Genomic DNA, 68,831 nt, shown 5'->3' with positions numbered 1-68,831 from the left:
CACAGGTATCTGCATCTGCAAGTGTCACTGAGTATATGCACAGCTCATTTTTGTGGATATGGACGTGAATACAAATTTTGTATCTGCACAGGGCTCTGGTTATTTGTCTGGTTTTGCTACATAAAGAGGACTCGCAAAGTCAGTGCAAACTCACATTTCCAACAGACAACGCCTTGTGCATACTGCTCTGTACACTGACATGTAACTACAGTCGTCCTGTTTCAATCCAGTAGTTTAGAATTTGATGGTAAAGCCGAGAAAGTCAGCAATTTGCCCAGCGGCTCACTACTGGGACTCTTTCGCATGCTGCTGTCTGATTTCGTAAGCAAGCTGTGTTTAAGTGAGGTGAAACTTGGGGGTACACAAGCCGTCAGCCTCCTGGAAGGGATACAGTGTTTTGGAAAGGTTGAGAGCCGCTCTTCTAGGGCCCCATCACTGCCAAGTCCTTTCATGAGGAGACACACTGGTCATCTGGGTCCAGAACTAGACAAACGGGCTTAGAAAGTCCTGAGCGCCCCAGGTCTGGGAGGGAAAGAGTTAATCAGCAGGCTGGGGGACCGTTAGCATCCCAGGTGTGGAGCACAGAAGAGAAGGTGCCATCTAGCAGCCGGGATACATTTGGCTGTGCTATGGACTGGCTGTAGAGGTTGGGTCCATCAAGGGTTCCATGTTCCGTTCCATCCCGTTGGGGCACCTGGCATTGGGCACTGTCGGCAGACAGGACGCTGGGCTAGAGGGACCTTTGGTCTGAGCCAGTGTGACCGTGCTGATGTTCTCATGGTGACCCAGAATAGCCATTCTCGTGTCTATACTTCTAATAGAATCCTGGGGCAGGAAGAGACCTCAAGAGTCATCGAGTCCAACACTGGTGCTTAAAGGCCATTTGCTTTGCCCCTATTTGCGCCCTGGTTAAAGGCGTAACTTCCTCTTGGCTCGGATGTGGACAGGGCTTTGCAGCTCCCTTTCTAGCCTTTATTCCAAATATAACTTAGATAGGGCCACGATAAGGTGGGTGCATAATTGGCTGGATAACCGTAGTCAGAGAGTTGTTGTTAACGGTGCTAAATCCTGCTGGAAAGGGATAACAAGTGGAGTTCCGCAAGGGTCTGTTTTGGGACCCGTACTGTTCAATATCTTCATCAATGATGTAGATATTGGGATAGAGAGTACGCTTATTAAGTTTGCAGATGATACCAAACTGGGTGGAGATGCAACTTCTTTGGAGGATAGGGACATAATTCAAAATGACCTTAGCAAGTTAGAGAAATGGTCAGAGGTAAACAGGATGAGGTTTAATAAAGAGAAATGCAAAGTGCTCCACTTAGGAAGGAACAATCAGTTCCATACATACAAGATGGGAAGCGACTGTCTAGGAAGGAGCATGGCGGAAAGGGATCTAGGGGTCATAGTGGACCACAAGTTGAATATGAGTCAACAGTGTGATGCTGTTGCAAAAAAAGCAAATATGATTCTAGGTTGTATCAACAGGTGTGTTGTAAGCAAAACTCGTGAAGGCATTCTGCCGCTCTACTCTGCACTAGTTAGGCCTCAGCTGGAGTATTGTGTCCAGTTCTGGGCACCACATTTCAAGAAAGATGTGGAGAAATTGGAAAGGGTACAGAGAAGAGCGACAAGAATGATTAAAGGTCTAGAAAAAAAGAAAAAAAAAGAAGATTAAGGGGGGACATGATAGCGGTTTTCAAATATCTAAAAGGGTGTCACAAGGAGGAAGGAGAAAATTTGTTCCTCTTGGTTTCTGAGGACAGGACAAGGAGTAATGGGCTTAAACTGCAGCAAGGGAAGTTTAGATTGGACATTAGGAAAAAATTCCTAACTGTCAGGGTGGTCAAATATTGGAATAAATTGCCAAGGGAGGTGGTGGAATCTCCCGCTCTGGAGATATTTGAGAACAGGTTAGATAGACATCTGTCAGGGATGGTGTAGATGGAGCTTGGTCCTGCTTTGAGGGCGGGGGGCTGGACTCGATGACCTCTCGAGGTCCCTTCCAGTCCTATGATTCTATGATTCCCACCTTGGTATTAAACGGTGGGGGGGTGACGGTCCCCTCCTCCATGGCAGACCCTCGGGAGCGTGTTCAACGCTGGTCCTGAGACACCTGGAGCTGAACTCCTCCACTCCCAGCTCCATTGTCCCCGTAGCTCCTGACGGCTGTTAAGCACACCCCGTGCATGCCACACCCAACTTCCGGATTGCTCCGGTCCATCCCGTCGAGTCTCCACTGCCTTGCTCTAGCAAATCTGCTGGCACCCGATACATTCCCAAACAAACCTAGGAACCAATGTCTTCCTCCCTTATTTCACACTGAACCATGAGTCTGGGGGTTCCTGGTGCTTTCCTCTCTACACAGGGAACTGTTAGCCCCCAACCTGAACGGAGGTTCACAGTCAGGAGGAAGCAGGGTTTGACGGTGCATGTGCTTATCCCCGTGCAGGTGTTCCTCAAGTGGCACACGAGTAAACTTTACAATATCCAGTTCAGATATCGCCAGTACTACAACTACTGGATTGGCCTGATCTACAAAGTGGACCTCGCGAAGTGGGTCTGGCTGGATGGGACCCCGTTCACACTGGAGCTGTAAGTGTCCCCTTCCTGAGTGATGCAGAATTCACCAAGGCCTCAAGAGGGACAGACAACAGCCACCGGTCAATGCAGTGTGTGCAGCGACATGTGGTGGATCGGCACCACTTTACACCCAGTGCTGTCCCCTCCTGGCTAATCCCAGAGACCGTGACCACAGGGAAAAGAAAGGAACATTGGACTAGTGTGGGGCTGGAGCTGCAGCCCCCTCAGGGGGTAGAAAACCCTGGCGTGGGCTACCTGGGCTCCAGGAAGGCAGGGGGCCGGGGCTGCACCCCTGCTACGTCCTTGCCTCACACGGGTGGGTGGTGACTGGGCTGAGATTTGCACATCTGCACTCACTGGCACGTGCTTGTGAGCCAGCATGGCGGGGAATCATCACCAGGTAGACGCTAGCAGCCAATGGCGGCCGCAGGCCCCTTGAGAGAAGTCTGGGAGGGGACACAACTGACATGTGGAGCAACACAACTGACATGTGGAGCAACACAACTGACATGTGGAGATAACTGAATTTCTGTTTCAAGTTTGACAGCGCTTTATTAATTTTGTACTTTTTACTCCCGAAAATTTCATCACCCGCCTGGCTACAATTAAGTTGTTTAAACAAATGTATTGCAATAGTAGACATTTTGTGTGTGTGTCTGAAAACTTTAGGTTCTGGGAGTACTTATAATTTTTTTTAACTGGGGGTACTTCATAAAAAAAAAGTTGAGAAACATTGATCCGGATGGTGCTTGGTCCTGCCATCAAGGCAAGGGACTGGACTTGATGACCTTCCTAGTCTAGTGTTCTATGATTCTATGACTCTATCACCTGTTTCTCCTCCCAGCTAGAACAACCCACTAGACCCCACCTTTCTGGCTAATCACTAGAGTCGAAAGGGTTGACACGGGTGTTAAAAGTGGGATCCAATATCCACGGAACAAACCTGAGAGTTGGTACGGCATTCTGCTCGGCCCACGCTGGAACAAAGAATGGAAATGCTCATAAAACCCAAAGCTGGCGAACAGACGTTAATACAAGCCCTAGAACAGAGCTAGGGACGTCCCACCGGAAACTGAAAGAAAAGGGGCATGAAACCAAAGAAGCATCTTCCCGGTTAGGGAATGTGCTCTGGGCGCTGTCCATGTGTCAGTCTAGCAGACAAAGGCAGAAGAAACTCACAGGCTGGAAGTTGAAATGAGACCAATTTGAATGATGAAGAAGGTGCCCGTTTTTCTCAGGGAATGTTTCTTTTCCAGGTCTTCCGTGAGACCCAAAGTCATCGCCAGAGCAGACATCTGCGTGTTTTTTATACAAGGCAAGTCCTATATTATGGATTGCACTATAAAATACCGCTGCCTCTGCAAGAAGACCAAGTGATAAGGGGACTTCCAACGGAATTGTGTTCTGAATGAGATTCCCTGCACCGACGGCCCCTTTATTCCATGGAAACACACAATTATTTGTAAATACAATTAATAAAAAGTTTCTTAACCTTAAAGTATGTGCGGGGAGTGGGATTGGGTTTACGCGTTTCCCTCTGTTCCTTTCCTTCGACCCTTTTCCTGCTCTGATTTCCAGCTTCCTTCCACTCGGAGCCAGATTCACAAGCAACACGGGTGTTTCAGATTCGAGAAACTCGCTAGGATTTACGATCCTTGGGCTGTGGCCTAGGCTGCCTGCACACTGCAAGGGGAGAGCCAGGTGCCCCAGAAGGAAAACAGCTGACCTGCAATTCATTTGCAAATTCATTCCAATCCAAGTAGACCTGAATAAAGATTTGAATTGGTTAATACACTACAGAGACAACTTCCCCTCTCTTGATATTCACATCTTCCCATCAGCTGCTGTGAATGTGCCACACACCCCTTGACTTAATTAGCCTCAACACTTGAAGGCTACGTCTACACTGGCCTCTTCTTCGGAAAAGGCATGCTAATTTCCAACTTCAGAATAGGGAAATCCGCGGGGGATTTAAATATCCCCCGCGGGATTTAAATAAACATGTCCGCCACTTTTTTTCCGGCTTGGGGAAAAGCCGGAAAAAAGCATCTAGACTGGCGCGATCCTCCGGAATAAAGCTCTTTTCCGGAGGATCTCTTATTCCTACCTGAAAGTAGGAATAAGAGATCCTCCGGAAAAGGGCTTTATTCCGGAGGATCGCGCCACTCTAGACGCTTTTTTCCGGCTTTTCCCCAAGCCGGAAAAAAAGCGGCGGACATGTTTATTTAAATCCCGCAGGGGATATTTAAATCCCCCGCGGATTTCCCTATTCTGAAGTTGGAAATTAGCATGCCCCTTCCAAAGAAGGGGCCAGTGTAGACGTAGCCGATAAGTAAGGGTATGTCTACACTACAAAGTTAATTCGAACTAACAGACGTTAGTTCGAATTAACTTTGATAGGCGCTACACTAGCGCTCCGCTAGTTCGAACTTAATTCGAACTAGCGGAGCGCTTAATTCGAACTAGGTAAACCTCATTCCACAAGGACTAACGCCTAGTTCGAATTAGCTAGTTCGAATTAAGGGGTGTGTAGCCACTTAATTCGAACTAGTGGGAGGCTAGCCCTCCCCAGCTTGCCCTGGTGGCCACTCTGGGCACCACCAGGGAAACTCGTTTGCCCCCCTCCCGGCCCTGGAGCCCTTAAAGTGGCACGGGCTGGCTACGGTGCCCGTGCCAGGTGCAAGCCTGCCAGCACCCAGCCAGCAGACCCTGCACCTGGCACGGCTCGAGCCAGCCACCCGCTGCCACCCAGCCCTCCGCCTCTTCCCGGGACCAGGCTGGCGGCTCCCGGGAGCCTGCCCGGGTCCACAAGAGGTGGGCGCCCGCCTGGTCTAGTGCGGAGATCGTGGACCTCATCTACGACCTCCGCACTAGGCACAGGAAAGTGGCCGTCTAGGGCAGGATAGCTGCCAGCCTGGCCACCCAGGAGCAAGTGTGCATGAAAATCAAGGTGGTCCACTGAGACCCCTGAGCCCTGAGCTTAGAATGGCTGTACTGGGTCAGACCAAAGGTCCATCTAGCCCAGTAGCCTATCTGTCAACAGCGGCCAACACTAGGGACCCTGGAGGGGATGGACTGAAGACAATGACCAAGCCATTTGTCTCGTGCCATCCATCTCCAGCCTTCCACAAACAGAGGCCAGGGACACCATTTCTACCCCCTGGCTAATAGCACTCCATGGACCCAACCTCCATGACTTTATCTCACTTCTCTTTAAACTCTGTTCTAGTTCTAGCCTTCACAGCCTCCTGCAGCAAGGAGTTCCACAGGTTGACTACTTGCTTTGTGAAGTAGAACTTTCTGTTATTAGTTTGAAGCCTGCTACCCATTCCTTTCCTTTGGTGTCCTCTAGTCCTTCTATTATGGAAACTAATGAATAACTTTTCTTGATGCACCCTCTCCACACCACTCATGCTTTTATAGACCTCTATCATATCCCCCCTCAGTCTCCTCTTTTCTGAGCTGAAAAGTCCCAGTCTCTTTAGCCTCTCTTCATATGGGACCTGTTCCAAACCCCTGATCATTTTAGTTGCCCTCCCCTCTCCCACCTCCTTTTCCCAGTCTCCCTGAGTTTTGTTAAATAAAGAGAGTTTCTATTTTTGAACACACGTGTCCTTTATTTTGTACATCAGGAAGGGGGGCTAGGGAGGGGTAAGTGGAAGGAGGTGAGGGAGGAATGGGGTATGAGCCCCCGATGGGGGAGTACTGGGGTGGCTCTGCGGGCTTCTCGGGGTGGAAGCTCTCCTCCAGCCCCCCACTTGATCACACACCGCCCCGGATGGCAGCCTGCGGCAAGTGCAGCCGGGCTGATGGCCGAGTGCTGTGATGTGCCGAGTGTGGGCACTCAGGGCACTCCAAGCCAGGACTGCTTTGCATGCGGGGAACCCCTGAGAACTGTCTGTCCGGGATGGGGGTCGTGTCCCTTTAAGCACAGCCCTCGGCTAGCCTGAGGCAGCAGCTCCACACTCTTAAGTCCTAATCTGATGCCCTGCCGGCACTGCTTCCGGCCATCCTTAACCTCAGTTCAGGGTCCACTCAGTGTGGACATGCTAGTTCGAATTACCAAAACGCTAATTCGAACTAATTTTTTAGTCTAGATGCACTAGTTCGAATTAGCTTAGTTCGAATTAACTAATTCAAATTAAGTTAGTTCGAATTAGCTTAGTTCGAATTAACTAATTCAAATTAAGTTAGTTCGAATTAGCGCTGTAGTGTACACATACCCTAACTTCTTTCTTTTGCTGTACTTTTATATATATACCCCTTCCTCTGTCTTTCCACACCAGTTCATCTGATGAAGTGGGTTTTGCCCATGAAAGCTTGTGCCCTAATAAACCTGTTTATCTCTAAGGGTCCATCTACACTACAGAGAAGATCAAAGCTGCCATTGTCGATCTTCCAGGGTTCGAATTAGCGGGTCTAGGGAAGACACGCTAATTCGAACTGAGAGAGGCGCTCCCATCGATGCTGGTAGTCGTGCTTCCACAAGAAGTAAAGGAAGTCGCAGGGAGACTGTTCCCTTTGACTTCCTGCAGTGTGGACAGCATTAAAAGTCGAGTTAAGATACTTCGACTTCAGGTACGCAATTAACAGAATTGGAGTTGTGTATCTTAATTCAAACTTATCACGTAGTGTAGAGCTACAGATGTGGTCATCTCATCTCAAAAAAGATCTCTTGACATTGGAAAAGCTTCAGAAAAGGGCAACAAAAATGATTTGGGGTTTGGAACAGGTGCCATATCAAGAGAAATTAAAAAGACAGGGGCTTTTCAGCTTAGAAAAGAGGAGACTAAGGAGGGATAGAATAGAGGTCTATAAAATCATGACAGGTATGGAGAACGTGAATAAGGGAAAGTTATTTACTTGTTCCCATAACACAAAAACTAGGGGTCACCAAATGAAATGAATAGGTAGCAGGTTTAAAATAAACAAAAGGGAGTTTTTCTTCACTCAGCGCACAGTCAACCTGTGGAACTCCTTGCCAGAGGATGTTGTGAAGACCAGGACTTTAACAGGGTTCAAGAAAGAACTAGATAAATTCATGGAGGGTAGGTCCATCAATACTACTTAGCCAAAATGAGTAGAAATGGTGTCCCTAGCCTGCTTGTCAGGGGCTGGAAATGGATGACAGAAGAGGGATCACTTGATGGTTCCCTCCCTCTGAGGCATCTAGGCTAGATGGCCCTTTGGTCTGACTCAGTCTGGCCATTCTTATGTAAGCCACAGGGGGAGGCAGGTAGCACAGACACAGACTGAATGTTGGTTTCCCAGATCCTGCTGTTGATAAGAACCGAGGCAGGGGCTTCCGGTTGTGTGACGGTGCCGACTTTGCCTCATTTACTTGCCCCATTGTGCCAGGACGAGCCTGCCAGCCTGCTGACAACGGGCAGGACCTCGGAGGGGAGGGGCAGAGACATTCGGCTTTGCGTGAGCTCTAGTGAAACACGCCGAGAGGTTTAGAACGCACCTGCTGCTTTTATTTTCTACGTAACCATTTGTCTCCAGTGTTTCCATTTGAATCTCTTTGTTAAAGAGGCGCGGCTTGTTTTCCCTTAGGAAAACAGGGCTGAGACCCCCAGGTGGGGCTGGGAAGGGCCGTTTTTTCAGGAGCAATAAATCCTGCGTGTGTCCAGAGGAGGAGATCTGGGCAGAGCCACTCAGGGGCGGGAGATAAATATTAAATATCTCCTAGAACTGGAAGGGACCTTGAAAGGTCATCAAGTCCAGTCCCCTGCCTTCTCAGCAGGACCAAGTACCATCCCTGCTGAATTTTTGCCCCAAACGGCCTCTGCAAGGATTGAACTTACAACCCTGCGTTTAGCAGGCCAATGCTCAAACCACTGAGCTATCCCTGCTAAACTACAAGGCTATGTCTACACTGGCACCCTTTTCCGGAAATGCTTAAAACGGAACAGTTTTCCGTTGTAAGTATTTCTGGAAAAAGCGCATCTACATTGGCAGGATGCTTTTCCAGAAAAGCACTTTTTCCGGAAAAGTGTCCGTGGCCAATGTAGACGCGCTTTTCCGCAAAAAAGCCCCGATCGTCATTTTCGCGATCGGGGCTTTTTTGCGGAAAACACTACTGTGCTGTCTACACTGGCCCTTTTCTGGAACAGTTTTCCAGAAAAAGGACTTTTGCCCAAACGGGAGCAGCATAGTATTTCCAGAAAAGTGGCTGATTTCTTACAGTAGATCGTCAGTGCTTTTCCGGAAATTCAAGGGGCCAGTGTAGACAGCTGGCAAGTTATTCCGGAAAAGTGGCTGATTTTCCAGAATAAGTGGCCAGTGTAGACACAGCCCAGAGGGATAATGGAGCATGTGTAGGCTGGGGATGGAGAGACTTGTATTGCTTGAGGCGGAGCAGGCAGGGAGATGAGGCATGGCAGGTAGTCATTGCTACTCTAGGTTTATGCCTGTTGTGCTGAGGTTGGGCGTCTGCACGTCACAAAAAGTGTCGAAACACTGGAGAAGGTTCAGAAAAGAGCCAGGAAAAGGAGCTGAGTCGGGGACCACCTGTCTTATAGTGAGAGGCTAAGGAAACTCCTCCGCTTTAGTTTATCCAAGGGTAGGTTCCGAGAGGGCTTGGCCAGGCTTCTCTGTAAGCTGTGTGATGGTGCGGCCCCTCAGGAGAAATTTGAATGCTGCCCAGCTGATTATCAGTGCGCCCACCACTCAGTTTGTGTTTCTACTGGTGGTGCGCATCTGCACATGCTTTGGTGCACATACAAAATTATTCCGCACACAGATGGAAAAAATCCACACATGGCTGGAAAAGCTTAGAGGGAACATGTACCCACGGGGGAAGTGTTTCTTCAGGCTGGCAGACAAAGGCAGAATCTGAAGGCAGAACAATTCAGCCTAGAAATAAGTCGCCATGTTTTCCCAGGGTCATTAACCACCGGAACAGCTGAGCCAGGGACGGGGTGGGTGAACATACCAGCTTGGTCAGCGGTTCCAGGCATCATGCAGAAATGATTGTGAGGGCTTCCCTGTATTACAGAGGAGGCCGAGCTGGGTCACCATGAGGGCCCCTTAATACCCATGAGTCTATGGGGCTGGGGACTGGTCTTGGGCTATTTCCAACTGCCTTCAACTGAACAATGCTCCAAACAGGGCTGCCTGCTCTTGAATATCTAGGCCTATGTAGCCCCCGTGCTGCTCAGAGAGCTGCCGCAAATCCTCTGCCCCCGGTGCGAGTGCGAATCCTGGAGCTTGTCCTTGCGGTTCATTTCCCTACAGAGAGGTGGGCCTCATAGCCACCTCTGGGCAGATCTCTCTAGATCAGCGGTTCCCAAACTTTTTGGCATCACACCCCCCTTTTTGATTTTTGAAAAGCCCCCATTCCCCCAAATAGCAGTAAAACTTGAGCAAAAAAAAAAAAAAGGAACTAAACAGGGCAGCAAAACTTGATGTGGGGGGGCGGCTGGGTCACCCCCTGGAATTTCTTCACGCCTCACCAGGAGGGCACGCCCCCCCCAGTTTGGGAACCCATGATCTACATGGTCTGTAAGGACCTAACTAGAGCGCGAGCGGGTGTCTGTGTAGTTGTGTTTACTGCCCTCTAGTGGACAGACTCAGAACGGCACAGCAGTGTCCTGAGCCCCATACCGCGCCTGGCTGGGGCGGATTCTCCTACAGCGCAGGGGTGGGAGGCGGGGGCTGTGCTTTTAGAGCAGGAGAAGCCCAGTTCGGCCCGGCCCGGCCCGTACAGCAGCTGGGTGGGCGCCGTCCCCTTCCACGGGAAGACAGAAACCCGAAGGGGACGGGGGCTGTGGGGAGCCAGCCTGGACCTCCTCCTGATGCAGGCCGGGGGGGGGGGGTTGTCTGCTCGGCCCCAGGTCTCTGAGCACCGGAAAGAGGCCAGCAAATGGACGGGAGCCCCAGGGAGAGCAGCTACACGGCTGGGGGGGGCTGAAGCGCTCCTCCTGCGAAGGGCGGCTGAGGGTGCCTGGGAACAGGAGAGGAGCAGCCGGATGGAGGGGCGAGGTGGGGAGCAGCGGCCCCCCCGAGCCCAGGGAAATGGAGCCCAGGGTCTGGCAGAGAGACGGGTGGGGAGGGGGGGAGCCCAGACAAAGTGCTGGAGAACGGCCCGGTGGCAGCGACCGAGGCTCAGGCAGGGACAGTCCCGAGCAGGGCGACTGGACCCCACCCGGCCCGGGGCAACAGGCAGAAAGCGCCGGGCCACGGGCCAGCCCATGGCTAGCTCGGCAGAGGCCCCAGGAGCAAAGGGGGGCTGGGCTGCGGCGCGAGAGCCCCGGGGCCCCCAGCCACGCTCCCGGCCCCCCCGCTCGGGGCGAGCGCTGTCCTCCGCACCCCAGAGAGGAGGCTCGGGCATGGGCGGATCCGGCCCCCGCAGCGAAAGGCAGAGCGAGGGGGGCTCCGGAGCCGCTGGAGCTGGAGCCCGGGCTGCTGGGGGCACGGCGGCCCACCCAGCCACGCCTCACTCCCCCCCCCCCCCCCGCAGCGCGCCCCGGGTTCGCCACAGGGAGCGTCCACACAGCAACGCGTTTGCAAGGCTCGATTCTTGTCCCGCGCCCCGCGCGCTCAGTCCACCACGTCCACGATGAGGGGCGCCATGTAGTCCGAGTGGCGGATCCCGAAGGTCTGGCCACGCTGCTGGACGTACTGCGGGGGGGGGGGAGAAAGCAGCCAGCGTGAGACCTCGGCTCCTCCCCCCGCAGTCACCTCGCCCCCTCAATCCTGCAGACCTCGGCTCCTCCCCCCGCAGTCACCCGCCCCCTCAATCCTGCAGACCTCGGCTCCTCCCCCCGCCCGCAGTAACCCCGCCCCCTCAACCCTGCAGACCTCGGCTCCTCCCCCCGCCCGCAGTAACCCCGCCCCCTCAATCCTGCAGACCTCGGCTCCTCCCCCCGCCCGCAGTAACCCCGCCCCCTCAATCCTGCAGACCTCGGCTCCTCCCCCCGCCCGCAGTCACCCCGCCCCCTCAATCCTGCAGACCTCGGCTCCTCCCCCCAGCAGTCACCCCGCCCCCTCAATCCTGCAGACCTCGGCTCCTCCCCCCGCCCGCAGTCACCCCGCCCCCTCAATTCTGCAGGAGATCTGGGCTCCTCCCCTATACCCACAGTAACCCCACCCCCTGAATCCTGCAGGAGACCTTGGCTCCTCCCCCTGCACCTGCAGTAACCCCGCCCCCTGAATCCTGCAGGAGACCTTGGCTCCTCCCCCCATGCCCGCAGTAACCCCGCCCCCTGAATCCTGCAGATCTCGGCTCCTCCCCCCCCCCTGCCCACAGTAACCCCACCCCCTCAATTCTGCAGAAGATTTCGGCTCCTCCCCCTGTGCCCGCAGTAACCCCGCCCCCTGAATGCTGCAGGAGACCTCAGCTCCTCCCCCAGTGACCCCAGTAACTCTACCTCTGCCCTCTGCAATCCTGAATGAGAGCTTGGCTGCTCCCCCTGCACCCACAGTAACGCCGCTCCCGGCAATCCTGCATGACACCTCGGCTCCCCAATTGTGCGTGCGCACACACACACACACAGTTTTGCCACCCATGACCTCAGCACTGTGCCCTCACCCCCCAAACACACACACACACACACACACACACACACACACACACACACACACTGTGCAACTCTTCCAGGGAAATCTCCAGTCTCTCCCCACACCCGACACGTATGCCACCGGCCCGGCCCGGCCACGACAGCTCTTGTGAGCCCACGTGCCCGCCACCCTCCACCTCAGCCGCCTCCTCACCTTCTCCGGGCTGTGCGCCCCGGGCCCCGGCTTCTGCGTGTTGTCGCCAGGAAGCATGTTGCGGGCCAGAATGCTGTACTGGGGGGCCCGGCTCTTGTACACGCTGGGCTCCACCACCCGGTAGTTACAGGGCCCTGGCGTCTGTGCACAAGCAGAGTGGAGCTCAGTCCCCTACAGACCAGCCCCCCAAACCACAGCCCAGCTGGCACCCTGAACCCCCATTTCCCTCCCGCACCCCCCCCCCCTGCTCCGCTGCCTCTCACCTTGCTCAGGTCCTCGTAGAAGCTGCCGATCAAGCTGCGGCCCAGGAGGGAGTAGTTGGGGGCCGAGCTCTTGCCGACGACCTTGGGCCCAATCATGGGGGGCAGCCCGTAGGCAGCGGGCCCTGGTAGGGGGACAGAGGGTCAGTGCGGGGGCGGGATCAGCACTGCCATTCAAACACCGCTGCTCACAAATCAGAAAGCTGAGAGGGCAGCTGGGGGGCCGGGAGGAGGAGGAGAGGGGGCGGGGAGGGGAGGGCAGGGGTGAGATGTGACTGGGGAGGGGCAGGGCTCAGTGGGAGGGGGAGGGCAGAGGCGGGCGGAGTGGGCGTGAAGAGCACAGTTGTATAATGTTGTATGTAATGTGCTGCATGGGTAGCGTGAGAAGAAATGTGAAACATTAGACCCCTGAAAGCTCCTAACGCTGCCGGCCGCACTTCTCTGGTGAGCAGGGAGAACAGTCCTCTAGGCCCTTAGTAAAGATTCATCCGGCAGACAGCTTGGCTATGTCTGCACTGGCGGCTTCTTGCGCAAGAACATCTTGCACGAGGCTTCTTGTGCAAGAAGTCTTGTGCAAGAAAACGTCCTCACGGCCATGTGCGAGCTGTGCTTTTGTGCAAGAGCGCCCACGGCAGTGTAGACTCTCTCTTGCACAAGAAAGCTCTGATGGCCATTTTAGCCATACGGCTTTCTTGCACAAGAAATCCCTGCCGAGCGTCCACACTGCCCTCTTGCACAAGAGCTCCTGCACAAGAGGGCTTACACCTGTTGGAAAAGCACGTAGCTCTTGTGCAAGGAGCCCTCGCTTACCATGCCGGACTGTACATTTCCTTGCACAAGAGCGGGCGGGCAGTGCGGACACTCTGCAGATTCTTGCGCAAGAACGGCCATGAGTGCAGACCGCCCTTGGCTACGTCTACACTGGCATGATTTTCCGAAAATGCTTTTAACGGAAAAGGTTTCCGTTAAAAGCATTTTCGGAGACGCGCGTCTAGATTGGCAGGATGCTTTTCCGGAAAATCACTTTTTGCAGAAAAGCGTCCGTGGCCAATCTAGACGCGGTTTTCCGCAAAAAAAGCCCCGATCGCTATTTTCGTAATCGGGGCTTTTTTGCGGAAAACACTACTGTGCTGTCTACACTGGCACTTTTGCGCAAAAGTCTTTCGGAAAAAGACTTTTGCCCAAACAGGAGCAGCATAGTATTTCCGGAAAAGCACTGATGATTTTACAGGAGATCGTCAGTGCTTTTCCGGAAATTCAAGCAGCCAGTGTAGACAACTGGCAAGTTTTTCCGCAAAGCAGCTGCTTTTGTGGAAAAACTTGCCAGTCTAGACACAGCCCTTGCGTCTAGATCTGATGTCAAGACAGAAGGAGATCGGCGCTTCAGCATGATCCCACGGTTGCTCTTAGGAGTAGGTAGAATATAGACTGGGTTATAAAGAAAACGTAACTAATGAATTAAAAGTTTGTACTAATCGAAGCTTTGTGTTAAGAATTAGATCGATCCCTTTTGTATGGCCAATTTGTGTCCCTTTCCCCACGTGTGGAGCGATTGTGTCGAGGGGGAGTGAGTGGAATGTGCGTGTTTGGAGCGGTAACACCGTGTGGGCCCAACAGTTTCAGAGTCCAGACGGTGGAAGAGCACAGTGGGCTGGAAGTCTCAGAGGCGTCAAGGTACCATGAATGGGGCCCAATACAAAGCAGAGCGACACAAGACACGTGGACGGCCTGGGCGTGTTAAGAAGCAAGCGCTCTGTTACAAACAAGACAGCCTTGAAATAACGCTTAGGAGACACCAACATCCTGATGTCAGAGTCAAGAATCACTCCCAGATAAAGAGATTTTAAGCAGAACAGATGGGGATTGACTCAGAGCGGACGAAGCAGAAGGCGTAGGCCTGAATGGGAGAGAAGTCCTATGCAAGGGGGGGCGTATTACACGAATCTCCGGGTCTCGTCTTCTAAGCACAACAGGTGGGGTGGGGAGGGCAGGAGTGAAGCGAGTCTGGGGAGGGGCAGGGCTCAGTGGGGGGTGAGGGCAGAAGGGAACGGGGTGGGCGGGGCAGGAAGGGCGGATTGAAGCCAGTCTGGGGAGGGGCAGGGCTTGGGGCAGGTAATGGCAGCCAGGGGGTGACTGACAGCACCTGGAGTGGGCGGTTACCCGGGGACCCCTGGCCCCAGGGCCCAGCCAGTTTTACATTTTGTGGAGAAATTGGAATCGCTCTGCTGGAGCGTCGCTCCCGCGCTGGGCTGCGCTGGCCGAGCCGCTCACCAAAGAGCCTGCTGAGCCGCTGCCTCTGAGGGGTCGGGGGGATCCTCTGCCTGCCCCCAAACACACAGCCGGGGCGGGAGTCTCCTCTCCCGGCCATGGGACCCAAGAGCCCAGTTCCCCATAGCCACACGGCCCGGCCTCGATACCTAGGGCCAGGCCGGCCCAAGGAAGAGCGGGGCCCTTGACGCTAGGGTAGTAGGGGTCCCCACCCGCCACAAACCATCCCACACAGACCCCTGCATGTTCCTCCCAACCCACACAGACCCCTGCATGGCCCCCTCCCCACACAGACCCCTGCATGGCCCTCTCCCAACCCACACAGACCCCTGCATGGCCCCCTCCCCACACAGACCCCTGCATGCCCCTCTCCCAACCCACACAGACCCCTGCATGGCCCCCTCCCCACATAGATCCCTGCATGCCCCTCTCCCAACCCACACAGACCCCTGCATGGCCCCCTCCCTACACAGACCCCTGCATGCCCCTCTCCCAACCCACACAGACCCCTGCATGGCCCCCTCCCCACATAGATCCCTGCATGCCCCTCTCCCAACCCACACAGACCCCTGCATGGCCCCCTCCCTACACAGACCCCTGCATGCCCCTCTCCCAACCCACACAGACCCCTGCATGGCCCCCTCCCCACATAGATCCCTGCATGCCCCTCTCCCAACCCACACAGACCCCTGCATGGCCCCCTCCCCACACTGATCCCTGCATGCTCCTCCCAATCCACAAAGACCCCTCTGAGATGGGCCCCTGGACTCAATCGGCTGCCCGGACCAGTCTCTAGCCACAGCCCGGCATGGCCCCCTGCTCTGAGACCCCATTCCCTGGGCCCTCGTCACTTGAAAAGTCCCTCGCACGCATCCCCCGCCGGCCCAGCTCTGCTCTCCGTGGGCTCTCCTACCTGGAGTCTGGTCATTCGCAAACTCCTTCGTGCGGGAGGCGAGCGAGTAGTTGGGCGCGGAGTGGTAGGCCCACTTCCCCGCCTTCTCGGGGCTATAGCGACCTGGGACAAAGAGAGGCTAATATCAGCGCGCGAGAGAAGGGGCTCGCCCCGTATCGATGGGCAGGCCCCGGACGGGAGCAGCTGGGAGCTCCCAGATAGCTAGTGCTCCTGCCCTGTGCCCTACAGCGCCCCCTGCGGGGAGAGGGCAGGGCTGCAGCAGCTGGAACCTGCCACACACCCAGTTCTCTTGGGCTGCCCTTTACAGCGCCCCCTATGGGGAGAGGGCAGGGCTGCAGCAGCTGGAACCTGTCACACATCCAGTTCTCTTGGGCTGCCCTTTACAGTGCCCCCTATGGGGAGAGGGCAGGGCTGCAGCAGCTGGAACCTGCCACACCCCCGGGTCTCCTGGGCTGCTCTACAGCGCCCCCTGTGGGAAGAGGGCAGGGCTGCAGCAGCTGGAACCTGCCACACCCCCGGGTCTCCTGGGCTGCGCTACAGCGCCCCCTGTGGGAAGAGGGCAGGGCTGCAGCAGCTGGAACCTGCCACACCCCCGGGGTCTCCTGGGCTGCTCTACAGCGCCTTCTGCAGGGAGAGGGCAGGGCTGCAGCAGCTGGAACCTGCCACAACCCCGGGTCTCCTGGGCTGCTCTACAGCGCCCCCTGCAGGGAGAGGGCAGGGCTTCAGCAGCTGGAACCTGCCACACCCCTGGGTCTCCTGGGCTGCTCTTTACAGTGCCCCCTATGGGGAGAGGGCAGGGCTGCAGCAGCTGGAACATGCCACACACCCAGTTCTCTTGGGCTGCGCTACAGCGCCCCCTGCAGGGAGAGGGCAGGGCTGCAGCAGCTGGAACCTGCCACACCCCCAGTTCTCCTGGGCTGCTCTTTACAGCGCCCCCTGCGGGGAGGGGGCAGGACAAGTATAACAAAGGGTATGTCTACACTACCACCCTAGTTCGAACTAGGGTGGTAATGTAGGCAACCGGAGTTGCAAATGAAGCCCGGGATTTGAATTTCCCAGGCTTCATTTGCATATTGCCAGGCGCCGCCATTTTTAAATGTCCGCTAGTGCGGACTCCGTGCCGCACAGCTACACGCGGCACGGACTAGGTAGTTCGGACTAGGCTTCCTATTCCGAACTACCGTTACTCCTCATTCCACCTAATCCGAACTACCCACACGCGGCACGGAGTCCGCACTAGCGGACATTTAAAAATGGCAGCGCCCGGCAATATGCAAATGAAGCCTGGGAAATTCAAATCCCGGGCTTCATTTGCAACTCCGGTTGCCTACATTACCACCCTAGTTCGAACTAGGGTGGTAGTATAGACATACCCAAAGAGCTCCCCATATCTAGTGCTCCTGCCCTGCTCCCTGCACACTACATACAAGTCCTCAACTATCCGAAGGGGACAAAGCCCAGGGCAGGGAGGGATTAGCAACGAGGATGTGCAGATGAGGGAGAGGAATTAGGAAGGATGGGCTAGAATTAATAAGCAGGGAATGTAGGCTGACTCTCAGCATCCATCCTCAGCAGAGAGACTTATGGGCTGGTGGAATTGTCCCTCCAGGGGAACATAAGAATGGCCACCGGGTCAATCCATGGTCCATCGAGTGGGGTCCTGTCTTCTGACAGCAGCTGGTGCCAGACGATCCGGAGGGAATGGCAGAACAAGTGATCCCATCCCCTTCCCCTCCTGGCTTCTGGCAGTCAGAGGCATCTGGACACCCTGTCTCTGACCATTGTGGCTAATAGCCGTGGAAGGACCTAGCCTCCAAGAACTTACCTCGTTCTTTTCCGAACCCGGCTATACTTTTAACTGGGGATGTTAGATAGTGTGTCATTGAACAGGCGTGTAAGCACATGACATCTAAGCGACTCCACGACTATTTGATAGTCGCCAGGCGTGGGGCCGGCAGCCAGTGCGTGCCAGCCCCGCTTCCGAGGAGTCCCCCTGCCGCTCTGGATCAGAGGCAGCAGCGCAGGGTGGCAGGGGGGAGCTGGTCCACGAGGGGAGCCGGTTTAGAAACCAGCTCCCATCACGGACCGGCCGCCGGTCGTCTCCCCATCAAATCCCGTTCATCGATGGCTCGTTGTTATTTTCTTTAGCATCGTTTCAGCCGGCCTCACGGCTACTGAAGCCTGGTCTGTAATCGCCGGCGTCTCCTTTTTTAAAAAGCAACTTTCCAGAGAGCCTGTAGGGTGCAGGGCAATCACATCGGGCCTAGCCAGGAGGAACAGCCCTGTGCCGACATTTTCCCTCACGGGCCTCCATCGATCAGCAGGGCTTGGCCTGCCCTGGCAAGGGAGAAGGGAGCAGACTCACCTGGCCCGGGGGTCATGAAGGGCATCAGGTCCTTGGGGCGGCCGTAGATGGAGTAGGCCGGGATCCCATCTTTGCCCCTCATGGTCATCTTGTCGGGCACCTTGTACTTGGGCCCCGGAGAGCAGGCATCCTGCAGCTGCAGGCGGCGGATGCCGAAGCTGTAGGCGGGGGCGCGGTAGCGGGAGGGGTCGTGAAGGGGGTAACCTGCAACAGGAAGGAGCAATGGAGCCAGGGTGCCGAGGGTGCCGAGGGCATGGGGCAGGCAGGCAGAGCCCCCAGGCCCAGCCCTGAAGGACGTGTGGGGCAGGGCAGAGCTATCTCCACACGGGTCACTGGGACAGGCCCAGCCCAGAACTGAGCGGAGCAGGGGGAGGGGAAAGCTCCCTCAGGTAGGCCGTGGGGTGCAGGTGAGAGCCCCCCAAAACAGAGCACTGGGCGTGTGCCTGGGGCCTGCCAGCTGGTACATGTGACCCTCTCTCCATGATGCCGGGCCACTCCCCACAGAACCTGGGGGGCTCCCCTTCTCGCCAGCCTGGCCGGCTCCTTTCTGACGTTCTCTCTCACCTACGTTTGTGGGGAGCCCATACTTGGGCCCGGGACTGCTGTAGAGAGCAGCGATGGGCCCTTTGGGCCGGTGGGGTCTCCAGGAGCCCACCCAGACATCGGCAGACATGGTAGATTCCCGGTGCTATCCCAGAGCTGGAAAGGAGACAGAGAGCCCCAGTTAGGGGGAGGGGCGAGCAAAAGCACCAGCCGTTCCCCCTCCTGCGGGTGAGAATGGGACCCCCACTGTTGGTGGCCGCCTCTTTGCACTACACATGCCAGTAGGGGGCGGCGAATACCATAGCTGGGGACTGGGGAGTTGGCAACCTGGGACCTCTTCCCAGCATTGCTCTGCGTGACCACGGGCTTGTCGAGGGGGGTGCCGACTCCACAGCCCCGTTTTTGGACGACTGCTCGAGACGCTCGGCCGCACGGTTCTGTGCACCAGGAGTGTTACTTCCCATCAGACAGCAGAGAGAGGGGGAGAAAGAAAGAACCGTGCTATGGATTAGGCCACAGTTGGAGTCGTGTGTCCAGTTCTGGGCATCCCGTTTCAAGAAAGCTGCGGAGAAATTGGAGAAGGTCCAGAGAAGAGCAACAAGAATGAGGAAAGGTCGAGAGAACATGAGCTAGGAGGGAAGGCTGAAGGAATTGGGCTTGTTTAGTTTAGAAAAGAGAAGACTGAGGGGGGACATGATAGCCGTTTTCAAGTATCTAAAAGGGTGTCACAAGGAGGAGGGAGAAAAATTGTTCTCCTTGGCCTGTGAGGATAGAACAAGAAGCAATGGGCTTAAACTGCAGCAAGGGAGGTTTAGGTTGGACATTAGGAAAAAGTCCCTAACTGTCAGGGTGGTCAAACACTGGAATAAATTGCCCAGGCAGGTTGTGGAATTTCCACCACTGGAGATATTTCAGAGCAGGTTAGACAGACATCAATCAGGGATGGTCTAGATCAGAGGTTGTGACGTAGTGGGGGTACTTGCTGGGCTGTGGTGACCCCTGCTGTCTGGAGCAAGACCCAGCAGGGAAAACCTCGCTAGGCAGAGGTAATGCCAAACTGGTTGAACCAGTGGCCAGACACCCCCCATGGAGAGGAACAAAGGAAGGTGGAATGCGGCCCTGACTGGGGGGGCAGGGCTGCAAGGGAATTTAGTTAGTTACGGTGGGAGAGCATGGAGGAGAGCCTAGGGAAAGGGGCTGGAGTTTAGGGGCCCAGTCTCCCCCATCTCAAGGGGACCTGAGGCATCCTAGCCCAGCTCTGGGACCAGACTACATCTGTGCTGTGCTGTATCCTGGAGAGGCAATAAACTTCCTCTATCCACCGGCTGGTGAAGTCTGTTTGTGCCATTTCGGGGTGCAGGAGACGGGGAACCCCCAACGCGCCATCACAGAGGTGGACAATCATTTTTGATGGGGGGCCACTCCAGGACTTTGGAAAGTAGTCGAGGGCCACGCTCGTCCATGATATCAATGGAGGTGGTGCCGGGTCTGGGATGGAGGTGGGGTGCAGAAGGAAGCTTGGGGTAAGGGAGGGAGTTTGGGTGAAGGAGGCAGTTCTGACCTATGGCACCGAGCTGGGGGTTGGATTGTGACCTAGGGCAGGGAATGGGGGTACAGGAGGGGGCGTGGGGGTTTGGGTTGTGAGCTAGGGCAGGAGGGGGCTGTGATCTGAGGCAGGGGATTGGGGTGCAATATCTGGGAGGGGGTATGGGTGCAGGAGGGGGGCAGAGGATTTGGGTATGTGGAGTAGGGGGGCAGGAATGGGGGGCAAAGGTTGGGGAAGGCAGGCCTGGCCAAAGAGTTTGTGGGGCCCTAGGTGGCATGTTGTGGTTGGCTGCACCGCATGGCCAGGCAGCTCTCAGCCAGGGTAGCAAGTGAGCAGCTGGGTGGGCGGGCACCGGGCAGCGTGGGACCCCAAGGCAACCATCTTGCTCGCCTTGCCCTAAAGCCGGGCCTGGGGGAAGGGAGGGACTGGGGTGCCAGAGGCAGGGTCTGGCCAGGAGACTTACCAGCCAGCAGCCCGTTCCTGAATCAGCCTTCTTGCCTGCCCCACCCCCGCACAGGCTGCAGCCATGTACTCTGTGAATAACTAGGAGCCCCTTGTGTTTATTGAAACAGGCACCTCCCATTCGCCAGTTTCTGGCCAGAAGCCAGCAAATGGGACTGTGCTGGGATGGGAGCAGCCCCTAAAGCTTTCCTCTCCCCACAGGGCTCAGTTTTTAAGTGAAACTGCCCCACAGCTGTTTTTCTAAGGGGTGTGTGGGTGGGGAGAGACACCAGCATCCGTGGGCCAGATCCAGCGGCTTGGCTGGCCAGATCTGGCCCATGGGCCATATTTTGCTCAGGCCTGATCTAGACGGTGCTTGCTCCTGCCATGCGGGCAGGGGACTGGATTTGATGACCTCTTGAGGTCGCTCCCAGTTCTAGTGTTCCGTGTTCTATGGAATGGCCCCGTTACGGGCAGCATCCACCGAATCTGCTTCGGCAAGATGACCCAACGCACTGCAGCAGGGGCAGCAACACCCAGACTGGCCCCGGGTCCTGGCCCCTGAGGCTAGCGCAGAGCCAGCGGTTTCCTAAGCCAGCGGTTTTCAAACGAGGGGTCGCACCGCAGCACTGGGCGGTGGAATGTCGGGCCCTGGGGCTCATGGTTGCAGGGGGATCAGGTGAGCAGTGAGGGGGCTAAGGCAGCCTGGCCTGCCAGCAGCGCCCCAGAAGCAACCGGCAACAGACCCAGCACCTAGGTCGGGGTGGGGGGGGGGCGCACAGGACTCCACGCACTGCCCCTGCCCGGACCACTAGCTCCGAACTCCCACTGGCTGCCGGCTGCTTCTGGGGGGCAGCACTGTCTGCGGTGACAGGAGAGGCAGGAAGCTGCCTTAGCCCCCTGCTGCACCACAGCCCGGGAGCCCCTCCTGCCCCAGCCAAGACACCCCCAAAGCCAGAACCCCCTCTTATCCCCCAATGCTCCTTCTCAGCCCCACCCTGGCGCCCACACTCCAGTCAAACTATATTGGGTCGCGGCATCAACGATTTTCTTCAGCTGGGTCACGAGAAAAAACCGCTCGAAAACCGCTCTAAGGTCCTACACCTGCTCTGCTCTCGCGCGGGGTTTCTCCTTCGGGGTGCAGCTCTCTGCTGGGGCTCAGGCCCCAGCGAGCCATTTGAGCCCCAGATCTGCAGAAGCAATTACTCGGGCTGGAGCATGTCGGGGAAGGGCCTGACTTTTTCTCAGCTTGTTCTGTCCCCGTCAGCGGCTCTCCGGACGGCGCCTACCTTCCCAGCGGTGCGGAGCTAATTGCATTAGAGACCATGCCCCCCGGGGACCGGTGCTGACCCCGAGGGAAAGGCACCGTGCCGTCAGTTGCCCCGCTCGGGGGCAGCACCGTAGTTCGACATGGGGGGCACTAGCTCGGTTCACCAATGCTGCCCTCGGGCCCCCGACGCCCCAGGGGCCCACAGAATATCGGGGGTGGGCAGAGAGAACAGGGATTTCCCGAGGCAGGGCCCTAGCTAGGTCTGCCCCGAAGAAACCCTGCAGCTCCCTCTCTCTTGTATCCAGTTACTATGGCATCAGGGACAACAAACAGAGGCAGCCCATAAGCTGTGGGTAGAGCCAACGGAAATGTCCCGGGGAGAGGAAACGGGGCAGGACCGGCCAACGCTCGCAGGGGAAATTGCTACGAGCAATTCTGGGAGCCCCGGGGCTCCGGCAGAGGCAGGCGGGAGTCCCATCTCCGGGAGCCCCGGAACCGGCAGAGAGCGCCCCACTTTTCAGAACAGCCGCTGCTGGCCACACACCAGGGTCTCTTGGCGCTGCTGCCTGATGGGGAGCGCCAGGCACGCGGCTGCTAGAGGAGCAAACACTCAGGAGAAGGTGGGGAGGACAGGGCTGGGCGTCAGGACGCCGAGTGCCTGGCTTTGTGCCTCAGTTTCCCAATACGCAGAAAGGATCATGATCTCGATCCCAGGAGCTAATGGTTCCTAAGGCTCCAGGAGCTCTTTGGCTGGGAGACTAGAGAAGGCAAAGCTCCCTGTGCTTTATACCCAAGGCTGGACAGAGACAGTGAACACAAGGGACAGCCTCCCCCTCCACCTCCTACCCCCTGCAGGACAGTGCCAGGGTCTGGGATGGGATAGATTTGCTCAGCACCCTATACAGAGAGGAGGCTCAGAAAGAGCAGCGGTTCCTGGTAGTTCTAGGGGTCTCTGGGGGGATCTGGAGGGCCAGGCAGGGGTGATCCTGAGGTCCCTGGGGGGACCTGGGCAGGTGAGTGTGTTTGGGAGATCTGAGGGTTGAGGTGTGGAGCTGGGGGCTCAAGGGATGTAAGGGTCTGGGTCGGGAGCTGAGGCAGTCCCAGGAGATGTGGGGGTGCAGGCAGGGAGCTGAGGGTGCCAAGGGATCTGGGGGTGCCAGGGGATCTGCGAAGGCAGGTTGAAGACCTCAGGGAATTGGGGCGCAGGCAAGGAGCTGGGGGATCCTGGGAGATCGGGGGCGGCAGAGAGCGGGGGGGCCCCAGGGGAGCAGAGAGGGCAGGCCGGGAGCGGAAGCCCCCAGGGAAGGGGGGCAGGCAGGGAGCTGGGGGATCCCAGGAGATCGGGGGCGGCAGAGAGCGGGGGGGCCCCAGGGGAGCAGAGAGGGCAGGCGGGGAGCGGAAGCCCCCAGGGAAAGGGGGCAGGCAGGGAGCTGGGGGTGGGCAGAGAGCGGGGGGCCCCAGGGGAGCAGAGAGGGCAGGCGGGGAGCGGAAGACCCCAGGGAACTGGGGCGCAGGCAGGGAGCTGGGGGATCCCGGGAGATCGGGGGCGGGCAGAGAGCGGGGGGGCCCCAGGGGAGCAGAGAGGGCAGGCGGGGAGCGGAAGCCCCCAGGGAATTGGGGCACAGGCAAGGAGCTGGGGGATCCCGGGAGATCGGGGGCGGGCAGAGAGCGGGGGGGCCCCAGGGGAGCAGAGAGGGCAGGCGGGGAGCGGAAGCCCCCAGGGAAGGGGCGCAGGCAGGGAATGGGAGATACGGGGCAGTCCGGGGTCCCGGGAGATCGGGGCGGGCAGGGAGCGGGGGGTCCCCGGGATTCCGGGGGGGGCGGGGATGGAACGCAGCGAGTCAGCTGGCCCCGAACACTGACCTGGCGGCGGAACCTAGGGAAGCCTGCGGCGGACCCGACAGAAGCCTGCGGCGGACCCGAGAGAAGCCTGCGGGGGGGCTGAGCCGGGCGGCGGCGGAGCTGGGATTCACGCCGCACCCCCCCCCCCCATTGTTTACAGCGTCTCTCGGCAACCAGCCTGCGCCGCCCCCGCCCCCCGCCTCCCCGGCAACGGTACCGCCCCCCCCCCCCGCAGCCCACGTGGGGGACCCGCCCCCCCAAGGAATCCCACCAGCCCCCACCCAGCCCTTCTGCTCCTGCTCTGCTGAGCACCCATCACCCTGGTATCGGTCACCCAGCCAGGTCCCCCTGCCCTCCCACCCCCCAGCCCAGGTCAGCACGGATCGAGCCCCTGGGCAAGCTGGGGGCGGGGGGGCGGGGGAAGAGGAGAGGGCTAGGAAAGGCTCCATGGAGGGGCTCACAAAGAGGAATGGGGGAAAGGGGAGGCTGGAGCCACAAGGCCAGCAGCTAAACGAGGGTTGGGGGGGTGGGGCCTGCTGCCTGGGGGGTGGGGGCAGCGCAGGAATTTTGCAGCCACATGGAGCACAACCCTGGACAGGACCAAGCAGGGTGCCAAGCAGCACCTAGGGCACCATGTGACTGGGAGTCAGGCGTGGGGCGGCCCATGCCATGGCCCTACAAAGCCGAGCGACAGATGGCAACCGCTGGCATGAGCTGCCCGCTCCCAGGCCTAGGCAGGGCCCATTCCCACAGCTAACCAGCAATCCAGGGAACAGTGCAGCTCAGGTGTAGGGCTGTGGAGTACGTAGCCTGGCCTGGAATATATAGCACTGCCCAATGGACAGTCAAGAAATCCAAAGGTAGGAAATGCCGGACTGAAGGTTGCTCCTTATAAGCTGAGTTTAGCCCCCTTGTGTGTGCCCAGCCGATGCACTAAGACAGGGTCTATAGCTCCAGGACCACAGACTGTGTTTCCCCAGGACTCCTGCCTTTGCGAGGCCTGTTATTTCATCTCCTTGCGCCTGCTGGTTCCTGTCCTACCTCTGCACACACGGCCCTCACTTTTCCTATCCCTTGGGTCCGCTCCTGTCCCCCTTTTTGTACCTATCACGCTGTCTGGAGTCCGAAATCACGCTGCTGTGTAGAGGCACCCTTAGGGTATGTGTAGATTGCATCCCTCTTTCGGCAGAAGGATGCAGATTAGGCAGGTCGACATTGCAAAGGAGGCAGGGATTTAAATATCCCGCGCCTAATTTGCATAAAAATGGCCACCACATTTTGACCGACTCAGCACTTTGGCGGCAAAACGTGGCAGTCTAGAGAAAGAAAGCCTTTTTCGACAGATCCGTTATGCCTCCTGCAAGGAGGTTTACAGGATGTTAAATTTAGATGAATTATCTAAATTTGGATAAGTGGAGCAAAATTTGGGGATTTCTGTGCCTTTTGCTCCACTCATCTGAAGAAGTGGGTGGTGCCCACGAAACCGCTGAAAAAGTTCTCCTTGACTCTGTGTTGTGCTTCTTCCTTTTCTCTGGTAGTTGATGTCTCACACAAGACCCAGTTCCCCTCACTGCTCATCGGTGGAGTGGCAGGACTTGTTTCCCATTCATTTCACTGGACATTTGATCTAAGCAGCTGCAGGTGGAGGTGCGGAATACACACGGAAAATACGTTCCCGGCAAGACTTTCCAAGTGCCTTCCTTCAGCCTGAAGGTGATGGGCTGTGCTCTTTCCCACTGGCTCAGCATTTACACATGGGCTACGACTAGACTGGCATGATTTTCCGGAAATGCTTTTAATGGAAAAGTTTTCCGTTAAAAGCATTTTTGGAACAGATCATCTAGATTGCCACGGACGCTTTTCCGCAAAAGCACTTTTTGCGGAAAAGCGTCCGTGGCCAATCTAGACGCGCTTTTGTGCAAAAGAAGCCCCGATCGCTGTTTTCGTGATAGGGGCTTTTTTGTGGAAAACAAATCTCAGCTGTCTACACTGGCCCTTTTGTGCAAAAGTTTTGCGCAAAAGGACTTTTGCCCGAACAGGAGCAGCATAGCATTTCCACAAGAACACTGACAATCTTACATGAGATCGTCAGTGCTTTTGCGGAAATTCACGAGGCCAGTGTAGACAGCTGGCAAGTTTTTCCGGAAAAGCGGCTGATTTTCCGGAAAAACTGGCCAGTCTAGAAACAGCCTTACATTCTAAAACAGAGATAACAGGGAAATGCAAAGCTACACTGAACAAAAATAGCCCCAGTTTTGGAAATGAGGAATCAGGTACACACAGAGTCCTGCAGTGATACATGAGATCTTGACGTGCATGGGTCATGTGAATCTAATCCTCAGTGTTGGAGGATCTAATGCCAGTAAAAAAAAGTTATTACCATAATAATACTCCTCTTGGGCCATATAAAACTTGCTGAGTGTTTACGAGGTGCTTTGACATGTTTAGATCAGCAGAAGCCTCAAGCAATTCACTCTGAAAGTTACAATTAGACCTGTTTGCCACAGAGGTACACGGGGGCACATTCAGCTGAAGGGCAGGCAGGATGTGATTGGCAGAGTCAAAAATAAACCCCAATAGTTGGGACTAGTCATGCCAAACACTAATTGGGGATGCAAAGGGTTAACCGGTTACCCAGTAATCATGCACCTTACCGGAATGCTTAACCATTTAATCGGTGAGGGCAGCCCTCTGCCACAAGATCATGGTTAATTGGTTAAACATTCTGTTTAATAGGTTAACTTTTTAATTGGAATTTTACCTCCCTCACACTAGCCTTGATCCCCTGAACCCTGCTGGACACACTGCACACACAACCTGTGGAACTCCTTGCCAGAGGATGTTGTGAAGGCCAGGCCTTTAACAGGGTTAAAAAAAGAACTAGATACATTCATGGAGGTTAGGTCCATCGATACTTATTAGCCAAAATGGGTAGGGATGGTGTCCCTAGCCTGTTTGTCAGGGGCTGGGAATGGGTGACAGGAGGGATCACATGATGAGTCCACGTTCTTTTCACTCCCTCTGGGGCACCTGGTATTGGCCACTGTTGGAAGACTGGAGACTGAGCTAGATGGACCTTTGGGCTGACCCAGCCTGGCTGTTGTTATGTTCTTATATTCGTGCCATTCTTGGTTCCCAAATACGTCACTCACCTGAAAGTAACTCTTAGGGCAGCTCATTCTGGAATTTTTTTAAATTTTGTTTTGATGCATTTGGGGGGAATTTGTTTGAAGGGGTTGGCTCAGTGGTGGGTATTTGCACATGAGCAAAACTACATTCTCCGGTACCCAAATCTGTCCTGTTTGATCCATACTGAAATTTTCATGCCTACCCTGCACATGAGCAAGCTTAAAATGTGCATAGTTGTAATTCCTTTCTTACCATTATTATACGCATGCGTGAAGAAGGCAATGTTAGAGAAAGAACCTACCCAAACCTCGTTTTCACAAACCCGAAAGCTTTCATTGCTATTGGGTTTCCACAGCTCATTAGAGGAAAGAAAGAGTAACACACACGCTGCACTGGATGACTTCATCTCAACGGGTGTGGTGATTTAAAGCAAGATTTTGTTGCTTAAATTTTAGATTTAGATTTACAAGGCTCCCGGACTCATTGAAAAGACGGAAATTGACAGACTTGTAATCCCTTTGGAGAAATAGTATCCTCATATGGAAAGAAGACAGGGATAAAATGAAGCACAACATTAGCAAGATTTTTATTGTTACAAGGATGCAAACATCGTGTAACAAAGCATGTTACAAACTTGTCTTGAAACACAGTGTACCACGAATCAGTCTAGAACTCCACCTGTGGTAAGAGGAGGCCAAAGGTCTGGGTTCTATGTTTGTTTCTGCAAGTGATCCCCATATGACCTTCACCTTTTTAAAGGGCGTTTTTCCTAGGCTTATCAAACAGAGCTAGTTTGGATGTCAACAGTGTGACACTGCTGCAAAAAAAAGCAAACATGATTCTGGGAGGCATTAATAGAAGTGTTGTGAGCAAGACACGAGAAGTCATTCTTCCGCTCTGATTACATTTTTGCTGGAATATTGTGTCCAGTTCTGGGCACCACATTTCAAGAAAGATGTGGAAAAATTGGAAAGGGTCCAGAGAAGAGGAACAAAAATGATGAAAGGTCTAGAGAACATGAGCAATGAGGGAGGCTAAAGGAACTGGGCTTGTTTAGTTTAGAAAAGAGAAAACTGAGAGGGGACATGAGAGCCGTTTTCAGGTACTTTAAAGGGTGTCACAAGGAGGAGGGAGAAAAATTGTTCTCTTTGACCTCTGAGGATAGAACAAGAAGCAATGGGCTTAAATTGCAGAAAGGGAGGTTTAGGTTGGACTTTAGGAAAAACTTCCTGCCTGTCAGGGTGGTTAAACACTGGAATAAGTTGCCTAGGGAGGTTGTGGAATCTCCATCACTGGAGATATTTGAGCAGGTTGGACAGACACCTGTCAGGGATGGTCTAGATCAGGGTGCGGGGGTCTCCAACCTATTTAAGCATGAGATCACTTTTTGGATTTAAGTGAAATGTAAGATCTACCTCAAACCCAAATACCCTTTCCCCCACCTCCTTTGTGGCCCTTCTCCAAGTTCCCGCCCCTGCTCACTCCCTCCCCTATCCTTCCTCCCTTTCACCAGGCAGGGGCAGAGGAAAGTGCCTTCTTTTGATTTCAAGGTGATGGAATTGTTCCTTTCCCACTAGTTCTGTATCTGTCAAACTTTTCAATCGATACAAAAGGGAAATGCAATGGCACATTAAAGGGAAATAAAAGAGCCCCAATGTCAAGGCTGGGGATCACAAACGGAGCCCTGGAATGACATCTGAGACCTGGCCTGCATATCCAAAAGGAATGTAACTTTCAATAGTGGAACATTTGCTTCCAGTAAATGTTATTAAGGCTCTAAAAAGACGCCTCTTTTGCTGTATAAACCTTGATGAATGGCTGTAAAGTGCAGTGCTGGGCTTGGATTGGAGGAAGCCTCATGCAAGCCACCCTGTGAATTATAATTACACCAGTTTTCCATGGAGGCACTTTCAGGGGCAGGTCAGAGAGGAGGCACAGTCAGAAATAACCCCATCGTTGGAACCACTCTTGCTAAAAAGTAACCTGTTCACCCTGAACCCTACTGAGCACGGACCATTCGGGGCTTGCAGATCCCTCAGTAGCCTCAGAGTAACGCGGAGAGAGTCTCATTCTGCAATTTAAAAAAATTCCTTTGATACTTTGGGGAACTTTGGGGTGAAGCATCTCCTGATGCAGGGGCGAGAATGATCAGCCATTGAGTGTTGCAATGCACCCCGTTACTTGTGGGGATTGGCTCTGTGGTGGGAATTTACATTTGAAGAGTCTCATATTGTCTTATTCCCCAACATTTCCTCTTTGAAAATTCTGTGTGAAGATTTTTATTCCTTCCCTGCACTGCGTTACCCCAGTGGATCCGAGGGAGGCTCTGTCCTGTTTTCTGACACCCAACAAGGAACAGGAACAGGCAGGAACTGCTACAGGAGGGAACTGGGGGTATTAACCCCCTAGCTGAACGCTGACGAAAAAGGCCTGTTTTATTTATGCCACGTTTCCTCTCTTGGTTCCTACTGTTGCTTCCCTGAACAGTAAAATACCAGCAGGCCAGGACAGCTGCATTTCTTGTGCCTAGACACTTCCTGCTAAGCCTGTGTCAGGCCAACAGGTGGAATTGAACCTGGGACCTCTGGAGCTTAGTGTAGGAGCCTTTTCTGCAGGGACAAGGAACCATTTTTGGGCTGGGAGCTGCTGACCCACAGGAAAATCAGTCTGGGGCTACACAAACGTGAGGGAAAAACTTTCCCTGATGCAGCCTCCAACTCAGAAATTCAGAAGGAGAAAAGACACTCCCCACATTTCCCCTCACACACCAGAACCTAGAGGACCCAGGCTCATAGATTTTGTGCTCCCTCCCCCCACCCCCGCGGCCAAAATGAGGGTTTGGTGTGTGGTAGGGGCTGCTGGGAAGTGGGCTTGCAGTGTAGGGTCTGGGCAGGAGGGAGGTGCAGGAGTGGGATCAGTGTGTGATCTGGGCTAGGATTGCCAGGTGTCCAGTATTCACCCAGACAGTCTGGTATTTTCACCTCCTGTCCAGTAAAAAAATTCAGAAAATACCAGACACCTAAGATGTCCAGTATTTTCTGATTTTTTCCCCCAGCCAGGAGGTGAAAATGGCGGCCACTCAGCACCCCTCCCCCCCAGCTCCCCAACACCTCCAGCCCCAGCCCCCATGCTTACCTGGTTCCGCAAGGCTGCTGGCACAAAATGGCTGCAGGCAAAAAGACCCAAGGGAAGCAATGACTCCCCTGGGTCTTAGTGCTCAACCACTTTGGTCTCCCCCCCCCTTTTTTTTTCCTTCAACAGAATTTTTCCCCGTGGTTTTTTTATTTTGTTTGGTTTTTTGTGGGGGGGGAAGATGTTTGGTATTTTTGTTTCAACCATCTGGCAACCCTAGTCTGGGCAGGAGGGAGGTGTAGGAGCAGGTGGGGTGTGGGGTCTGGGCAATGGGGGGAGGTGCTTACCTGGTACAGCTCCCCAGTGACACACATGGCTCCATGTCCTTCCTCCCCGCCGCTCCAAGGCACCGCCCCCTGCTTCTCCTGTTGGCTGCAATTACAGCCAATAGAAGAGTTGGGGGAAAAGCCCCCAGGCAGCACTTTGCTCCAGCAGCCAGGGGAGGGGGAGTGGCAGCATCTAGAACCTCTTTCTCCTTTCACCAGGATCTGATCCTATCTTGCCTGACTCTGGCCTGTGAGTATTAGGGCTCCACCTCTTCTCCCCCTCCAGCAGGGAGCCAGCACTGCTGCTCCATCCCCACAGGGGGGCCATGGGAGTGCCAGCATGGTCTCCCCAATGCTGAGGACTGCATCTGGTCCCTGGCCCGTCGGTTTCCTACCTCTCCTCTACTGTGTGAGCTAAAAGATAGCTGGCTCTCAACTCCGGCCATGGGGCAGACTCATTATCCTCTCTGACCATGGTCTTGGGGCTACTTGAAGGGGAAGTACCACACACAGCAGGTCTGTGGGTTACACCTGGGAGCCATTTTGCCCTCCCCACCCCCGAAATAGGGCAGGTGGCTCCTCCCATTGGGTAACTGTCCTGCCCCTCTGTCCCTTCGACAGGCCAGCTCTTTGCCCTTTGCCACTCTCTGTGAGCTAAACCCACCTAAGTTACACCCCGGCTCCTACCCCACCTCCAATTTTGCTCCTTGGCCACTCCTCTGCTCCTGTCCCCCGCTGTTTGATCCCACAGGCCCCATGCAGTCGCGTTTGGCTCCCGCTCAGACCTTGCCCACCCTCCCCTGGTTTGTCCCCTTGCTGATCTAACCACTGTCATCCCCAGCGAGGCTATCCGCTTCCCCAGGTGTCGCGGCGCCATGCGGACCCTCAGCAGGAGCCCTGCAGCATTCAGTGCCCTGCCTGTCCCTTCATTAGGGTCCTCATGCCCAAAAATTTGCATTGGCCTGGGACACTGGGCCCATGACCCTGCGGACCGGTGGAGGAAGGGGGTGCTCAGAGGATGCTGGGCTCTCGAGCAGACACCCCTACACTGGATCTCCTCCCATTTCTATACCCCCACTAGCTTGGCCCCCGCTACCTACAGCCCTGCCTGGGACAGGGTGTTGTTCTTTTTCTGCAAGTGATCCCCAGCGGCCTCTCAATACGCCTCTTTCACGAGGCGTCTCACACAGGGTGTTATGGCTGGAAGTTCTTCAACACAATCAGAACTGGAGATTTCAAAGCGCAACAAACACTGGAATTTATAAATAGCATAGGGTGGTTATTTTGGAACATGAAATACCAGGGACGATGAAATCTCAGTCCCGAGTCACAGTCGCTTAAACAATATGGAGGCCAGGCTCCAATGGCCTTCCCGGAATCAGAGCATTCATTGAGCCACCCGCTCGGGGGGGGGGGGGGGGGATGCATTCTCATCCAAACGACGCACTTTTTTATCTGGCCCACAGTGAACCCCTCATGTTTCACTATCAAAGAGGTTCAAGGCCTCCTCATGACAGGAAGATACTTTGGCCTCGTTCCCGGCCCAGGGAGCCCACCCTTACAGGCAGCGCTCACGCTTGAGACAACATGCCCTGTAGCTGGCCAGACGTTGTGTCAAATCCCACCCCGCGCCCATCTCCTCTCATCTACAAAGTGAGATTTTCATCTCTCCTGGGCTCCCTGCTGGGGCTCGGCTGCATTTCCAGTCCCTCCATTTCTGCTCATAGACGGAGAGACAGTTCCTGAGAGACATCCGGTTCCAAGAGTTACCACAAAACCTTTCTGTGAGCGAGCTCGGCTTCCTTTCCCCCTCCACCATCCCGCCACCCCTTAACCTCTGAGCAAACTGCTCCAGGCAGCCCTAAGAAAACACTGGTGATCTGAAGGGAGGTCCAGTTTTAGGTCAGCATGTTGATCCCTGGGCACAGAGCCACCACAAAGGCATGAGCTCCTCGCAACCCCCACTCAATCATCCCAGTCAGGGCTTGGTCAAGCCGGGACTTAAACACCTCTAGGGATGGAGATTCCACCTCCTCCCCAGGGAACCCAGCCCAGTGCTTCCTCACCCACCTAGGAAAAGGTTTTCCTAATATAACCCATTTGGAATGGACATGGGGGAAATGCAGAAAAATGGCTCCCTCCTTTCTGACAGGTGTCGAATTAACTGCCCAGTGCCTCTCACCAGGATCAGCATGAGTTGAAAATCCCAAACTGGATTCCATACATGACAGCCAGGTGTGCTGCTCCTGCTGCCCTGAATCACCGTGACATTCAATCTCGTTGCAGCCCCAATAAATTCAGTGCAATGACATGAGAAATGCAGCTGGCCCATACAACGTGAAGATGAAAGGAAGTTGACGATCCATCGTACCTGTCACGCCCGCTGACACTGAAATTATTCTAATAAGCACAAGCCCTAATGAAAACAGCTCCATGAAAAGGAAAGTTTAACAAGGCAATCAAGTCTGTTTGGTAACGACCTAGGACCGCCTCCACACATGGCATCTCAGATCCTCCAGGCTGTCCTAGGAACTGTATAAATGCACTCACGACTCAGAGCTCTTCCAAACACTTCTCTAGACTTCATCTCCTCGCTGAACCGGGTAAGTCCAATTCCACTCGCTTGCTCTCAAATTCGAGGGACATTATTTTAGGGCCTCTTTTCATTTCATGACGAATCCTGCCTTTGCTTTCTGTGATCTTTATTAGGGATCGGGGGGTCTTCCATAATTATCTGGTGGACTTCTTCAGTGGCAAGTGGCAGAGTATTCCCAATTTGAAGCTAATCCAGAGGATGTGAGGGGCAACAGAGGAAATTGTATTGCAGGGAAATAGAATTAGGGAATATCAATCTTTTCAGTTACTGCAGAAAGTCCCTTATCGCTTTTTCACTGACCTGCATCAGGAAGAAAATTTCCCCACGTTAATCCAGAAAGGGCCAATTCAATGGACCTCTGGGTTATTCTGAAGCAACTGTAACCCCTCACTAAAGGAGACAGGAGACTGGATTAAGCTGACAAGTGTCAATTCCTTTGTTCTTCATGCCCGTGGAAGGTGTTTCTCCTCTAAGGCAGGGAGTTAGTGGCACTTCACGGAAATCAGGGGACCTGAACCCATTTAACCACAAATGAGGAACTTCTCCTTAGGGATTGGTTTGGAAAAACAAAATGTTTCTCCTTATTCCTCAGCAAGTTTCAGTGACTCCCAAGGTTGGAAAATCAAAGAGTCACATTGTAATACCGGATGCAAGTGTCTGGCTTGCGGAGGTCAACTCCTCCAAGAAAGGGAAGTGACAGCCTTCATCCCAACCACGGTCTCCTTTAGAAATCTCTCCAACGGACACAGAATCCCAGGTGTCCAGCTTAAAAATATTTTCATTGATTCTAGTCGGTGCTTTTCAAAAAAAGTCCAGAGGGGCTCCCAAGGGCCAGTGGTGTTAGTGGGAGTGGGCAACAGGTGAAGTAAGAAGTTGTAGGACCAAATACATGACCAGGGACACAGATTCTCTGTCCTCCCCTCCCACTCTAAGGGCCCACCCTGCTTTGAAGCCTTTCTTCCATTGTCATGTGTCGTGTCTCTTCACTCTGCCCCCTGCTGTGTGTTTCAGGTTCACCTGCATCCCACAGAGATGACTTTCTCCAGCCTGTGCTATCCAGAATGCGGGGTGGCCCGGCCCAGCCCCGTCTCTGGTACCTGCAACGAGCCGTGCGTTCGGCAGTGCCCCGATTCTCACGTGACGATCATACCCACGCCGATTAAAGTGACTATGCCAGGAGCAATTCTCGAGACTCACCCTCAGCAGAGCACGGTGGGAGTCGTAGAAGATCCTGCGCTCGGAGTCGGCTATGGAAGCTCACTGGGCTTGGGGGGACTGGGTGGCAATGGAGGAATTTATGGTTTAGGGAGTTTTGGGGGATTCGGAAGTTACCTAGGAGGTTACGGATATGGGGGATACTGTGGCTACCCAGGCTATTATGGTAATGGGGGATACTGCGGCTACCCAGGCTATTATGGCTACGGGAGACACTGCGGCTACCCAGGCTATTATGGTTCTGGGGTGTCCTGCCGCAGGTATCTTGGTGGATCTTGTGGGCCATGCTAAACCCAGGAGGACCATCCGTGGCAGACCCAGGCAATGAACGGCCAGATACAGATTCTCCCCTGAGCTTTGGGGCTTGGCTTTCAGACGTGCTGGGCAAACCTGGCTCCTACTGACCTCAGTGGGAGCTGTGTGTGCTTAGCCCCTGGGTCTGGGAGCCAGGCTGCATTGCTCCCCTCATGCTTCATGGCTCCTTCTGCTCCTGCTTTGCCAGCCATACGCTGAGTCTCCTCCTGGCCTGTGGGTTCCTTCTGAGTGACACGCAGGCTGCTCCCACCGACCCCGCCGGATGACAGAAACGGGGGCCTGAGGAAATGTCTCAGTTACACCTATTGTCCTTGTAAGTCCCTGTAGGTGGGGGGAATAGACATTGCTGTCCAGGAGAACCAGGCCCGACGTGTTCTACCCTTTCATCCACATGCACCTTTAACGCCTCCTCTTTCCCTTTGCTACAGCAGATGTACAAACGAGATTCTGCATAGACCTCTGCTTTTGTTTAGCTTTCTCTCACTTTCCACCGAATGGGGTAAAACAGGGACTTAAAGTGATGCAATTGGGGCTGGTTTGCCAGCGTCTGCAGCTGCAACACAAACAAGAACCCCATGTCTGAAATACGCCTTACTGGGACAGATGAAATGTCACACCCATTCTGGAAGCACTGGAAATGCCTTATTTCTACTCTGTGGTATTTATTCCTGTCACTGTGTGCTGCAAATACCACTTGCATTAAAGATTCTGTTGCATGATAATATTTGGTCTTCTTGTTCTCCTTGATCCTCCCTCCTTGCTTCAAAGTTGTGATCATCAAAATTCATCCTTAAAGAGCCGGCAGCACCAGACATTTCTCAGATTTCAAGTTTTGAAGGTCTAGAGTGAAAGAACAATTTAGTTCTTGAATAATTTACAGCATTAGGAGGGGCCAGCACACTGGGGTGGTGTTCCACCCTGCTGATCTGTTTAGCAATATAAACTCTAGCTCAAACTTCTTGAATGGCAGAGCAACTTTTGGGACTCCATTGCGTTGCTTCTAGAGAACATTGAAAGTTTCGCTGGTCACTAGAAAGTTCTTCCCCACCTGAACTTCACCAATCACTTTCCCTCTTCTATGAAGTTTGCCTTCGGGGTTTGGGGGCTTCACCAGGGATTATTCACATAGACAAATCCTGGAAAAAGTTTACTCACCTGGGCATTTATTATGGGTAGGGCAGACCACACCCATTTCTATCACAACCACCCCTCCAGGGGATAAGGATGAATGTTCAAACCAGTGTCTCTCTGGCGTGTCCTCTGAGTGCATTTGGAATAAGAAACTCTCCCACAGACATCCTGCTGAAATAGAATCATGGCATCAGTAGCCCTCTTTCCAAAGAGTGTTCCCTTTTCCAGGGTGGTCTTCTATTTTCCTCTGATGGGACCTCCAGTGACATGTACCACAAAGCAACCCCCTAGAAAGCCACCTTTCATGACAGCCTAGCAAAAGGTGTAAATTCTGCTTCCCAACTCTAACTTTGCACTCATTTTGCAATGCTGGAGGTGAGCTCACAAGATTTAGGGCAGTGAGCAAAAACAGATGCACATCATATTGAGGTTTTGGATTGTATTGAACCCATAAAGCTCAATTCCTTTAATTTTCTTCTCACTCTTTGCCTATGCCTGGTCAACAGCCATGCCCTCTTCTCAGCTCATTTCACAAGGATGTTGCAGACATAACTGAGGCATCCGTTCTGCCCTCATAGACAAACTACAGTACAGCAAAATCATTGGCAGTAGTCCGGAAACACAACAGAGTGAATGATTAAGGAATCAATTTGCACTTAGAATACAAAGTGATAAGTACGAGGATGGATATCTCAAAAACAAACAATGTCAAAGAAACCTAATACATTTCTTTTCCAGGATAATAAGCCTCATGGATGGGGGAGAGTGGTAGATCTGGCATTTTTTACTTTTACTAAGGCTTTGGTACTGTTTTGCATGACCGTCCTATAAATAAAATAGGGAAATGCATCCTAGATGGAGCTAATGACATGTGGGCTCATGGCTGGGTATTTATTGGGGCTCTATAGTCAAGCTTGAAGGGCGCCGGGGTTCAGTTCTAAATCCAATCCTAATCCATAGCTTCATCAGTTATTTAGAGTATGGCAAAGAGAGTACACTTGGGAGGGTCACACCAGTCCTGTGTTCAGATTCAGGAGGTAAGGGAAGCACACATCATCCGCCCAGCATTCTGGGAGGGGAGTTTGGTGACCTTGAGAAGAGGGTGGTCTGAACTCTGGGAGGCAGAGGGTAGTGCCTCGTGGGGGGCAGGATCTGCCTGGGGGTTACCTTCTACCACCAGAAATTCACACATCACCCAAAGACAAAAGCTTACAAAGGAACAATCAGTTACAAACGTACAGAATGGGGTATGGAATGCCTAGGATGCAGCACTGAGGAAATGGGTCTGGAACCATCGTGGATCATGCGGTAAATATGAGTTAAGAGTATGTCACCCAACTTCTCCAGTCTGGAGGACTAGAGGAGGGAGGAGGACATGCCCCATGGCTCAGCTCTGGAGCAGCAGGAGCTCAAGCGCTAGGGGCAGCAAAACTCTGCCCCCCAGAATGCCTACGGCAGGCACTCTGGGAATGGAGTGTGGGCGGGGCCAATCCTGGCGATTAGGGAAGACACAGCCTTCCCTTGCCTCGCATACAGGATGCCCCTGGAGAAACTGACACAGGAAGGAATGACACAAACATCGCTCGTGGCATCCCACAGTCTCTCCCCGCTTGATTCTGTCTGGCTACAGGTTTTGATCCAGTATTAGACCCATCCGGGCACAACTGAGATAGATTATGAAAACAGTGATTGGCTAAAACAGGCTCTCTCGCTGAAAGGTTCACTAGGGAAGCATCGATATTATTGAATCCTTTTCCAAACTCAAGGTGAAACTGGGTTAGAACAGTGGCGGACTGGATCCGCTCTTGCACCATGGTCCCTGAATGTCTTATGTGACCTCACAACAAAAATAATTAATAATGAACTTGCAAATGTTTGAAATTCAGATAGCATCCATTCATGTATGATTGTCCTTTACCAAGTAGGAATCTTGGCATTTAGCAAAGGACAACAGGAGAGTGTGCCTCAGTTTTCCTTTTCATACTGCACATCACTGCCGGAATGTCTTTTCTCCTGTGAAAAGTGCCAAGACTAGTTACAGGCACCAAATGTGAAACGTCAGTATCACAAAGCCTTTTCACATAGGGCACCTGCTTCCCTCTTAACATGTTCCAGGGATTTTCCAAATGATCCTGCGCATTGTACATTTTTACAGCTCTTGGCATTACCGACACATTAGTCACACAACTTTCAGAGAGGGAGCGAGATTTGTCTGTAACTTTAAAAAACAATGAGTAGAAGTAGCACCTTACAGACTCAAACATATTTATATAGAGCCATGAGCTTTTGTGAGCACAACCCACTTCCTCCAATGAGGAGAGTGGAGAAAACAAGGGGGAACCTCACAATTTAGAACAGAAAAAGAAGGGACGGGGGCAGGGAGAGGGGAGGGACTACTTGTCAATTCCAGTGCAGTTTCCCTTCCTAGTTGGGATTTTGACATTCCTTTGTAGAAGAATGGCTACGTTTAACTCCATGCCAGCGTGCCCAGGTAGGTTCAAATGTGCTCTTACGGGTTTTTCTGTATCACAATTTCTGATGTCAAACTTGTGTCCATTTCTCCTTGGACACAAGTCCACTATCAGAAATGATACTACAGACCAGGTAGCTTGACTTAGGGTATGCAACTCCAGCTGTGCAAAATGAGGGCTGGGGTCGGCTTACGTTAAGAGGAGCTGCAACGGCAACCGCACAGCGGGAGGCCAATGGGAGCACATGCTCGATCCGCTTCCCTTCCTCACAGGAGGCGGCGCACCAGATGCTGGCAGGCACTGATGTCAGCATTCAATGTAGTGGGTCTATACGGAAGCCGCTAAATCAAATGCTGAAAGATCAACCTGTGCAGCTGATCTTTCCCATTCATTTCACCATAGCTTGGATCTGATCACCCGGGGGTAGAGGTACCAAGTAGACACAGAGAGATACATACACACCACCAAAAAGGTTTTCTTAACCTGACCTAAGCAAGGTGCCTTCCTTCAATTTCACGCTGATGGAACTATTCCCGTTCCCACTAGTTCCGTATCAGTCCTTAAACTTTAATATCGATACAAAAGGGAAATGCAAAGGCACCTTGAAGAGAAAGGAAAGGGCCCCAGTTTCAAGGCTAGGGATCACACACGGAGTCCTGGAATGACATCTGAGACCTGGCCTGCATTTCCAAACGGAATGTAATCTTCAATGGCAGAACGTCTGATGCCAGTAAAACTGATTATGGCTCTAAAAAGACACCTCTTTGGCCATATAAACCTGGATGAATGGCTGTAAAGTGCAGCAACGGGCTTTGATCGAAGGCAGCCTCATGCAATCCACCCTGTAAATTATAATTACACCCGTTTCCCACAGAGGCAATTTTCAGGGGCAGGTCAAAGAGGGGGTAATTGGCACAGTCGGAAATAAACCCCTGTAGTTGGGACCACTCTTGACAAACACTAACCTATTCACCCTGAACCCTACTGACACTGACAATTTGGGGCTTGCAGATCCCTCACTAGCCTCAGAGTAACGTGGACAGAGGCTCATTCTGCAATTTTATAAAATTGGGAGGTGCAGGAACTGGTGGAGTGTGGGGTCTGCACAGGAGGGAGGTGCAGGAACTGGTGGGGTGTGGGGTCTGGGCAGGAGGCAGGTGCAGGAATGGGTGGAGTGTGGGGTCTGGTCAGGAGGGAGGTGCAGGAACCGGTGGGGTGTGGGGTCTGGCCAGGAGGGAGGTGCAGGAACTGGTGGGCTGCGGGATCTGGCAAGGAGGGAGGTGCAGGAACCAATGGGGTGTGGGGTCAGGGCAAGAGGGAGGTGCAGGAATCGGTGGGGTGTCGTGTGTGGGGTCTGGGAAATGAGGGGGCGCTTACCTGCTACAACTCCCCAGGGACACACATGGCTCCATGACCGCACTGCTCCCAGGCACTGCCCGCTGCTGCTCCGATAGGCAGCAATTACAGCCAATCGAGGAGGTGAGGGAAAATCCTCCAGGCAGCACTTTGCCCCCACAGCCAGATGGGGGGGGCACTTGGATCCTCTTGTCCCTCTCTAGGCAGAGCCCTTGGGCCGGATCTGGCCCTAGCTTGCCTGACTCTGGCCTACGTGACTCTGGGCTCCCCCCACCACAGCAGGGAGCTGGCGCTGGTGCTCGATCGCCGCTCAGACCTGCCCACCCACCCCCGGCTTACCCCTTGCTGATCTAATCACGGTCATCCCCAGAGAGGGCATCCGCTTCCCCACGGGCCATGGCACCATGTGGACCCTCAGCAGGAGCCCTGCAGCATTCAGCGCCCTGCCTGCCCCCTCATTAGGTCTGCCTGCCTGAGAAAGTGCATGGGCCTGCGGAAGAAGGGGGCGCTCTGAGGATGCTGGGCTCTGGTGCTGACACCCCGACAGAGCTGGTCTTTGGGGCGGGCCGTAACCCCGAATCCTCCCACCAGGTTTCCCTGGTTCCTCCCTGACTTTTTTTTTTTGCTCCCCATTTTTGCGCCCCCAGCAGCTTGTCCCGCCCTTCTAAAGCTCTGCCTGGGACAGGGTGTTGTTCTGTTCCTGCCAGTGACCCCCAGCGACCTATCCATACACCTCTTTCACGAGGCCTCTGAAACGAGGTTTTGGCTGGAAGCTCTTCAGCGCCTCAGAACTGGAGGTTTCAGGGCCCCACCCCCACGGGCGCTTCAGACGTGCACAGGGTTGTTAGTTTGGAACAGCAATGAAGGCCAGGGAGGGTGAAATACCTCAGCCCTGTGTCATGGAGCACATAAACAAAATGGAGGCCGGGCTCCAATGTCCTCCCCTTAACCAGGTCACTGCCAGAGACACACGAATGTGCTTTTGTATTCGGCTTCTTTTTTTAAACGTGTTTAGTGGGAACTGAGGGGCCCCCTCTACCGTACTGGTCAGTGTCTGGAGGGAGGACAGGCTACCTCACGACTTCGTGCTCCGACCAGCTCGTCGGCTAGTCGGGCCCTGTTTCAGGGCTGGCCTGCCACAGTGTAGGGGGCTCAGGCAGATAGCCCGGCTAATTAGCAGTCAAGGCACAGGCTTAGCCGGGGTTCAGGGCAGGCCAAGCTACAAAATAACGGATCAGACCTTCTTCGGCAATAGCCCAAGACCCCAGCTGGAGCTGGGGCCGCCAACAGTTTAAGGACTCAGGTCTTTCTGTGACTAGTATCAGAGGGGGAGCCGTGTTAGTCTGAATCTGCATAAACAACGAGAAGTCCTGCGGCTCCTTATAGGATAACACATTTATTGGAGCATGAGCTTTCGTGGGCAAAGATGCCAAAGATGCTTCTGATAAAGTGGGTCTTTGCCCACAAAAGCTTTCTTTTTTTTTTTTTCCTGGTTGTTTATGCAGGTCTATCTGTGGGCGCAGTAACCAGCGCCATGCCCAGGCCCTTGGCAGGGCGATGCTGAGAACCGATAACGGCTCAGGCCTGGCTGCAGGCGGGGCACGGGTCAGGCCTCCTTGCTCTGCTCGACAAGCATAGGGGGTTTTACCCCAACAGGGGGAGCCCACCATTCAAGATGAGGAGTGTCGGGCGGATGAAGGCCCAGTCCAAGGCCCTAGCAGCATCAGAACAGGCTGCTGCCAAGTCAGTGGGGAACCCACCCGCAAGGCGGGGATCCTGCACTACCTGGCTCTGCTCTTCGGGGTCCGTCGGGGACGGTGGTGCTGGCAGCCTGTCCAGGGGTTCTGAGTCCAGGTACAGCAGGGTTCCCCACAGCTGAGTCCTTTTTTCAGGGCCTGGCGGAGGCCCTGGCCATCCAGGCAGGTCTTTGGGGACAGAACATGCTGATGGGGCCTCTTGCCAATCTTCTGAGCCTGGGCCTGGCATTGGCAGCGCTGGACTGTCCGGTGAGCCCAGCTGAGAACCACAGAATGCGCGGGCTGATAGAGACCTCAGGAGTCATCGAGTCCAGCCCCCTGCCCAACGCAGGACAAATCCCAACTCAATCTTCCCAGCTGGGGATTTGTCAAGCCGGGACTAAAAAACCTCTAGGGGTGGAGATTCCACCCCCTCCCTAAGGAACCCAACCCAGTGCTTTCCCACCCGCCTAGGGAAACGGTTTTTCCTAATATGAACGATTTGGAATGGAAAACGTAGAAAAATAGCTCCCTCCTTCCTGACAGGGATAAAATGAACTGCCCAGTGACCCTCATTCAAAAGCCCATTTTGGAATCCTTTCGTGACAGCCAGGTGTGCAACTCATACTGCCCTGAATCACCCTGACTCTCAATCTCGTTGCAGCCCCAGTAAAGTTGGTGTAATGACACGAGAAATGTCGCTGGCCGGTACAACTTGAACATGAAAGAAAGCTGAAGATGCAACATGAATGTCACGTCCACTGAGGCTGAAATTAAGCTAATAATCAGAAGCCCTAATGAAACCAGCTCCATAAAAAGGAGAATTTAACAAGCTAATCAAGTGTGTTTGGTAACGACCTAGGACCGCCTCCACACACGGCATCTCAGATCCTCTGGGCTGTCCTAGGAACTGTATAAAAGTCCTCACGACTCAGAGCTCTTCCAAACACTTCTCTGGACTTCATCTCCTCGCTGAACCGGGTAAGTCCAATTCCACTCGCTCGCACGAATTTGAGGGACATCATGGTAGGGCCTCTTCATTTCACAACGACTCCTGCCTTTGCTTTCTGTGACCTTTATTAGGGATCGGGGGGTCTTCCATAACTATCTGGCGGACTTCTTCAGTGGAGTACTTCCAATGTGAAGCTAATCCAAAGGATGCAAAGGGCAATAGAGGAAATTGAGTTCCTAGGAAATAGAATTAGAGGATATCAATCTTTTCAATTACTGCAGAAAGTCCCTTATTGCTCTTTCACTGACCTGCATCAGGAAGAAATTTCCCCAGGTTAGTCCAGAAAGGGCCGATTCAATGGACCTCTGGGTTATTGACCCTCATTAGCAGAGAGAGGAGACTGGATTAAGCTGACAAGGGACAATTCCCTTGTTCCTCTGAGCAGAAATGCCCGTGGAAGGTGTTTCTCTTTATTCCCCAGCAAGTTTTGGTGACTCCCAAGGTTTGGAAAAATCAAAGAGTCACATTGTGATACCGTATGCGACTGTTTGCCATGTGGAGGTCAAAGTCCACAGGGGGTCCCCAGGGCCGGTGGTGTGTAGTGGGAGTGGGCAACAGGTGTGGAAAGAATTTATAGGACCAAATGCACGGCCAGAGCCAGGGACATAGCTTCTCTGTCCACCCTCCTTTCGCTCTCAGGGCCCACCCCGCTTTGAAGCCTGTCTTTCATTGTCACGTGTCACGTCTCTTCACTCTGCCCCCTGCTGTGTGTTCCAGGTTGACCTGCATCCCACAGAGATGACTTTCTCCAGCCTGTGCTATCCAGAATGCGGGGTGGCCCGGCCCAGCCCCATCTCCGTCAGCTGCAACGAGCCGTGCGTTCGTCAGTGCCCCGATTCTCACGTGACGATTATACCCACCCCAGTTGATGTGACTCTCCCAGGACCAATTCTCGAGACTCACCCTCAGCAGAGCACGGTGGGAGTCGCAGAAGATCCTGCGCTCGGAGTCGGCTATGGGAGCTCACTGGGTTTGGGGGGAGTGGGTGGCAATGGAGGATTTTATGGTTTAAGGAAATTTGGGGGATTCGGAGGTTACCTAGGAGGTTGCGGATATGGGGGATACTGCGGCTACCCGAGCTACTATGGCTATGGGGGATACTGCAGCTACCCAGGCTATTATGGTAATGGGGGATACTGCGGCTACACAGGCTATTATGGTAATGGGGGATACTGCGGCTACCCAGGCTATTATGGTAATGGGGGATACTGCGGCTACCCAGGCTATTACGGCTATGGGAGATACTGCGGTTACCCAGGCTTTTATGGTTCAAGGAGATTGTACGGTTCTGGGGTGTCCTGCCACGGTTATCTTGGTGGATACTGTGGGCCTTGCTAAACCCAGCAGGACCATCCATGGTAGAACCAGGAAATGAACGGCCGGATACAGATTCCCCCCTGAGCTTTGGGGCTTGGATTTCAGACGTGCTGAGCAAACACGGCTCCAGCTGAGCTCAGTGGGAGCTGTGTGTCCTCAGCCCCTGGGTCTGGTAGCCAGGCTGCATTACTTCCCTCACGCTTCATGGCTCCTCCTGCTCCTGCTTTGCCAGCCACACACTGAGTCTCCTCCTTACCTGTGGACTCCTTCTGAGTGACACGCAGGCTGCTCCCACCGACCCCGCCGAGTGTCGGAAACGGAGCTTGAGGAAATGTCTCAGTTACACCGATTGTCATTGTAAGTCACCGTAGGTGGGGGGCAGAGACGTTTCCATCAAGGATAACCAGGACCGACGTGTTCTACCCTTTCCATCCATCCATACACTTAGCTCCTCTCTTTGAGATTCTCTGAGGCAATTATAGAATGGAGACGCTGTGTGGTCCTCTGCTTTTGTTTAGCTTTCTCTCACTTTCCACGGGGTAAAAAGGGGATTTAAAACTGTTGAAGATGGGTCTTGTTTGCCAATCTCTGAAGCTGCAACTCAAAGAACCCATTGTCTGAAATACGCCTCACTGGGACGGGTGATATGTCTCAGTCTTTCTGGAACCACTGGAAATACCTTCAGTCAACTCTGTCGTATTTACTCCTGTCACTGTGTTCTGCAAATATCTCTTGCATTAAAGATTCTGTTGCATGATAGTGTCGGTCTTCTTGTTCTCTTTGTTCCTCCCTCCGGCCTTAAAAACTGTGATCATCAAAATTCATCCCTAAAGACCCAGCAGCACCAGACAGTTCTCAAATTTCAAGGTTTGAAGGTCTAGAGTGAATGAACAATTTAGTTCTTGAATTAGTTTACAGCATTAGGAGGGGCCAGCACACTGGGGTGGTGTTCCACCCTGCTGACCTGTTTAGCAACGTAAACTCTAGCTCAAACTTCTTGCATGGCAGAGCACCTTTTGGGACTCCATTGCGTTGCTTCTAGAGAACAGTGAAAGTTTTGCTGGTCACTAGAAAGTTCTTCTCAGCCTGAGCTCCACCAATCATTCTCCCTCTTCTATGAAGCATGCCTTCTCCAGGGTCTGGGCGGCGGAGCGGGGGGGGGGGGGGGACGGTTCACCAGGCATTATTCACATAGAGAAATCCTGGAAAAACTTTACTCACCTGGCCGTTTGTCTGTAGGGCAAACCACACTGCATTTCCATCACCGCTGCTCCTCCAGGGGATAAGGATGAATATTTAAAGCAATGTCTCTTGGGCGTGTTGTTTGAGTGCATTTGGAATAAGAAACTCTCCCACAGCAGCCCTCTTTCTGAAGAGTTTTCCCTTTTCCAGGATGAATGTTCTGGCCAACATCTCTCTGGCACATATTTGGCAGTGTATCTCAAAGCGGGATTCAAGCAAGAGGGAATAAAATGGTTCTCCTTGCCCTCTGAGGACAAGGCAAGAAGCAATGGGCTTAAACTGCTGCAGGAGAGGTTTAGGTAGAACATTGGGAAACATTTCCTAAATGTCACATTGGCCAAACAGCTGAATCATAGAACCATAGAGCTGGAAGAGACCTCAGAAGGTCATCAAGTCCAGCCCCCTGCTCTAGGCAGGACCAATCCCAACTAAATCAACCCGGCCAGGGCTTTGTCAAGCCGAGACTTAAACACGTTTAGGGATGGAGACTCCACTACTTCCCTAGGTAACCCATTCCAGTGCTTCGCCACCCTCCTAGTGAAATACTTTTTCCTAATATCCAACCTGGACCTCTCCCACTTCAACTTGAGACCATTGCTCCTTGTTCTGCCATCCCTCACTACTGAGAACAGCCTCTCTCCAGCCTCTTTGGAACCTCCCTTCAGAGAGCTGAAGGCTGCTCTCAAATCCCCCCTTGCTCTTCATTTCTGCAGACTAAACAGACCCAACTCCCTCAGCTTCTCCTCGTAGGTCATATGCTCCAGCCCTCTAATCATTTCCCTTGCCCTCCCCTTTACCCTCTCCAATGCATCCACATCCTTTTTGTGGTGGGGGGCCCAGAACTACACATAATACTCCAGATGTGGCCTCACCAGAGCTGAATAAAGGGGAATAATCACATCTCTGGATCAACTGGCAATGCTCTTCTTAATACACCCTAATATGCCATTCTCCTTCTTGGCTACAAGGCTACACAGTTGACTCATATCCAGTTTTTCATCCACTGTAACCCCCAGGTCCTTTTCTACAGAACTACTACTTAGCTGGTTGGTCCCCAGCGTGTAACAATGCTGGGGATTCTTCTGTCCCAAGTGCAGGATTTTGCACTTGTCCTTGTTGATCCTCATCAGATTTCTTGAGGCCCAATCCTCCAATGTGTCTAGGTCACTCTGGACCCTATACCTGCCCTCCTGTGTATATCTCTCTCCCTAGCATAGTGTCATCCGCTAACTTGCTGAGGGTGCAATCCATCCCCTTGTCCAGATCATTAATAAAGACATTGATCAAAACCGGTCCTAGAACCGAACCTTGGGGCACTCTGCTAGAAACCGACCGCCAGCCTGACATCGAGACATTGATCACTACCCGCTGGGCACATTCAAACTAGAGACATTCATGGAGGACAGGTCCATCAACAGGTCTTAGCCAGGATAGGTAGCAATGGTGCCCCTACCTTCTGTTTGTGAGAGGATGGAAATGGATGACAGGAGAGGGATCATGTGATGATTTCTTGTTCTGTTCACTCTCTCTGGGACTCCTGGCATCGGCTGCTGTTTCCAGACAAGACACTGAGCTGGACGGACCTTTGGTCTCACCAGTATGGCCGTGTTGATGTTTATATGCCTAGGGGGGTTGAGGAATCTCCAGCGCGGGAGACATTTGTGAGCAAGTTGGATAGACACCTGTCAGGGATGGTCTTGATGGTGCTTGGTTCAGTCATGGGGGCAGGGGACTGGACTCGATGACCTCTGGTTGACCTCGCTTCCAGTTGTACTGTTCTATGACTGTTCTCGCAACGAAAATAATTAATAATGAACTTGCAAATGTTTGAAATTCAGATAGCATCCATTCATGTATGATTGTCCTTTACCAAGTAGGAATCTTGGCATTTAGCAAAGGACAACAGGAGAGTGTGCCTCAGTTTTCCTTTTCATACTGCACATCACTGCCGGAATGTCTTTTCTCCTATGAAAATTGCCAAGACTAGTTACAGGCACCAAATGTGAAACATCAGTATCACAAAGCCTTTTCACATAGGGAACCTGCTTCCCTCTTAACATGTTCCAGGCTTTTTCCAAATGATCCTGCGCATTGTACATTTTTACAGCTCTTGGCATTACCGACACATTAGTCACACAACTTTCAGAGAGGGAGCGAGATTTGTCTGTAACTTTAAAAAACAATAAATAGAAGTAGCACCTTACAGACTCACAAACATACTTATATAGAGCCATGAGCTTTTGTGAGCACAACCCACTTCCTCCAACGAGGAGAGTGGAGAAAACAAGGGGGAACCTCACAATTTAGAACAGAAAAAGAATGGACGGGGGCAGGGAGAGGGGAGGGACTACTTGTCAATTCCAGTGCAGTTCCCCTTCCTAGTTGGGATTTTGAGATTCCTTTGTAGAAGAATGGCTACGTTTAACTCCATGCCGGCGTGCCTAGGTAGGTTCAAATGTGCTCTTACGGGTTTTTCTGTATTACAATTTCTGATGTCAAACTTGTGTCCATTTCTCCTTGGACACAAGTCCGCTATCAGAAATGATACTACAGACCAGGTAGCTTGATTTAGGGTATGCAACTCCAGCTGTGCAAAATGAGGGCTGGGGTCGGCTTACATTAAGAGGAGCTGCAACGGCATCTGCACAGCAGGAGGCCAACGGCAGCACATGCTCCCATCCGCTTCCCTTCCTCACAGAAGGAGGCGCACCAGATGCTGGCAGGCATTGACGTCAGCATTCAATGTAGTGGGTCTATACGGAAGCCGCTAAATCAAATGCTGAAAGATCAACCTGTGCAGCTGATCTTTCCCATTCATTTCACCATACCTTGGATCTGATCACCCGGGGGTAGAGGTACCAAGTAGACACAGAGAGATACATACACACCACCAAAAAGGTTTTCTTAACCTGACCTAAGCAAGGTGCCTTCCTTCAATTTCACGCTGATGGAACTATTCCCGTTCCCACTAGTTCCGTATCTGTCCTTAAACTTTAATATCGATACAAAAGGGAAATGCAAAGGCACCTTGAAGAGAAAGGAAAGGGCCCCAGTTTCAAGGCTAGGGATCACACACGGAGTCCTGGAATGACATCTGAGACCTGGCCTTCATTTCCAAACGGAATGTAATCTTCAATGGCAGAACGTCTGATGCCAGTAAAACTGATTATGGCTCTAAAAAGACACCTCTTTGGCCGTATAAACCTGGATGAATGGCTGTAAAGTGCAGCAACGGGCTTTGATCGAAGGCAGCCTCATGCAATCCACCCTGTGAATTATAATTACACCCGTTTGCCACAGAGGCAATTTTCAGGGGCAGGTCAGAGGGGGTGATTGGCACAGTCGGAAATAAACCCCTGTAGTTGGGACCACTCTTGCCAAACACTAACCTATTCATCCTGAACCCTACTGATCACTGACCATTTGGGGCTTGCAGATCCCTCACTAGCCTCAGAGTAATGTGGACAGAGGCTCATTCTGCAATTTTATAAAATCGGGAGGTGCAGGAACCGGTGGGGTGTGGGGTCTGCACAGGAGGAAGGTGCAGGAACCGGTAGGGTGCGGGGTCTGGGCAGGAGGGAGGTGCAGGAACGGGTGGGGTGTGCGGTCTGGCCAGAAGGGAGGTGCAGAAACCGGTGGGATGTGGAGTCTGGCCAGGAGGGAGGTGCAGGAACCGGTAGGGTGCGGGGTCTGTGCAGGAGGGAGGTGCAGGAACCGGTAGGGTGCGGGGTCTGGGCAGGAGGGAGGTGCAGGAACCAGTGGGGTGTGGGGTCTGGGCAAGAGGGAGGTGCAGGAATCGGTGGGGTATCATGTGTGGGGTCTGGGAAATGAGGGGGCGCTTACTTGCTACAACTCCCCAGGGACACACATGGCTCCATGACCGCACTACACCCAGGCACTGCCCGCTGCTGCTCCGATAGGCAGCAATTACAGCCAATCGAGGAGGTGAGGGAAAATCCTCCAGGCAGCACTTTGCCCCCACAGCTAGAGGGGGGGCACTTGGATCCTCTTCTCCCTCTCTGGGCAGAGCCCTTGGGCCGGATCTGGCCCTAGCTTGCCTGACTCTGGCCTACGTGACTCCGGGCTCCCCCCACCACAGCAGGGAGCTGGCGCTGGTGCTCGATCGCCGCTCAGACCTGCCCACCCACCCCCAGTTTGCCCCCTTGCTGATCTAATCACTGTCATCCCCAGCGAGGGCATCCGCTTCCCCAGGTGTCATGGCACCATGTGGATGCTCAGCATCCCTGCAGCATTCAGCGCCCTGGCTGCCCCCTCATTAGGGGTACGTCTAGACTTCATGGCTCCGTCGACGGAGCCATGTAGATTTGTTGTTTTGGCAAAGGCAAATGAAGCCGCGATTTAAATGATCGCGGCTTCATTTACATTTACATGCCTGCCGTGCTGAGCCGACAAACAGCTAATCAGCTGTTTGTCGGCTTGCGTGCTACTCTGGACGTTCCCCCTGTCGACATCAAAGCCCTTTGTCGGCAGCCCCGTTATTCCTCGTGGAATGAGGTTTACCGGGGCTGCCGACAAAGGGCTTTGATGTCGACAGGGGGAGCGTCCAGACTAGCGCACGAGCCGACAAACAGCTGATCAGCTGTTTGTCGGCTTAGCGCGGCAGCCATGTAAATGTAAATGAAGCCGCGATCATTTAAATCGTGGCTTCATTTCCCTTTGCCTATGTGTCTAATCTACATGCCTCTGCCGACAGAGGCATGTAGTCTAGACACAGCCTAGGGTCTGCCTGCCTGAGAAAGTGCATTGGCCTGGGACGCTGGGCCCATGGGCCTGAGGGACAGCGGAAGAAGGCGGTGCTCAGAAGATGCTGGGCTCTGGTGCTGACACCCCTACAGAGCTGGTCTTAGGAGCAGGCCATCACCCCAAATCCTCCCACCAGGTTTCCCTGGTTCCTCCATGACTATTTTTTTGCTCCCCATTTTTGCATCCCCAGTAGCTTGTCCCACCCTCCTACAGCCCTGCCTGGGACAGGGTGTTGTTCTGTTCCTGCCAGTGACCCCCAGTGACCTCCCCATACGCCTCTTTCACGAGGCCTCTGAAACGGGGTTTCGGCTGGAAGCTCTTCAGCGCCTCAGAACCGGAGGTTTCAGGGCCCCACCCGCCCGGGCGCTTCAGACGTGCACAGGGTTGTTAGTTTGGAACAGCAATGAAGGCCAGGGAGGGTGAAATACCTCAGCCCTGAGTCACAGAGGCACGTAAACAAAATGGAGGCCGGGCGCCAATGTCCTCCCCTTAACCAGGTCACTGCCAGAGACACACGAATGTGCTTTTGCATTTGGCCTCTTATTTAAACGTGTTTAGTGGGAACCGAGGGGCCCCCTCTCCCGTACTGGTCACTGTCTGGAGGGAGGCCAGGCTACCTCACGACTTGGTGCTCCGACCAGCTCCTCAGCTAGTCGGGCCCTGTTTCAGGGCTGGCCCGCCACAGTGTAGGGGGCTCAGGCAGATAGCCCGGCTAATTAGCAGTCAGGTGTCCAGGCCCTCACCTAGAACAAAGGTATCAACAGTCCTGGAGGCTTAGGCCAAGGCACAGGCCAAGCCGGGGCTCAGGGCAGGCCAAGCTACAGAATAACGGATAAGACCTTCTTCAGCAATAGCCCAAGACCCCCTCTGGAGCTGGGGCCGCCAACAGCTTAAGGACTCAGGTCTTTCTGTGACTAGTATCAGAGGGGGAGCCGTGTTAGTCTGAATCTGCATAAACAACGAGAAGTCCTGCGGCTCCTTATAGGATAACACTTTTATTGGAGCAGGAGCTTTCGTGGGCAAAGATGCCAAAGATGCTTCTGATAAAGTGGGTCTTTGCCCACGAAAGCTTTTTTTTTTTTTCTGGTTGTTTATGCAGGTCTTTCTATGGGCGCAGTAACCAGCGCCATGCCCAGGCCCTTAGCAGGGCGATGCTGAGAACCGATAACGGCTCAGGCCTCGCTGCAGGCTGGGCAGGGGTCAGGTCTCCTTGCTCTGCTCGACAAGCGCAGGGGGTTTTACCCCAACAGGGGGAGCCCGCCACTCAAGATGAGGAGTGTCGGGACGGATGAGGGCCCACCCCTTCCACCGGGTCCCAGTCCAAGGCCCTAGCAGCATCAGCACAGGCTGCTACCAAGTCGGTGGGGAACCCACCCGCAACACGGGGATCCTACCCTACCTGGCTCTGCTCTTCGGGGTCCGTCAGGGAGGGTGGTGCTGGCAGCATGTCCAGGGGTTCTGGATCCAGGTGCAGCAGGGTTCCCCACAGCTGAGTCCTTTTTTCAGGGCCCGGCGGAGGCCCTGGCCATCCAGGCAGGTCTTTGGGGACAGGACATGCTGATGGGGCCTCTTGCCAATCTTCTGAGCCTGGGCCTGGCATTGGCAGCCATGGCCTGTCCGGTGAGCCCAGCTGAGAACCACAGAATGCGCGGGCTGAGACCTTAGGAGTCATCGAGTCCAGCCCCCTGCCCAACGCAGGACAAATCCCAACTCAATCTTCCCAGCTGGGGATTTGTCAAGCCGGGACTAAAAAACCTCTAGGGGTGGAGATTCCACCCCCTCCCTAAGGAACCCAACCCAGTGCTTTCCCACCCGCCTAGGGAAACGGTTTTTCCTAATATGAACGATTTGGAATGGAAAACGTAGAAAAATAGCTCCCTCCTTCCTGACAGGGATAAAATGAACTGCCCAGTGACCCTCATTCAAAAGCCCATTTTGGAATCCTTTCGTGACAGCCAGGTGTGCAACTCATACTGCCCTGAATCACCCTGACTCTCAATCTCGTTGCAGCCCCAGTAAAGTTGGTGTAATGACACGAGAAATGTCGCTGGCCAGTACAACTTGAACATGAAAGAAAGCTGAAGATGCAACATGAATGTCACGTCCACTGAGGCTGAAATTAAGCTAATAATCAGAAGCCCAAATGAAAAGAGCTCCATAAAAAGGAGAATTTAACAAGCAAAACAAGTGTGTTTGGTAACGACCTAGGACCGCCTCCACACATGGCATCTCAGATCCTCCGGGCTGTCCTAGGAACTATATAAAAGCGCTCACGACTCAGAGCTCTTCCAAACACTTCTCTGGACTTCATCTCCTCGCTGAACCGGGTAAGTCCAATTCCACTCGCTCGCACGAATTTGAGGGACATCATGGTAGGGCCTCTTCATTTCACAACGACTCCTGCCTTTGCTTTCTGTGACCTTTATTAGGGATCGGGGGGTCTTCCATAACTATCTGGTGGACTTCTTCGGTGGAGTACTTCCAATGTGAAGCTAATCCAAAGGATGCAAAGGGCAATAGAGGAAATTGAGTTCCTGGGAAATAGAATTAGGGGATATCAATCTTTTCAATTACGGCAGAAAGTCACTTTTTGCTCTTTCACTGACCAGCATCAGGAAGAAATTTCCCCAGGTTAGTCCAGAAAGGGCCGATTCAATGGACCTCTGGGTTATTTTGAAGCAGGTACAGACCCTCATTAGCAGAGACAGGAGTCTGGATTATGCTGACAAGGGGCAATTCCCCTGTTCCTCTCAGCAGAAATGCCCGTGGAAGGTGTTTCTCTTTATTCCTCAGCAAGTTTTGGTGACTCCCAAGGTTTGGAAAAATCAAAGAGTCACATTGTGATACCAGATGCAAGTGTTTGCCATGTAGAGGTCAAAGGCCAGAGAGGTTCCCCAGGGCCGGTGGTGTGTAGTGGGAGTGGGCAACAGGTGTGGAAAGAATTTATAGGACCAAATGCACGGCCAGGGCCAGAGCCAGGGACACAGGTTCTCTGTCCAGCCCCCTTTCACTCTCAGGACCCACCCCGCTTTAAAGCCTATCTTTCATTGTCACGTCTCTTCACTCTGCCCCCTGCTGTGTGTTCCAGGTTGACCTGCATCCCACAGAGATGACTTTCTCCAGCCTGTGCTATCCAGAATGTGGGGTGGCCCGGCCCAGCCCCATCTCCGTCAGCTGCAACGAGCCGTGCGTTCGGCAGTGCCCCGATTCTCACGTGACAATCATACCCACCCCAGTTGACGTGACTCTCCCAGGACCAATTCTCGAGACTCACCCTCAGCAGAGCACGGTGGGAGCCGTAGAAGATCCTGCGCTCGGAGTCGGCTATGGGAGCTCACTGGGTTTGGGGAGAGTGGGTGGCAATGGAGAATTTTATGGTTTAAGGAAATTTGGGGGATTCGGAGGTTACCTAGGAGGTTGCAGATATGGGGGATACTGCGGCTACCCGAGCTACTATGGCTATGGTGGATACTGCGGCTACCCAGGCTATTATGGTAATGGGGGATACTGCGGCTACCCAGGCTATTACGGCTATGGGAGATACTGCGGTTACCCAGGCTTTTACGGTTCCAGGAGATTGTACGGTTCTGGGGTGTCCTGCCACAGTTATCTTGGAGGATACTGTGGGCCTTGCTAAACCCAGCAGGACCATCCGTGGCAGAACCAGGAAATGAACGGCCAGATACAGATTCCCCCCTGAGCTTTGGGGCTTGGCTTTCAGACGCGCTGGGCAAACACGGCTCCAGCTGAGCTCAGTGGGAGCTGTGTGCGCTCAGCCCTGGGTCTGGTAGCCAGGCTGCATTGCTTCCCTCACGCTTCATGGCTCCTTCTGCTCCTGCTTTGCCAGCCACATGCTGAGTCTCCTCCTCACCTGTGGACTCCCTCTGAGTGACACGCAGGCTGCTCCCACCGACCCCGCCAGGTGTCGGAAACGGGGCCCGAGGAAATGTCTCAGTTACACCGATTGTCATTGTAAGTTGCCGTAGGAGGGGGGCAGAGACGTTGCCGTCAAGGACAACCAGGACCGACGTGTTCTACCCTTTCCTCTCTGAGCTTCTCTGAGGCAATTGTAGAATGGACATGCTGAGTGTCCTCTGCTTTTGTTTAGCTTTCTCTCACTTTCAACGGGGTAAAAAGGGAATTTAAATCTGTTGAAGATGGGTCTTGTTTGCCAATCTCTGAAGCTGCAACTCAAAGAACCCATTGTCTGAAATACGCCTCACTGGGACTGGTGATATGTCACAGTCTTTCTGGAACCACTGGAAATACCTTCTATCTACTCTGTCATATTTACTCCTGTCACTGTGTTCTGAAAATATCTCTTGCATTAAAGATTCTGTTGCATGATAGTGTCGGTCTTCTTGTTCTCCTTGTTCCTCCCTCCGGGCTTAAAAACTGTGATCATCAAAATTCATCCCTAAAGACCCGGCAGCACCAGACAGTTCTCAAATTTCAAGGTTTGAAGGTCTAGAGTGAAAGAACAATTTAGTTCTTGAATTAGTTTACAGCATTAGGAGGGGCCAGCACACTGGGGTGGTGTTCCACCCTGCTGACCTGTTTAGCAACGTAAACTCTAGCTCAAACTTCTTGCATGGCAGAGCACCTTTTGGGACTCCACTGCGTTGCTTCTAGAGAACAGTGAAAGTTTTGCTGGTCACTAGAAAGTTCTTCTTAGCCTGAGCTCCACCAATCATTCTCCCTCTTCTATGAAGCGTGCCTTCTCCAGGGTCTGGGCGGGGGGGGGGCGGTTCACCAGGCATTATTCACATAGAGAAATCCTGGAAAAACTTTACTCACCTGGCCGTTTGTCTGTAGGGCAAACCACACTGCATTTCCATCACAGCCGCTCCTCCAGGGGATAAGGATGAATATTTAAAGCAATGTCTCTCGGGCGTGTTGTTTGAGTGCATTTGGAATAAGAAACTCTCCCACAGCAGCCCTCTTTCTGAAGAGTTTTCCCTTTTCCAGGATGAATGTTCTGGCCAACATCTCTCTGGCACATATTTGGCAGTGTATCTCAAAGCGGGATTCAAGCAAGAGGGAATAAAATGGTTCTCCTTGCCCTCTGAGGACAAGGCAAGAAGCAATGGGCTTAAACTGCTGCAGGAGAGGTTTAGGTAGAACATTGGGAAACATTTCCTAAATGTCACATTGGCCAAACAGCTGAATCATAGAACCATAGAGCTGGAAGAGACCTCAGAAGGTCATCAAGTCCAGCCCCCTGCTCTAGGCAGGACCAATCCCAACTAAATCAACCCGGCCAGGGCTTTGTCAAGCCGAGACTTAAACACGTTTAGGGATGGAGACTCCACTACTTCCCTAGGTAACCCATTCCAGTGCTTCGCCACCCTCCTAGTGAAATACTTTTTCCTAATATCCAACCTGGACCTCTCCCACTTCAACTTGAGACCATTGCTCCTTGTCCTGCCATCTGTCACCACTGAGAACAGCCTCTCTCCAGCCTCTTTGGAACCTCCCTTCAGGAAGTTGAAGGCTGCTCTCAAATCCCCCCTCGCTCTTCGCTTCTGCACACTAAACAGACCCAACTCCCTCAGCCTCTCCTCATAGGTCATACGCTCCAGCCCTCTAATCATTTTCCTTGCCCTCCCCTTTACCCTCTCCAATGCATCCACATCCTTTTTGTGGTGGGGGGCCCAGAACTACACATAATACTCCAGATGTGGCCTCACCAGAGCTGAATAAAGGGGAATAATCACATCTCTGGATCAACTGGCAATGCTCTTCTTAATACACCCTAATATGCCATTAGCCTTCTTGGCTACAAGGCCACACAGTTGACTCATATCCAGTTTTTTATCCACTGTAAGCCCCAGGTCCTTTTCTACAGAACTATTACTTAGCTGGTTGGTCCCCAGCGTGTAACAATGCTGGGGATTCTTCTGTCCCAAGTGCAGGATTTTGCACTTGTCCTTGTTGAACCTCATCAGATTTCTTGTGGCCCAATCCTCCAATGTGTCTAGGTCACTCTGGACCCTATCCCTGCCCTCCAGCGTATATCTCTCTCCCTAGCGTAGTGTCATCTGCTAACTTGCTGAGGGTGCAATCCATCCCCTCATCCAGGTCATTAATAAAGACATTGAACAAAACCGGTCCTAGAACCGATCCTTGGGGCACTCTGCTAGAAACCGACCGCCAGCCTGACATCGAGACATTGAATGTGCCCAGCGGGTAGTGATCAAACTAGAGACATTCATGGAGGACAGGTCCATCGGCAGGTCTTAACGAGGATAGGTAGCAATGGTGCCCCTACCCTCTGTTTGTGAGAGGATGGAAATGGATGACAGGAGAGGGATCATGTGATGATTTCTTGTTCTGTTCGCTCTCTCTGGGACTCCTGGCATCGGCTGCTGTTTCCAGACAAGACACTGAGCTAGATGGACCTTTGGTCTCACCAGTATGGCCGTTTTGATGTTTATATGCCTAGGGGGGTTGTGGAATCTCCAGCGCGGGAGACATTTGTGAGCAAGTTGGATAGACACCTGTCAGGGATGGTCTTGATGGTGCTTGGTTCAGTCATGGGGGCTGGAGACTGGACTCGATGACCTCTGGTTGACCTCGCTTCCAGTTGTACTGTTCTATGATTTTATGAGTATTTTGAAAAAGAAACTCTCCAACAGAGATGCTGCTTTCCAAAGAGTGCTCCTTTTCCCAGAATGCTCTTCTGCTCTTCTCCGATGGGACCTCCAGAAACATGTAACACAAAGCAGTTACCTAGAATGCCACCTTTCAGGACAACATTGGGAGCGGTGAAATGTCAACCAGTTCTTCTTGACACCACCTTTGCACTCATTTCGCAATGCTGGAGGTGAGCTCACAAGATTTAGGGCCGTGGGCAAAAACAGTCCCATGTCATATTGAGGTTTTGGATCGCACTCAAGCTCAATTCCTTCCATTTTTCCTCACTTCCTTGCCCCTGTCTGCTCACCTACTGCTCAAAAGTCATGTCCACTTCTCAGGTGATTTTACTAGGACTTTGAAGAGATAACTGACGGCATAGACAAACTACAGTACAGCAAAGTCATGGGCACGATTCCAGAAACACAACGGAGGAATCAATTTGCAGACACCTAGAAGATAAAGTGATAAGGAAGAGGATGGATGTCTCAAAAAGAAAGGATGTCAAAGAAACCTAATAGATTTTTTTACAGGATAATAAACATCATGGATACTGGGGAAGTGGTAGGTCTAGTATTTCTTATTTTTAGTCTGGGCTATGATTTTTTTTGCATCATCTTCCCACAAACAAACAAGATGGAGCTACGGTCGTGTGGAGTCATGACTGGATGGACATCCATTCCCAGAGAGTATTTATCGGTGGTCCACAGTCAAGCTGGAAGGGCCCCATGAGGTTCAGTTCTAGGTCCAATCCTGTCCAATCAGTTATTAGGACAAGGCACAAAGAGTACACTCCCAAACACTGTAGGTGTGACGGCGCGTCGGGGAGCTCCCGACCCCGCACCGAATCTGCAGCCAGATGTGACTCTCATCCGGCCTGTGTAGTAGGTTTGATTTGTTCTCAGAGATACAGTGTAGGGTAGGAGTGATGTTAACACAGGAGCCAGGGTAGGCATCCTTATTCCTCCTGGGGGAAAGGGCTCACGGGCCCTATACCACCCTTTCTTGCTCTCAGCGTACTCTCCTCAACTTCCCCAGCCTCTGGCTTTCTTCAGATTCCTCCACCTAGCTCAGGTGTCAGATGGCTGGGCTACTTCCTGCGTCTCTCCCCTGCGGGACCCATCTCCAGATGGGTGCTGCACACACAGACACACCCAGAGTCTCTGCAGCCCAGAATAGGGCAGTAGGGGTCACAACCAGCACAACACAGCAACCAGCGACTGCCCAACTAGAGTGGATGCAGGGCCACGTGAGTAGACAGCATCCGCCCCCCCCCCCAGGTGATATCAACTGAAGAAGTGGAAAGGGAGATAGTCCAGCACTTCAAAGGACAAGATTCACATTTCCAATGAGATGGACAGTCCTGAGAAAGTATCCAGCATGAAATTCAGTAAGAACAAATGCAGGAGTGGCACGTCACATAGGCTAGGGAAGGCTGTTCCTCCTCCCCCAAGAAGCCCAGAATGGTCTCACCCATGCTACAACCCAAGTTCCCGCCTTTTCCCATAAACTGCAGCTCAGGCAAGCTGCTCCCCTCCAGGGAAGCATGCCTAACTGGGTCTATGGTGGCTCGGACCTGGGGGTGACTGGGATCACTCACCAATGGGGGAATCCCAGTTGCTGGGGTCATACCACCTGGAACTTGGAGGGAGGGAGGAAGGGAGGGTTGACTGCCCTGTACTTCAGAGGGATGGGGGGAGGGTCACACCAGTCCTGTGCTCAGAGTCTGGGGGGGGGGAGGACACAGCACCCACCCAACACTCTGGGAGGGGAGTCTGGCAACCATGAGAAGAGGGTGATCTGGGATCTGGCAGGGAGAGGGCAGTTCCTCATGGGGGTGGAGGGTTGGCTGGGGGCTAGCCTCCCCCACCAGTAATTCACCCACCACTCATAGACAAATGCTTACGAAGGAACAATCAGTTGCTCACATACAAAATGGCGTACTTAGGAGGCAGCACTGCGGAAATGGGTTTGGGACCATAGTTGAGGATGGTAAATATGAGGATGTCACCTGGCCTCTCCCGTTCTGGAGCACCGCAGGAGGGAGAAGGGCATACCACGAGGTCCAGCCTGGCCTGGCCCAATCTCTCCAGTTCCGGAGCACTAGGGGAGAGAGAAGAACGTTCCCCATGGCTCAGCTCTGGAGCATCAGGAGGGCAGGCACTAGGGGGAGCAACACTCCACCCCCAGAACACCTAAGGCACGCACTCTGGGGGCGGCGTGTGGACAGGGCCAATCCTGGCGATGATCGAAGACAAAGTCTTCCCCTGCCTTGTATACAGGATGCCCCGGGAGTCTGATACAGGAAGGAATGACACAAACATAGCTTGTGGCATCCCCCTGTCTCCCCTGCTTGGTTCTGTTTGGCTATAGGTTCTGATCCAGCATTAGACCAATCTGGCCATAACCGAGATGGATAATGAAAACCGTGATTGGCTAAAACAGGCTCTCTCGCTGGAAGGTTCACTAGGGAAGCATCGATATTATTGAATCCTTTTCCAAACTCAAGGTGAAACTGGGTTAGAACAATGGTGGACTGGATCCGCTCTTGCACCATGGTTCCTGTATGTTTTGTGAAGAAAATAACTTGCAAATCTTTGAAATGCAGGTAACATCCATTAATGCATGATTGTCCTTCACTGAGTTGGAATCTTGGCATTTAGCCAGGACAATATGAGAATGTGCCTCAGTTTCCCTTTTCAGACAGCAAATCACTGCCGCAAGGCCTGTTCTCCTGTGAAAAGTTCCACGACAAGTTACAGGCATCAACTGTGAAATACCAGTATCACAAAGGCTTTTCGCATAGGGCACCTTCTTCAGGGTTTTTCCATATGATCACGCACATTGTACATTTTTACAGCTCTTGGCATTACAGATACATGAGTTACACAAGTCTCAGAGGGGGAGCTGAGTTAGTCTGTAACTTTAAAAAACAATGAGTTCAAATGTGCTCTTACAGGTTTTTCTGTATTACAACTTCCGATGTCAAACTTCTGTCCATTTCTCCTTGGACACGAGTCCACTATCAGAAATGATACTATAGACCAGGCAGTTTGGCTTAGGGTACACAACTCCAGCTGTGCAAAATGCAGGCTGGAGTAGTCTTACCTTAAGTGGAGCCCTGACTGCATCCACACAGCGGGAGGCCAACAGGAGCACATGCTCCCATCAGCTTCCCTTCCTCACAGAAGGAGGAGAAACACAATATAGCGGGTCTATTCTGAAACTGCTAAATCAAATGCTGGAAGATCGACCTGTGCAGCTGATCTTTCCCATTCATTTCACCATACCTTGGATCTGAGCACCAGAGGGTAGAGATACCAAGTAGGCACAGAGAGATACACATACACCCAAAATAAGGTTTTCTTAACCGGAGCTTCGATTTCACGCTGATGGAACTCTTCTCGTTCCCACTAGTTCCGTATCTGTCCTTAAACTTTTAAATCGATACAAAAGGGAAATGCAAAGGCACCTTGAAGGGACATGAAAGAGCCCCAATTTCAAGGCTAGGGATAACACACGGAGCCCTGGAATGACATCTGAGACCTGGCCTGCATTTCCAAACGGAATGTAATCTTCAATGACAGAACATCTCATGCCAGTAAAAGTTAGTACGACTCTAAAAAGACACCTCTTTGACCATATAAATCTCAATGAATGGCTGTAAAATGCAGCAACGGGCTTTGATCGGAGGCAGCCTCATGCAATCCACCCTGTGAGTTATAATTATACCAGTTTGCCACGGAGGAACTTTCAGGAGCAGGTCAGGGAGGGGGATGATTGGCACAGTTGGAAATAAACCCCCGTAGTTGGGACCACTCTTGCCAAACACTAACCTGTTCACCCTTACCCCTACTGATCACTGACAATTTGGGGCTTGCAGATCCCACACTAGCCTCAGATTAATGTGGACAGAGGCTCATTCTACAATTTTAAAAAAAATTCCTTTGATAATTTGGGGAACGTTTCGGTGAAGCATCTCCTGATGCAAGGGTGAGAATGATCAACCACTGAGTGTTACAATCCACCACCTTACTTGTGGGGGTTGGCTTTGTGGTGGGAATTTATATTTGAGGAGTCTCATATTGTCTTATTCCCTCTGAAAATTCTTCATGCAGATTGTTATTCCTTCCCTGCTTTGTTACCCCAGTGATTCTGAGGGGGCTCTTTCCTCTTCTCGGTAACAATAGGTAGAATTGAACATGGGACTTCTGAAGCTTAGTGCAGGAGCCTCTTCTACAGGGGCAGGGAATGTTTGATGGATCTGGGGCTGCTGACCCACAGAAAAATCAGTCAGGGGCTAAACGAACATGAGGGAAAAAAACTTCACTTATGTGACCTCAGAAACTGAGAAGGAGAAAGACACTCCCCACATTTCTCCCACATCCCAAAGCCTAGGGAGCCCAAGGCTAGCAGATATTGTGGCTCCTCTAGGTTCTGGAGTGGAGCTACATATGCGGGGTTCAGTGTGTAGAAAGTGGCTGCCAGGAAGAAAGCTTGAAGTGTGGGGTCTAGCCAGGAGGGAGGAGCAGGAACTGGTGGAGTGCGGGGTCTGGGCAGGAGGGAGGTGCAGAAACCAGTGGGGTGCGGGTTCTGTGCAGGAAAGAGGTGCAGGAACGGGTGGTGTGCGGGGTCTGGGCAGGAAGGAGGTGCAGGAACTGGTGGGCTGCGAGGTCTGGCCAGGAGGGAGGTGTAGGAATCGGTGGGGTATCATGTGTGGTGTCTAGGAAATTAGGGGGTGCTAACCTGCTACAGCTCCCCAGGGACACACATGGCTCCATGACCGAACTGCTCCCAGGCACCGCCCACAGCTCCTCCTATTGGTTGTAATTACAGCCAGTCGAAGAGGTGAGGGAAAAGCCTCCAGGCAGCACTTTGCCCCCACAGGCAGAAGGGGGCATTTGGATCCTCTTCTCCCGCTCCGGGCAGAGCCCCTGGGCTGGATCTGGCCCTAGATTCCCTGACTCTGCCCTGCGCGGCTCTGGGCTCCCCCCATCACAGCAGGGAGCTGGCGCTGGTGCTCGATCACTGCTCAGACCTGCCCACCCACCCCCGGTTTGCCCCCTTGCTGATCTAATCACTGTCATCCCCAGCGAGGGCATCCGCTGCCCCAGGTGTTACAGCACCATGTGGATGCTCAGCAGGAACCCTACAGAATTCAGCATTAGGGTCTGCCTGCCTGAGAAACTGGATTGGCCTGGGATGCTGGGCGCATGGGCCTGTGGGCCGGCGGAGGAAGGGGGGTGCTCTGAGGACGCTTGGCTCTGGTGCTGACACCCCTACAGAGCTGGTCTTAGGGGCGGTCTGTAACCCGTGAACCCTCCCACCATATTTCCCTGGTTCCTCCCTGACATTTTTTTTGTTTTGCTCCCCATTTTTGCACACCCAGTAGCTTGTCCTGCCCTCCTACAGCCCTGCCTGGGACAGGGTGCTGTTCTGTTCCTGCCAGTGGCCTCCAACGACCTCTCCATACGCCTCTTTCATGAGGCTTCTCAAACAAGGTTTCGGCTGGAAGCTCTTCAGTGCCTCAGATCTGGAGGTTTCAGGGCCCCACCCGCACGGGCGCTTCAGACGTGCACAGGGTTGTTAGGTTGGAACAGCAATGAAGGCCAGGGAGGGTGAAATACCTCGGCCCTGAGTCACGGAGGCACGTAAACAAAATGGAGGCCGGGCTCCAATGTCCTCCCCTTAACCAGGTCACTGCCAGAGACACACGAACGTCCTTTTGTATTTGGCCTCTTTTTTTAAACGTGTTTAGTGGGAACCGAAGGTCCCCCTCTCCCGTACTGGTCACTGTCAGAGGGAGGCCAGGCTACCTCACGACTTGGTGCTCCGACCAGCTCCTCAGCTAGTCGGGCCCTGTTTCAGGGCTGGCCCGCCACAGTGTAGGAGGCTCAGGCAGATAGCCCGGCTAATTAGCAGTCAGGTGTCCAGGCCCTCACCCAGAACAAGGGTATCAACAGTCCTGGAGGCTTAGGCCAAGGCACAGGCCCAGCCGGGGCTCAGGGCAGGCCAAGCTACAGAATAACGGATAAGACCTTCTTCAGTAATAGCCCAAGACCCCCTCTGGAGCTGGGGCCGCCCACAGTTTAAGGGCTCAGGTCTTTCTGTGAATAGTATCAGAGGGGGAGCCGTGTTAGTCTGAATCTGCATAAACAACGAGAAGTCCTGCGGCTCCTTATAGGATAACACATTTACTGGAGCAGGAGCTTTCGTGGGCAAAGATGCCAAAGATGCTTCTGATAAAGTGGGTCTTTGCCCACAAAAGCTTTTTTTTTTTTTTTTTTTTTTTTTTTTTTTTCTGGTTGTTTATGCAGGTCTTTCTGTGGGCGCAGTAACCAGCGCCATGCCCAGGCCCTTGGCAGGGCGATGCTGAGAACCGATAACGGCTCAGGCCTGGCTGCAGGCGGGGCACGGGTCAGGCCTCCTTGCTCTGCTCGACAAGCGTAGCGGGTTTCACCCCAACAGGGGGAGCCCGCCAGTCAAGATGAGGTGTGTCGGGGGGATGAAGGCCCAGTCCAAGGCCCTAGCAGCATCAGCACAGGCTGCTACCAAGTCAGTGGGGAACCCACCCGCAACGCGGGGATCCTGCCCTACCTGGCTCTGCTCTTCGGGGTCCTTCGGGGACGGTGGTGCTGGCAGCATGTCCAGGAATTCTGGGTCCAGGTGCAGCAGGGTTCCCCATAGCTGAGTCCTTTTTTCAGGGCCCGGTGGAGGCCCTGGCCATCCAGGCAGGTCTTTGGGGACAGGACATGCTGCTGGGGCCTCTTGCCAATCTTACGGGCCTGGGCCTGGCATTGGCAGCCCTGGCTAGTCCGGTGAGCCCAGCTGAGAACCATAGAATGTGCGGGCTGATTGAGACCACAGGAGTCATCGAGTCCAGCTCCCTGCCCAACGCAGGACAAATCCCAACTCAATCTTCCCAGCCGGAGATTTGTCAAGCCGGGACTAAAAAACCTCTAAGGATGGAGATTCCACCCCCTCCCTAAGGAACCCAACCCAGTGCTTTCCCACCCGCCTAGGGAAACGGTTTTCCTAATATGAATTATTTGGAATGGAAAAGGTAGAAAAATAGCTCCCTCCTTCCTGACAGGAAGAAAATGAACTGCCCAGTGACCCTCATTCAAAAGCCCATTTTGCGATCATTTCGTGACAGCCAGGTGTGCAACTCATACTGCCCTGAATCACCGTGACTCTCAATCTCGTTGCAGCCCCAGTAAAGTTGGTGTAATGACACGAGAAATGTCACTGGCCGGTACAACTTGAACATGAAAGAAAGCTGAAGATGCAACATGAATGTCACGTCCACTGAGGCTGAAATTAAGCTAATAATCAAAAGCCCTAATGAAAGCAGCTCCATAAAAAGGAGAATTTAACAAGCTAATCAAGTGTGTTTGGTAACGACCTAGGACCTCCTCCACACACGGCATCTCAGATCCTCCAGGCTGTCCTAGGAACTGTATAAAAGCGCTCACGACTCAGAGCTCTTCCAAACACTTCTTTGGACTTCATCTCCTCACTGAACCGGGTAAGTCCAATTCCACTCGCTCGCTCTCGAATTTGAGGGACATCATGGTAGGGCCTCTTCATTTCACAACGACTCCTGCCTTTGCTTTCTGTGACCTTTATTAGGGATCGGGGGGTCTTCCATAACTATCTGGTGGACTTCTTCAGTGGAGTACTTCCAATGTGAAGCTAATCCAAAGGATTCAAAGGGCAATAGAGGAAATTGAATTTCTGGGAAATAGAATTAGAGGATATCAATCTTTTCAATTACTGCAGAAAGTCCCATATTGCTCTTTCACTGACCTGCATCAGGAAGAAATTTCCCCAGTTTAGTCCAGAAAGGGCCGATTCAATGGACCTCTGGGTTCTTTTGAAGCAGGTACAGACCCTCATTAGCAGAGAGAGGAGACGGGATTAAGCTGACAAGGGGCAATTCCCTTGTTCCTCTCAGCAGAAATGCCCGTGGAAGGTGTTTCTCTTTATTCCCCAGCAAGTTTTTGTGACTCCCAAGGTTTGGAAAAATCAAAGAGTCACATTGTGATACCGGATGCGAGTGTTTGCCATGTGGAGGTCAAAGTCCAGAGGGGCTCCCTTGGGCCGGTGGTGTGTAGTGGGAGTGGGCAACAGGTGTGGAAAGTATTTATAGGACCAAATGCACGGCCAGGGCCAGGGACACAGGTTCTCTGTCCACCCTCCTTTCGCTCTCAAGGCCCACCCCCCTTTGAAGCCTTTCTTACATTGTCATGTGTCGCGTCTCTTCACTCTACCCCCTGCTGTGTGTTCCAGGCTGACCTGCATCCCACAGAGATGACTTTCTCCAGCCTGTGCTATCCAGAATGCGGGGTGGCCCGGCCCAGCCCCATCTCCGTCAGCTGCAACGAGCCGTGCGTTCGGCAGTGCCCCGATTCTCACGTGACGATCATACCCACCCCAGTTGACGTGACTCTCCCAGGACCAATTCTCGAGACTCACCCTCAGCAGAGCACGGTGGGAGCCGTAGAAGATCCTGCGCTCGGAGTCGGCTACGGGAGCTCACTGGGTTTGGGGGGAGTGGGTGGCAATGGAGGATTTTATGGTTTAAGGAAATTTGGGGGATTCGGAGGTTACCTAGGAGGTTGCGGATATGGGGGATATTGCGGCTACCCGGGCTATTATGGCTATGGTGGATACTGCGGCTACCCAGGCTATTATGGCTATGGGAGATACTGCGGTTACCCAGGCTTTTACGGTTCCAGGAGATTGTATGGCTCTGGGGTGTCCTGCCACAGTTATCTTGGTGGATACTGTGGGCCTTGCTAAACCCAGCAGGACCATCCGTGGCAGAACCAGGAAATGAACGGCCGGATACAGGTTCCCTCCTGAGCTTTGGGGCTTCGCTTTCAGACGGGCTGGGCAAACACGGCTCCAGCTGAGCTCAGTGGGAGCTGTGTGTGCTCAGTCCCTGGGTCTGGTAGCCAGACTGCATTTCTTCCCTCACGCTTCATAGCTCCTTCTGCTCCTGCTTTGCCAGCCACACTCTGAGTCTCCTCCTCATCTGTGGGCTCTTTCTGAGTGACACGCAGGCTGCTCCCACCGACCCTGCCAGGTGTCGGAAACGGGGCCCTAGGAAATGTCTCAGTTACACCGATTGTCTTTGTAAGTCGCCGAAGGTGGGGGGCAGAGATGTTGCCATCAAGGACAACCAGGACCGACGTGTTCTACCCATTCCATCCATCCGTACACTTAGCTCCTCTCTTTGAGCTTCCCTGAGGCAATTCTAAAATGGAGACACTGAGTGGTCCTCTCCTTTTGTTTAGCTTTCTCTCACTTTCCACGGGGTAAAAAGGGGATTTAAAACTGTTGAACATGGGTCTTGTTTGCCAATCTCTGAAGCTGCAACTCAAAGAACCCATTCTCTGAAATACGTCTCACTGGGACGGGTGATATGTCACAGTCTTTCTGGAACCACTGGAAATACCTTCTATCTACTCTGTCGTATTTACTCCTGTCACTGTGTTCTGAAAATATCTCTTGCATTAAAGATTCTGTTGCATGATAGTGTCGGTCTTCTTGTTCTCCTTGTTCCTCCCTCCGGGCTTAAAAACTGTGATCATCAAAATTCATCCCTAAAGACCCGGCAGCACCAGACAGTTCTCAAATTTCAAGGTTTGAAGGTCTAGAGTGAAAGAACAATTTAGTTCTTGAATTAGTTTTCAGCATTAAGTGTTCCACCCTGCTGACCTGTTTAGCAACGTAAACTCTAGCTCAAACTTCTTGCATGGCAGAGCACCTTCTGGGACTCCATTGCGTTGCTTCTAGAGAATAGTGAAAGTTTTGCTGGTCACTAAAAAGTTCTTCTCAGCCTGAGCTCCACCAATCATTCTCCCTCTCCTATGAAGCTTGCCTTCTCCAGAGTCGAGGGGGGGGGGGTTCACCAGGAATTATTCACATAGAGAAATCCTGGAAAACCTTTACTCACCTGGCCATTTGTCTGTAGGGCAAACCACACCACATTTCCATCACAGCCGCTCCTCCAGGGGATAAGGATGAATATTTAAAGCAATGTCTCTCGGGCGTGTTGTTTGAGTGCATTTGGAATAAGAAACTCTCCCACAGCAGCCCTCTTTCTGAAGAGTTTTCCCTTTTCCAGGATGAATGTTCTGGCCAACATCTCTCTGGCACGTATTTGGCAGTGTATCTCAAAGCGTGATTCAAGCAAGAGGGAATAAAATGGTTCTCCTTGCCCTCTGAGGACAAGGCAAGAAGCAATGGGCTTAAACTACTGCAGGAGAGGTTTAGGTAGAACATTGGGAAACATTTCCTAAATGTCACATTGGCCAAACAGCTGAATCATAGAACCATAGAGCTGGAAGAGACCTCAGAAGGTCATCAAGACCAGCCCCCTGCTCTAGGCAGGACCAACCCCAACTGAATCAACCCAGTCAGGGCTTTGTCAAGCCGAGACTTAAACACATTTAGGGATGGAGACTACATTACTTCCCTAGGTAACCCATTCCAGTGCTTCGCCACCCTCCTAGTGAAATACTTTTTCCTAATATCCAACCTGGACCTCTCCCACTTCAACTTGAGACCATTGCTCCTTGTTCTGCCATCCCTCACTACTGAGAACAGCCTCTCTCCAGCCTCTTTGGAACCTCCCTTCAGGAAGTTGAAGGCTGCTCTCAAATCCCCCCTCGCTCTTCGCTTCTGCAGACTAAACAGAACCAACTCCCTCAGCTTCTTCTCATAGGTCATATGCTCCAGCCCCCTAATCATTTTCCTTGCCCTCCCCTTTACCCTCTCCAATGCATCCACATCCTTTTTGTGGTGGGGGGCCCAGAACTACACATAATACTCCAGATGTGGCCTCACCAGAGCTGAATAAAGGGGAATAATCACATCTCTGGATCAACTGGCAATTCTCCTCTTAATGAAACTTAATATGCCATTCGCCTTCTTGGCTACAAGGCCACACAGTTGACTCATATCCAGTTTTTTATCCACTGTAACCCCCAGGTCCTTTTCTGCAGAACTACTACTTAGCTGGTTGGTCCCCAGCGTGTAACAATGCTGGGGATTCTTCTGTCCCAAGTGCAGGATTTTGCACTTGTCCTTGTTGAACCTCATCAGATTTCTTGTGGCCCAATCCTCCAATGTGTCTAGGTCACTCTGGACCCTATACCTGCCCTCAAGTGTATATCTCTCTCCCTAGCATAGTGTCATCTGCTAATTTGCTGAGGGTGCAATCCATCCCCTCATCCAGATCATTAATAAAGACATTGAACAAAACAGAACCGATACTTGGGGCACTCTGCTAGAAACCGACTGCCATCCTGACATCCAGACATTGATCACTACCCGCTGGGCACATTCAAACTAGAGACATTCATGGAGGACAGGTCCATCGACAGGTCTTAGCCAGGATAGGTAGCAATGGTGCCCCTACCCTCTGTTTGTGAGAGGATGGAAATGGATGACAGGAGAGGGATCATGTGATGATTTCTTGTTCTGTTCACTCTCTCTGGGACTCCTGGCATCGGCTGCTGTTTCCAGACAAGACACTGAGCTAGATGGACCTTTGGTCTCACCTGTACGGCCGTTTTGATGTTTATATGCCTAGGGCGGTTGTGGAATCTCCAGCACGGGAGACATTTGTGAGCAAGTTGGATAGACACCTGTCAGGGATGGTCTTGATGGTGCTTGGTTCAGTCATGGGGGAAGGAGACTGGACTCAATGACCTCTGGTTGAGCTCCCTTCCAGTTGTACTGTTCTATGATTTTATGAGAGTATTTTGAAAAAGAAACTCTCCAACAGAGATGCTGCTTTCCAAAGAGTGCTCCTTTTCCCAGAATGTTCTTCTGCTCTTCTCCGATGGGACCTCCAGAAACATGTAACACAAAGCAGTTACCTAGAAGGCCACCTTTCAGGACAACATTGGGAGCGGTGAAATGTCAACCAGTTCTTCTTGACACCACCTTTGCACTCATTTCGCAATGCTGGAGGTGAGCTCACAAGATTTAGGGCCGTGGGCAAAAACAGTCCCATGTCATATTGAGGTTTTGGATCGCACTCAAGCTCAATTCCTTCCATTTTTCCTCACTTCCTTGCCCCTGTCTGCTCACCTACTGCTCAAAAGTCACGTCCACTTCTCGGTTGATTTCACAAGGACTTTGCAGAGATAACTGACGGCAGCCGTTCTGCCCTCATAGACAAACTACAGTACAGCAAAGTCATGGGCACCATTCCAGAAACACAACAGAGGAATCAATTTGCAGACACCTAGAAGATAAAGTGATAAGGAAGAGGATGGATGTCTCAAAAACAAAGGGTGTCAAAGAAACCTAATAGATTTTTTTACAAGATAATAAACCTCATGGATAGTGAAAAAGTCGTAGGTGTAATATTTCTTATTTTTAGTCAGGGCTATGATACTTTTTTGCATGACTATCCCACAAACAAACAAGATGGAGCTATGGTCACGTGGAGTGATGACTAGATGGACAACCATTCCCAGAGAGTATTTATCGGTGGTCCACAGTCAAGCTGGAAGGGCCCCATGGGGTTCAGTTCTAGGTCCAATCCTGTCTAATCAGTTATTAGGACAAGGCACAGAGAGTACACTCCCAAAAGCTGTAGGTGTGACAGCTAGTTGGGGAGCTTCCGACCCCGCTCCCGCATCCTCAGCCGGACTGTCATCCGTCCAGCGGAGTAGAAGGTTTGATTAGTTCTCAGAGATACAGCATAGCATAGGAGCAATGTTAACACAGGAGCCAGGGTAG

General features: G+C 52.9%; 3 protein-coding genes across 5 annotated transcripts in view; 2 read left to right on the top strand and 1 right to left on the bottom strand.

Moving 5' to 3' along the window:
- Nucleotides 1–4,533, top strand: part of LOC106731764 (natural killer cells antigen CD94-like) — an 11,338-nt gene extending 6,805 nt beyond the window's left edge. The window contains exons 5-6 of the mRNA XM_025183006.2: nucleotides 2,453–2,595; nucleotides 3,840–4,533. Of these exons, the coding sequence (XP_025038791.2) occupies nucleotides 2,453–2,595; nucleotides 3,840–3,960 (264 nt within the window). The 3' untranslated portion in view covers nucleotides 3,961–4,533. The remainder of the gene's footprint in view (nucleotides 1–2,452; nucleotides 2,596–3,839) is intronic.
- Nucleotides 4,534–11,086: 6,553 nt separating this feature from the next.
- On the bottom strand, nucleotides 11,087–23,925 carry LOC102454279 (ciliary microtubule associated protein 1A-like). The gene is made up of 7 exons (XM_075924507.1): nucleotides 23,770–23,925; nucleotides 18,671–18,805; nucleotides 18,107–18,310; nucleotides 15,742–15,843; nucleotides 12,564–12,685; nucleotides 12,301–12,441; nucleotides 11,087–11,208 (listed from the first exon to the last, which is right to left on the bottom strand). The coding sequence occupies exons 2-7, from the start codon at nucleotides 18,777–18,779 to the stop codon at nucleotides 11,128–11,130; spliced, it is 759 nt and encodes a 252-aa protein (XP_075780622.1). The 5' UTR covers nucleotides 18,780–18,805; nucleotides 23,770–23,925; the 3' UTR covers nucleotides 11,087–11,127.
- A 1,365-nt stretch (nucleotides 23,926–25,290) lies between these two features.
- On the top strand, nucleotides 25,291–35,364 carry LOC142826472 (feather keratin B-4-like). 3 transcript variants are annotated; one of them, XR_012900623.1, is made up of 3 exons: nucleotides 25,291–25,461; nucleotides 33,883–34,083; nucleotides 34,589–35,364. XR_012900623.1 is itself a non-coding variant. In XM_075918914.1 (3 exons), the coding sequence occupies exons 1-3, from the start codon at nucleotides 32,816–32,818 to the stop codon at nucleotides 34,854–34,856; spliced, it is 288 nt and encodes a 95-aa protein (XP_075775029.1). In that variant the 5' UTR covers nucleotides 32,167–32,815; the 3' UTR covers nucleotides 34,857–35,364. The 3 variants fall into 3 exon arrangements, 1 of the variants encoding a protein (XP_075775029.1); XR_012900624.1 differs by having other exon boundaries at nucleotides 25,298–25,395; XM_075918914.1 differs by lacking the exon at nucleotides 25,291–25,461 and adding an exon at nucleotides 32,167–32,878 and having other exon boundaries at nucleotides 34,833–35,364.
- Nucleotides 35,365–68,831: the final 33,467 nt, after the last annotated feature.

Source organism: Pelodiscus sinensis, chromosome 1 (genome assembly GCF_049634645.1).
Source record: "Pelodiscus sinensis isolate JC-2024 chromosome 1, ASM4963464v1, whole genome shotgun sequence".
NCBI classification, from domain to species: Eukaryota; Metazoa; Chordata; order Testudines; family Trionychidae; genus Pelodiscus; species Pelodiscus sinensis.
Note: the sequence above shows the minus strand (reverse complement) of the source record. Positions and strands in the feature narration are given on the sequence as shown.

Excerpts from the sequence above, each read along its gene's own strand:
- LOC102454279 (XM_075924507.1), bottom strand. The coding sequence starts at position 18,779 with ATGTCTGCCGATGTCTGGGTGGGCTCCTGGAGACCCCACCGGCCCAAA. Across the intron at positions 15,844-18,106 it reads CTTCATGACCCCCGGGCCAG|GTCGCTATAGCCCCGAGAAG; the intron begins GTGAGTCTGCTC and ends TCTTTGTCCCAG. Across the intron at positions 12,686-15,741 it reads TGCGAATGACCAGACTCCAG|GGCCCGCTGCCTACGGGCTG; the intron begins GTAGGAGAGCCC and ends TCCCCCTACCAG.
- LOC142826472 (XM_075918914.1), top strand. The coding sequence starts at position 32,816 with ATGCACTCACGACTCAGAGCTCTTCCAAACACTTCTCTAGACTTCATC. Across the intron at positions 32,879-33,882 it reads TCATCTCCTCGCTGAACCGG|GTTCACCTGCATCCCACAGA; the intron begins GTAAGTCCAATT and ends TGTGTGTTTCAG. Across the intron at positions 34,084-34,832 it reads CTCACCCTCAGCAGAGCACG|ATGTACAAACGAGATTCTGC; the intron begins GTGGGAGTCGTA and ends TTGCTACAGCAG.